Here is a 61705-nt window from a genome sequence, read left to right as displayed (position 1 = left end):
ATCTCATCGCCTTGAAATAATAAAGCTCTGTTACTAGCAATTCTTGACAGCATATCTTCTAAAACGTGAGCATTATGCACCCTCAGAATCAAATGCCTTGGAGGCGCATTAGCACCTGGCCGTGCTCTCAGTGCTCTATGGGCTCGATCCAACAAGGGCTTTGAATCCATTTTCAAAACTACTTGTAACAACTCAGCAGTAAAATCACGAAGGTTTTTATCTTTTTCTTTGTCTTCTTTAACTCCAAGGATTCTTAAATTTTGTCGTTTTGAATGACTCTCTAGGTCAGTACATTTTTCGGTTAATCTCATCAATAAATCAGAAAAACGCTGAGTCTCCGACAGTACTACTTTTGTTGTTTCAGCACTCGTCTCGGCTAAAGTTTCCAACTCACCTATAGCCTCATCATGTTGTTCTATTGACGCCGTGATGTGGTTCAGCTTACCGGAAAAATCAGAGTCCAACTTTTGTAACTTGGAGGTTACTTCCTCCATGTGTTCATTCATAATTACACACATTTCAGCCTTTGATTTAGCCAACTGATCCTTAATAGTAGATAGTATTTCCCCCTTCATTCCTTTAAGTGATACTAATTCAGCTTTCATCTCTTGTAGTTCAACTGTCATATTTGCCACTTGAGACTTCATACCTGAAAGCTCCTCACCCACAACGCTGCGAAATTCTTCCAAACCAAATTTTTTTGGCTGTGGATTCCGGGTTGTTCGTTTGGCAATTTCTTCCTGAATCGACGCTGAGGTTTGAGCTGTAGCAGAGGCTTCCATCTGTCTTGGTTCTTCTTCTTCCACGGGTCTTGTTTTACCCGTTCCTTTTTTAACGGTTTTTAACGGGGGGGTGCGACTTGTCGACATTTACTATTAAAAGTCGCGATCTGATGACGTCACCCACCCTTTGTTGAAAATTGCCGGTAAGTTGCAACGGGCCCGTCCCGTTCCTCTCTTCTTAGATCGAAATGTTCATGGAGCTAGTTGACGTGCGACTTGCTCAGTCCATAACGCCACCGGAAGACCCTGCTTACGTTCCTGACGTTTGTCGCACCTTCATGTCGACTGTCAGGTGTCTCGTGCACAAGAACACCTCGATCTGTCTGCACTCCACCCACTTTTAATTTCTATTGCCTTTTCATACTTCACACAAGTGCTTAACCTCGCATTGTTTTTCATTAAGTTCCGTTCGCCCGGTTTAAACCCATTCTCTCGATCTGTGTCAGTCCTTAAACCTATGTGTCACTCCTTAAACCTATGACTTAAAAGAATTGACTATGACTTTTATCCGGAGAAAGAGATTGTGACTATCCAGCTTACTAACATTCCTCACAATTTTATAAACCTCCATAAAGACACTGCTCAGGTTTTGTCCTTGCTCCAGGGAAAATAGACAGCTTATCCATTCTCTCCCTTTAAACTCAAAAGTCCCAACACCATTTTCTACTCTTGGCAGTTTTGCAGCTGCCAAGGCCCCATGTGGTGTCTGCTCATCATAGTTCTCGAGCACTGACACCAATGTGCAAAACAAATGATTTTGTGGATGTTCCTTTTCCAGTCCTCTCTGTTACTGTAGTCCCACCGCACAGCTGAGTGTCCAGAGCTGCCACGTTACAGGAGGTTGATGTGGAATGTAAAACATGTCATGGAGCTGCTGGGCAGAACGGCCTGTTTATATGCAGAGACATAAATAATTCATCTTCCCTTTGTGGCCATTGCAGGTCAAACGGAACCACATGTCCTGGTCAATTCTGCCCTCTTCAACCATCCTGGCAAAATGAGAGCAAGATTCGGGAACAACAATTACTGGAATCTTGAGCAAGATGCTGGAGTAATACAACGGCTCAGGCAGAGTTTGCTGAAGGAATGGAAAGCCATTTTGGGTTGGTCAGACTGAAGAAAGTGCGAACAAGCAACTTTCAATATCAGGAGCGCAGGTAACATTGGTGAATGGAAGGATGCAAACTGAGCAAAATTCAACATAAAGAATCAAGGGGGCAATTGGTGAAATGGGGACTGGAATATGAGGGAACAGGAGAGAGTGATAAGTGGTTGTACAGACTGAGAATCAGTATCCATGGAAGCTTGAGTGAATAACTGATGATCCCTGTTTTCCAGTATGTGCTAAGTCTTGTTCCACTATTTCCTCTGTGTTGAGCTCAGTCACGATGTTCTCATGCTGATTTTCAAACTGTTTAGTGGTCCCATCTGTCCCCCTCGTTGCAGCACTCTCCATAATTTTTAATGGTCCAAGATATATGGCTGCCTCCAATTCAGATCTTTAGATAAACTGATGTAATTTTTAGTGAACGAGGAATGATTGTGTGGATGTTCCTTGTCGAGTCCCCTCTGTTCGCTGCAGTCCCACAACACAGCTGAGTGCACAGTGCTTTCACATTGCAGGATGTTGGTGTGCAGTATAAAACAAGTCAATGTTGTTGGGCTGAATGGCCTGTTCCTCTGCAGTAACTTCCATACAAAACACCCTTGTTTTTGCAACCACTACAGGACAGTTTGTTTGTTTGTTTTTATGTCTTGAGTGTTTTTGTCATGCGACTTTGAGCATTTGGAAAAGCGCTATAAAAAATAAATGTTTATTATTATTATTATTATTACATTACTAATGGGTTAACTTCCCTGCTCTATCATCCGTGTTTTTACCAGGAAATACATAGACTGAGAAGAAGGGACTTTTCACACAAAGGAATCAGGTAACCATTGATGAAAGGGCTCAGATGCAAATTGAGCAACAAGGAAACGAGAATTTATGGAAAAGGAGAGTGGGAGAGGAGAGTGGCTGAGGATAGGAGGAGGGAATGGACAGATAGAGGCAGTTTTCATAGGAGTTTGAGTGGAAGGGCTTAAATACTTGTTTCTGTATACCAAATTCAAATCTGCCATCATAACATTTCCAATGGAAGCACTGCAGATTAATTTGCCACCATTCCCACAATCCTGTTTGTAACAAGAAACATCTAGACGGAAAACAAAGTACTTTTCATATCGGGCACAGGTAACATTTTGTGAAAGGCCACAGATGCAAATTAGGCTTGCATACACTGGAATTTAGGAGGATGAGAGCATTTTATTGAAACATATAAGATTATTAAGGGATTGGACACGTTGGAGGCAGGAAACATGTTCCCAATGTTTGGGGAGTCCAGAACTAGGGGCCACAGTTTAAGAATAAGCGGTAGGCCAATTAGAACGGAGATGAGAAAGAACTTTTTCACCCAGAGAGTTGTAAATCTGTGGAATTCTCTGCCTCAGAAGGCAGAGAATTCTCTGCCTCAGGAGGCCAATTCTCTGGATGCTTTCAAGAGAGAGCTAGATAGAGCTCTTAAGGATAGCCGAGTCAGGGGGTATAGGGAGAAGGCAGGAACGGGGTACTGATTGAGAATGATCAGCCATATTCATATTGAATGGTGGTGCTGGCTCAAATGGCCTACTCCTGCACCTATTGTCTATTGTTTATTTTCTATTGTCTACGCCACAGATGAAAAAAGGACAAACGGAGAGTTGGTGGAGTGGGGGGATGGGAGGCAAAAGGTTTTCAAGGCAGTTTGAAATTTTGGACTAGTGTAGGAAGGAACTGTAGATGCTCGTTTAAACTGAAGATACATACAAACAGCTGGAGTAACTCAGTGGGACAGGCAGCATCTCTGGGGAGAAGAAATGGGTGACGTTTTGGGTTGAGAACCTTCTTTAGATGGGTCGAGAACCAATACATCACCCATTCCTTCTCTGCAGAGATGCTGCCTGTCCCACTGAGTTACTCCAGCTTTTTGTGTTTATCTCTGAATTATTGGACTGATTGGCCTGTTTCCGTGCAGTATCTTAATAATTCACACTGACATAACTGGACATTGCAGTTCCAATGGAAATGCTCCACTGTTCCATTCTCCCCTGTTCTGTTGTCATATTTATAATGGCAGTTCAATGAGAATAAGGCATCTTGCACTTCAGGATCCCAGATAACTGGCCAAATTTCACAGTGGCAAACTGAACAAAAGTTGGGAATGTGGAACGAGAGAGGGATTTTCCAATGGGCAGTGAAAGAGACAACAGCTGGAGAGGCACAGAGTGAGAGAGACAAACTAATGAATGGATGGGCATAAGAAGGAGGTGTTTGAGTTGCAGACGGTGTTAGGGGGCAGTGAAAGGGGAGAGAAATGGAAAGTTTATTTATTACAGTTTGAAAGCAAAGGCAGAATTTTCCCTATTTCCCAATTTGTGCCAATCTCATTCACCTGTTACTGCTGATCCTGGTCATAAAATTCATAACCTGGTTTTAAATGCCTTCCATGGCCTTGTCCCTTCCTATCACATATCCCCCACCATTACCTTCAGTGGTTGGCTCTCTCAGCCACTCTAATTCTGACCTGTTATCCACAAATTTAACAGCTTCACAATTAATGGCTTTGTCTTCAGCTGCCCAGGCCCTGTGTGCCGTTAGCCCATTACTGATCCCAAGCCCAGTGACCAATGTCTGGCACAGTGATTGTCCTGTGGAAGTTTTCTATCCAATGCTCTATGTACATTGCATATCCACTGGCGCGGTTCTTGTGTGTGCAAGTATTCAAAGGCAGGTTGAGTAACTAAATGGGGACTGCAATGGATGCTCAGTGTACTGGGATTAGATGAAGAAGCGTGGGAGGAGCTGGTGTCATTTTTAAGCATGGAATTGGTGTTGGTTAGATTGGACATTTCTTTGGTGGGCAGTTCGATTATAATTGTCCATTAAAGTTATAGAAGATCCATTGCATTGCCCGTGGTGTTGTATGGACGTGTCCAGTAGATATTCTTCAACATCCTCTATCCATTAAAGATCCAATAGTCAGAGCCCTCTGTCCATTGATGCTTCTTAGTATTGTGTATGTTTTAGGAAGCTCACTGACTGAGTACAATGGACTCTCCATGTCTGAGGCAGAGAAAACGGCCGGGGAAAAGTCACAGGAACATTCAGCAACGGATGGAAGCAAGGCTGAGGTGAGAGAGGGAGCTCGGACTGGGAAAGTCATAGAGTCATACAGTGTGGAAACAAGCCTTTTGGCCCAACATGTCCACGACGACCTATCCTATCCATGTACTTGTTGTGAAAGTAGCTGTCTCAATTACCTCCACTGGCAGCTCGTTCCATATACCTACCACCCTTTGCATTTTTAAAAAAAGTTGCCCCTCAGGTTCCTTCCTATTCAATCTTTCCCTCCTCACCTTCAATCCATGGCCTCTGGTTTTGATTCCCCTACTCTGGGGAAAAGATTGTGCATTTATACTATGTATTCCTCGCATGAAATGATACGCCTCTATAATATCACCCCTCATCTTCCTGCACTCCCGAGTTATAAAGTTTTGGCCTGCTCGACCAAGGAGTGAATTTCCTGTGTCCTTTTCTGCTGTTCCACCACTGCATTATTTATCATTGAATTAGAATCCTCCATCAATGACTGCCAAGATCACTCAGTGTCTTCTCACAGGAACACAGTAAAACAGGAACAAAAGTAGATTGCCTGCCCTGTGTCAATGCAATCATAACTGATCTGCCCCAGGCTTCAACTGATAGAGTCAAAGTGTCATACAACACGGATACAAGGCATTCAGTTCACCTTGTCCATACTGATCATTAAGTATCAATTTATATCATTCCCAGATATCAACATATGATCTGTCACCTTCTAGGCCTTGGTGATTCAAGTGCTCATCTCGATACTTCTGAAATGTTGTGATAGCCTCTGCCGTCACCATCCTCCATACAGTATTAAACTCCTGGGCTCTGTCATTTACAGTGTTACACTCCTGGGCCCTGTCATTTACAGTGTTACACTCCTGGGTCCTGTCATTTACAGTGTTAAACTCCTGGGCTCTGTCATTTACAGTGTTACTCTCCTGGGTCCTGTCATTTAGTGTGAAGAAGGCATATGGCGCTGTTGCCTTCATTGGACAGGACATTGAGTGAAGGGTTAGGAAGGACATCATGTTACATCTGGATAGAACATTAGTGAGTCTACATGAGTATCATGTGCATTTCTGATCACCATGTATTTGGAAGAATATGATTGAGATAGAGTGGTTGCAGAAGGATGTTGCCGGGACAGGAGTGCTCAAGATGTGAGGAGAGCCTGGATGCGTGGGGGCTGTTTCTTTTTTGGAGTGAAGGAGGCTGTGGGGTGACCTTGCCGAGGTTTATTAAATTACGAGGGGCATAGATAAGATTGATGCTTGCATTCATTTTACCAAGGCAGAGGTTGGAGGCCTCTATAGGCTGACTAAAGCTGGAGGCCATGGGTATAATGTCTGGCTGGATTATGGGCTATTACCTCCAAGGAGAGGATAGCTGATGGAAGTATATAAAGTTACGAGAGGTATACAGAGACTAGTCAGTTAGACCTTCTTTCCCAATGTGAAATTGTCAAACACAAGAGGGAATAGATTTAAGGTGAGAGAGACAAAGTTTAAAGTAGATGTGTAGGTTTAGTTTTTTTTAACGCAGAGTGATGGGTGCCTGGAACATCCTGCCATGGGTGGTGAGGAAGCAGATACAATAGTGGCATCGGAGAGGTTTACAGATAGGCTCGTGGACCTGCAGGGAATGGAGGGATATTGATCATATGTCGTCATGCAGCAGGGAAAAAACCCTTCGGCCCAATTCATTAATGTCGGCTAAGATCCCCTAGTTTAGGTAGTCCCATTGGCCCATTTCCTTCTAAACCTTTCCATGTACCTGTCCAAGTATCTTTTTAATGCCATTATAGTCCTGCATCAACTACATCCACGGGCAGCATGTTCCATTTACCCACCATCCTCTGAGTGAAAAAATTGCTCCCAGGTTCCTGTTAATTTTTTCCCCTCTTACCTTAAACCTATGTCTACTGGTTCTTGATTCCCCAACACTTGGGAAAAGATCATGCACGTTTACCCTACTTATTGCCCTCATGTTTTTATATACCTCTATAACATCTTTTGTAAGGAGATATGATTAATTTTATCGTGCTGCATTCGGCATAGAGATTGTGGGCCATAGGGATGTTTCTGTGATGTGCTATTCTATGTCCTAATGTGAGCAGGGAAAGATTTATATAGGACGTGAGAGAAAGTTTTATTCACACAGAGGGTGATGGATGTATGGAATGAATTGGCAGAAGTGGTAAAGGCAGGAACAATTATGACATTTAAAAGCCTTTTGGACAGGTTCATGGATCGAAAAGGATGAGAGGGATAATTATGGTCATGCAGAGGCAAACGGGAGTTGGGCCAAAGAGTCAGTTTGCAGGCCGTAGTTGTGCTTCAGCTGCCAATGTCCTGTTTACTGTCTGTTCTGGGACCGGAGCACAGACACCAATATCTGATGCGACATGTTTTAGTACAACAGGAATGATCCTGCCAGTTTCCTTTTGCAGCCCCCTCTGTTCACTGTAGATCCACCACACAGCACAATGCTGCCACGTGTGATGATGCTGGAGTGGAGAATAAATCTGATAAAATTCTCTCCAATTTCCTCTCTGTTCCAGTTCCCATATAGACAGCTCAGTGTCACATACTGACCCAGTCTGAAGAAGGGTCTCGACCCGAAACGTCACCCATTCCTTCTCTCCCGAGATGCTGCCTGACCTGCTGAGTTACTCCAGCATTTTGTGAATAAATCGATTTGTACCAGCATCTGCAGTTATTTTCTTATACTAACGTGGCTGGGATTTATTCTGTGGCTGCACCCTCTCTAGGTCGCACTGTCCATTACATTTCCAATACTCAGTCCACTAGCAGTGTTTATATTACAACTACTCCCTCTGTTAACACATCTCCATTTCTGTTCCAGTATGGCCCTCTGTGTAGTAATGGTCAGCTGGTCATTAGGCAGTATTTATACAGGACCTACAGTGCATTTCCTCTCTAATACATTTGTCTGTTACAATTGCAGCCCCCTGCTCAGTGCTGACCCTTCACTGATCTGCGGTTGTTAGAGGAAGTTGACTGGAAACAATGGACTCTTCATTCCACAGACACAGAATAGGTGTTGGTTTGTCTGCTTTGCATGTTTTCCCCAAACCCGCATCGGCTGCACTGTTATCCAGCCCTGCAGTTATTCACTCATGAAGTGGATGTGGAAGGTAGTGGGTGAGCTGTCGCTGAGTCTGTCAACACTCACGGTAGAGTCCCCGGGACTGAGGAGGTTGCAGGTGGTCTCATCTCTCTCCATCCCAGGCAGCAGCACCTCTGCAGAATCAGGTAAGAAGACATCACCACTTGATCAATCTCAGAATTTTACCTCATGTTAATTGATTGTAATTAATTTTCCTGTACAACGCTGAGAGGGAGATCTCACGTTTGTCTGTAGATCTCCCAGTCAGGGAGTCATGTGTTTCACCCACTATTAATTGCTGTCCCACTTTACAGCTTGCACAAGACCCTTGTACCTCATTTCTCTCTGATTTTAATTCCGTGCTTTCATTTGCAGAATGTCACCTGGTGAAATGAGGGTTCTGCTACTGATCCTGGGTTCTCTGAGTGAGTAATTTCCAACAGGGGTAAACTGTGTGTTGTGTATGGCAAGAAGAATTGGGATTTATATATTGTCTGTACAGGAGCAATAGCAATGTATCTATTCAGTGCAAATGGGCCATGACCAATTACAATTTGACACAGAATATTAGAACAGGTATTAAAAAGTAAAGACAGCAAGTTTGAAAAGGCAGCAATATTGATATGAAGGAGCAGGCAGCTTAGTTTTCTACTCATTCAGCTGATGCAACTTCTCCGCCAATCTCTCTATTCTGTATGTGTGATGGGCTGTTTAAATGAAAGATTCTACAAAACTGATATCGCTATCAGCTCCATTCTTGCACATTGTTTCACTTTCACCACCTCAACGTCACAGCTGATACCACTGCCCTCTTCAGTGAAAGACCAGTGCAAAGGGTGGCATGATAGTGTAGCGGTAGAATTGCTGCCTCACAGCGTTAGATACCCGGGTTCGAACCTGACTCTGGCTGCTGTCTGCATGGAGGTTGTACGTTCTCCCCGTGACCTGCGTGGGTTTTCTACGGGTGCTTTGGTTTCCTCCCGATCGCCAAACATGTCGGGGGTTGTAGGCTAATTGGCTTGGAATAATTGTAAATTGTCCCTAATGTGCAGGGTAGTGTTCGTGTGCAGGGATCGCTGGTCGGGTATGGACTCGGTGAGCCAAAGGGCGTGTTTCAGCACGGTATCTCTAAACTAAACTAAAAAAGAGGTGTGTTTAGAACTGGACACCTAACATCCTCTGCACCTCCTCTCCGTATCTACTTTTATGGCTCTTGGCATCTATCCTAAATCTCCCTATTTTTGCTTTGGCCAACCCCATGCTTTCCTCGAGATCTGTGTGTCTCTTGGATTAGAGTCTCCAATTCTTTAATGGGAGCATATTTGTTCCAAGTCTTCACTCTGTTCTCCATGATTGACTCCCCCTGCTTTGTATTGCCTACAAGCTGCTGTTGTAAATTGAGTGGCAATAACTTTTTGACTAGAATTGAAATGTTAAGGTCCGGAGAGCATAGTTTTAAGTTGACACGGGCAAAATTTAAAGATGATACGCAGGGCAAGTATTTGTTTACACAGAGGCTGGTGGGTATGTGGAACGCACTGCAGTGGAGGCAGATATGATAGTGGTGTTTAAGAAGCTTTTAGATGCACATGGATAGGCAAGTAATGGAGGCATATAGGTCATGTGCAGACAGAGAAGATTAGCCTAACTTGGGATTATGTTTGACACAGACATCGTGGGCTAAAGGGCCTGTTTCCGTGCTGTACTGTTTTTTTGTTTAAAAAAAAAAATCTGTTTATTAGTTTTTACAATTATTTCAACAATGAACAAACAATACTTGTAAAGATACACCCCACCCCCCACCCCCCCGCCCCATCCCAGATGCAGAGATAACATTGACATTAGTAAAACAAATACAAAGTATAACAATTTTGATTACAGACAAGGGAGGAAGAGTGTAGGCAGACATATAAGCAGTCAACACTTTGGTTTATCCCCATTCTCTAAAACAATCATTAAAGTTTTTGCATAATTTAGAAACGGTAACCATGTTTCTTTAAAGCTTTCCTGTGAACCTTTGAGAGAGAATCTAATCTTCTCTAGCTTTAAGTGGTATAACACATCCTTGATCCATCTATTATGAGTGGGTGGCAATACTTGCTTCCAATTAAGAAGTATAAGACGTCTAGCCAAAAGAGAAGTAAAAGACATAATTACTTTTAGATATCGGGGCGTATTAGTTCCGGAAGGGACACCAAAAAGAGCTGTAAGAGGATTGGGTAGAATATCTATACCGGATATATCCCTAAAGGATTTAAAAATCCCCGTCCAAAATTTAAACAGGCGGGGGCACGTCCAAAACATGTGAATCAAGTCGGCAGGTGTTTGTCGACAACGGTTACATGCGTCACTTGTGCCGGGAAATATTCTTGCTAGTCTAGCGTTAGTGTAATGCGTGCGATGCAAAATTTTACATTGTATAAGACTATGTCTAGCACAAATTGAGGAAGTGTGAACAAGTCCCAGCACAGTTTCCCATGTACGATCCGTCATTCCAAACCCCAAATCCTGTTCCCAAGCTACCTTAAGATTATGGAGAGATTCAGGCTTAATGGAGTCTATTTCAGTGTGTATAATTGAAATCAGCCACTGTGCATTGGGATTCAAAAGAAGAATAGAATCAATTTCAGAGTAAGTGGGCTGACTTGGAAATTCTGGAAATTGCCTTTGTAAGAAGTGCCTGACCTGAAGATAGCGAAATAGATGTGATCGGGGCAAGTTGAACCGTTCAGACAGGTCTGGAAATGATAAGAAGGTCCCATCACCATACAGATCATTAACAGTTCTGATACCCTTATCAAACCAGGTTTGAAAAGTAAAATCAGTACATGATGGTTTAAACAAATAATTGCGATGTATTGGAGAATACAGGGATGGCCTTGTAAGACCAAAGTGTCTCCTGAATTGCATCCAGATCTTTAAAGTGTGCGTAACGGTGGGCATAGAACAGGCAATAGAGGTAAGCGGTAAACCTGAACAAACTAAAGAGCAAAGAGAGTACTGGCACGAGGACAGCTCCATTTGTGCCCAAAGAGGAGTGTTTTCCAGATTAGACCAGTAGAGAAGCTTCTGAATATTACATGCCCAATAATACTTCAGGAAATTTGGAAGGCCCATCCCCCCCATTGACTTGGACCGCTGGAGATACTCTTTCCTGATGCGCCGTGGTTTGTTTCCCCATAAAAAGGAAGATATGGTCTGGTCCAATTTTACAAAAAAGCTTCCCCTAATAAATATTGGTATCACTCAGTTCTTTTGGGTGGGCGGTTGGAGCGGTTGGAGTAGCGGCCGGGCGGTAGGTTTAGTAACCGAGCACGGGGCTTTGTTTGGAGAGTATGAGTGCCAAGGCAGTTTTTTGTTCTGGGTGTCGGATGTGGGGAATTTGGGAGTCTGATAGTCTTCCAGACATCCACATCTGCGCCAGGTGTGACGAGATGGGGCTCCTAAGGGACCGTATTAGGAACCTGGAGCGGCAGATTGATGACCTCCGTCTGATCAGGGAGAGTGAGGAGGTTATAGATAGGAGTTACAGAGAGGTGGTCACTCCTAGACCACGGGAGGTAGACAAGTGGGTCACTGTTAGGGGGGGCAAGGAACAGAGGCAGGGACTAGGGAGTACTCCGGTGGCTGTACCACTTGGAAATAAGTACTCCTGTTTAAGTACTGTTGGGGGGGGACAGCCTACCTGGGGGCAGCGACGGTGCCCGGGCCTCTGGCAAGGAGTCCGGCCCTGTTGCTCAGAAGGGTAGGGAAAGGAAGATGAGAGCAGTAGTAATAGGGGACTCTATAGTGAGGGGGTCAGATAGGCGTTTCTGTGAACGCAGTCGGGAGACCCGGATGGTGGTTTGCCTCCCTGGTGCCGGTGTCCGGGATGTGTCTGAGCGTGTCCAGGATATCCTGAAAGGGGAGGGAGAGGAGCCAGAGGTCGTGGTACATATAGGTACCAACAATATAGGTAGGATAAGGGAAGAGGTCCTGAAAGGAGAATTCAGGGGGCTAGGAAGAGAGTTAAAAAAAAGGACTTCCAAAGTAATAATCTCAGGCTTACTGCCTGTGCCACGCGATAGTGAGAATAGGAATGGAGTGAGGTGGAGGATAAATACGTGGCTGATGAACTGGTGCAGGGAGCAGCGTTTCAAGTTTCTGGATCATTGGGACCTCTTCTGGGGGAAGTATGACCTGTACAAAAAGGACGGGTTGCATCTGAACCCGAGGGGAACCAATATCCTGGCGGGGAGATTTGCTAAAATAACTGCGGAGACTTTAAACTAGTACGGTTGGGGGGAGGGACTCAAACACAGATAGCTAATAGGCAGTGTGTGAGGCAGGAGGCAGAAAAGGGAAACACTCAGACCCAATATGTAGGAGAGAAAGAAGGGAAAAGAAATAAACTGAGAATAAGAAATGATGGGTCCCTTAAATGTGTATATTTTAATGCTAGGAGCATTGTAAGAAAGGTGGATGAGCTTAGAGCCTGGATTGACATCTGGAAGTATGATGTTGTGGCGATCAGTGAAACATGGTTGCAGGAGGGTTGCGATTGGCAATTAAATATTCCAGGATTTCATTGTTTCAGATGTGATAGAATCGGAGGGGCAAGAAGTGGGGGTGTTGCATTGCTTGTCAGGGAGGATATCACAGCAGTGCTTTGGCAGGACAGACTAGAAGGCTCGATTAAGGAGGCTGTTTGGGTGGAACTCAGAAATGAGAAAGGTTTAGCAACACTTATAGGGGTGTATTATAGACCGCCAAATAGGGAACGAGAATTGGAAGAGCAAATATGTAAGGAGATAGCAGATATTAGTAGTAAGCACAGAGTGGTGATTGTGGGTGATTTCAATTTTCCGTATATAGACTGGGAATCACATTCTGTTAAAGGGCTGGATGGTTTGGAGTTTGTAAAATGTGTGCAGGATAGTTTTTTGCAGCAATACGTAGAGGTGCCTACCAGAGAAGGGGCAGTGTTGGACCTCCTGTTAGGAAATGAGATGGGTCAGGTGAAGGAGGTATGTGTTGAGGAGCACTTTGGGTCTAGTGATCATAATGCCATTAGTTTCAATATCATTATGGAGAAGGTCAAATCTGGACCAAGGGTTGAGATTTTGGATTGGAGAAAGGCTAATTTTGAGGAGATGAGAAAGGATTTAAAAGGAGTGAAATGGAAATTGTTGTTTTATGAAAAGGATATAATAGAGAAATGGAGGATATTTAAAGGTGAAATTTTGAGAGTACAGAGTCTTTATGTCCCTGTTCGGTGGAAAGGAAAGAATAATAATTTGAAAGAGCCGTGGTTTTCCAGGGAAATTGGACACTTGGTTCGGAAAAAGAGGGAGATATACAATAAATATAAGCGGCAGGGAGTAAATGAGGTTCTTGAGGAATATAAAGAATGTAAAAGGAATCTTAAAAAGGAAATTAGAAAAGCGAAAAAAAGATATGAGGCTGCTTTGGCAAGTAATGTAAAAGTAAACCCCAAGGGGTTCTACAGATATGTCAATAACAAAAGGATAGTGAGGGATAAAATTGGTCCATTAGAGAGTCAGAGTGGACAGCTATGTGCTGAGCCGGAAGAAATGGGGGAGATATTAAACAATTTCTTTTCTTCGGTATTTACCGAGGAGAAGGATATTGAATTATGTGAGGTAAGCGAAACAAGTAGAGTAGTGATGGAAATTAGGAGGATTAAAGAAGAGGAGGTTCGGACACTTTTGAAAAATATAAAAGTGGATAAGTCTCCAGGTCCTGATAGGATATTCCCTAGGACATTGAGGGAAGTTAGTGCAGAAATAGCAGGGGCTGTGACGGAAATATTTCAAACGTCATTAGAAACGGGGATGGTGCCGGAAGATTGGAGCATTGCGCATGTTGTGCCTTTGTTTAAAAAAGGTTCTAAAAGTAAACCTAGCAATTATAGACCTATTAGTTTGACGTCTGTGGTGGGAAAATTAATGGAAAAGATACTTAGGGACAATATATATAATTATTTGGATAATCAAGGCCTGATTAGAAACAGTCAACATGGATTTGTGCCTGGAAGGTCATGTTTGACTAATCTTCTTGAATTTTTTGAAGAGGTTACCAGGGAAATTGATAAGGGCAAGGCTGTGGATGTTGTCTATATGGACTTTAGTAAGGCATTTGACAAGGTTCCACATGGAAGGTTGATTAAGAAGGTTAAATCGTTGGGTATTAATAGTGAGGTTGCAAGATGGATTCAACAATGGCTGAATGGGAGATACCAGAGGGTAACGGTTGACAATTGTATGTCAGGTTGGAGGCCAGTGTCTAGTGGAGTGCCCCAAGGATCTGTGTTGGGTCCACTGTTGTTTGTCATTTACATTAATGATCTGGATGATGGTGTGGCAAATTGGATTAGTAAATATGCAGATGATACTAAGATAGGTGGAGTAGTTGATAGTGAGGTAGATTTTCAAAGTCTACAGAGAGACTTGGGCCTTTTGGAAGGTTGGGCTGAAAAATGGCAGATGGAGTTTAATGCTGATAAGTGTGAGGTGCTGCATTTTGGTAGGACAAATCAAAATAGGATGTACAGGGTAAATGGTAGGGAATTGAGGAATGCAGTGGAACAGAGGGATCTGGGAATAACTGTGCATTGTTCCCTGAAGGTGGAATCTCATGTGGATAGGGTGGTGGAGAAGGCATTTGGTATGCTTGCCTTTATAAATCAGAGCATCGAGTATAGAAGTTGGGATGTAATGTTAAAATTGTACAGGGCATTGGTGAGGCCGAATCTGGAGTATGGTGTGCAGTTCTGGTCGCCAAATTATAGGAAGAATGTGGACAAAATGGAGAGGGTACAGAGGAGATTTACTAGAATGTTGCCTGGGTTTCAGCACTTGGGCTACAGAGAGAGGTTGAACAGGTTGGGTCTTTATTCTTTGGAGCGTAGAAGGTTGAGGGGGGACTTGATAGAGGTTTTTTTAATTTTGAGAGGGACGGACAGAGTTGACGTGGGTAGGCTTTTCCCTTTGAGAGTGGGGAAGATTCCAACAAGGGGACATAGCTTCAGATTTGAGGGACAAAGGTTTAGGGGTAACATGAGGGGGAACTTCTTTACTCAGAGGGTTGTGGCTGTATGGAATGGGCTTCCGGTGGAAGTGGTGGAGGCTGGCTCGATTTTATTATTTAAGAGTAAATTGGATAGGTATATGGATAAGAGGGGATTAGAGGGTTATGGTCTGAGTGCAGGTAGATGAGACTAGGTCAGGGAGAATGGTCGGCGTGGACTGGTAGGGCCGGACAGGCCTGTTTCCATGCTGTAGTTGTTATATGTTATATGTTATAAAAAGGTATAAAAATTTTGGTAAAGTAACCATTTTAATTAGGTTAATGCGACCGGCCAGTGATAAGGGCAGAGTAGACCAACGGTTAAAATCTTGTTTACAACGTTCTAGTAAGGGGAGAAAATTTGCATTAAAAATATGGGAGAAGGATTTAGTGATGACAATGCCAAGGTATTTAAACCCACTATCCATGCGCTTAAAAGGGAAAAGTGAATGAGGCATTCTTGTGGCTGCGGGGTTTATCGGAAAAAGCTCACTTTTCTGAATGTTCAGTTTGTACCCGGAGAATCTACCAAACTGCTCAAGGATAGATATAATAACTGAAACGGAAGAGTTGGGGTTAGATATAAATAAAAGTGGATCATCCGCGTACAAAGACACTTTGTGGGTGACCCCCCCTCTGACAATGCCTTCGAACCTAACCTCGCTACGGAGCCAGATAGCCAGAGGTTCTATGGCGATTGCGAATAACAACGGTGATAGAGGACAACCTTGTTTAGTACCTCGTTTGAGGGGAAAGAAAGGTGAGTGTAAGTCATTCGTGATAACGGAAGCTACAGGGGCTGAATATAAAAGTTTAATCCATGAAATAAAATCTTCATTAATCCCCATTTTCTGAAGAACAAAAAAAAGATAGGTCCACTCTACCCTGTCGAAGGCCTTCTCAGCGTCCAACGAGAGGACAATTTCAGGGAGTTCAGAAATTGGAGCATGAACTATGTCCAAAAGGCGCCTTGTATTAAAAAAGGAGTGCCTCCCCTGGATAAAGCCTGTTTGGTCCGTTGATATTAAATCTGGGACCACGTGTCGAAGACGGTTATAAAGGACTTTGGCCAAGATCTTTTGGTCCACATTGAGAAGAGAAATTGGTCTTCTGCTACTACACAGAAGCGGGTCCTTATCTTTCTTAAGCAACAAGAAAATAGAGGCTTGAGACAATGTTTCTGGCAACTGGCTTTTCTGGAACGACTCATTGTACATAATTTGTAGTTCGGGGCCTAGAAGATGAAAAAATGTCTTGTAAAACTCCACTGTATATCCGTCAGGCCCTGGGGATTTACCATTTTGCATGGCTTTAATGGCTTCTTGGATTTCAAGAAGTGAAATCGGTCTTCCGAGGTTGCTGGAAACCATTTCATCAAGTACAGGATAGCGTATACTGTTAAGAGGATGATCCTGGTCCCAGATATACAGTCCTATGTTTAACGTTAATGAAGTGAGAGAAGCAAGCTTCAGGTGAAAGGTTTTAGGATCTGACTGTGCTAAGATGAGTCAGTGTTCTGGTTCTGACACCGAGGCGAGCGTTCTACTAGTTAAGTTTAGTTTAGGTTAGTTTAGAGATACAGCACGGAAACAGGCCCTTCGTCCCACCGGGTCCACGCCGACCAGTGATCCCCACGCATTAGCGCTATCCTACACCCACTCGGGACAATTTTTACATTTGCCAAGCCAATTAGCCTACAAACCTGCACGTCTTTGAGTGTGGGTCGAAAACGGAAGATCTCGGACCCACACAGGTCACGGGGAGAACGTGCAAACTCCGTACAGACATCACCCGTGGTCGGTTTCGAACCCGGGTCTCAGGCGCGGCAAATCTACCGCTGCGCCGCCGTGACCGCCCCAACCATGTTTCTATGTTGTATCCATGCACAAGTTCTCGTTCTTTCGCCCGCAGTTTTAGTTTGATTGGAACAAGTCAACGAAAATGCAATCATGGGAGTGTGGTGGTCCGTCAGTGATTTGCAGTTAGACACAAAAAGCTGGAGTAACTCAGCCGGACAGGCAGCATCTCTGGAGAGAAGGAATGGGTGACGTTTCGGGTTGAGACCCTTCTTCTTGAGATCCTTGCTCTTCCAAAGTCCACAATCAGTTCATTGGTCACTGATATTGAGAGCCAGGTTGCTGTGTTGGCACCATTTGTCAATCGATCCATCTCACATCGATACTTTGACTCATCACCATCTGTATTTCTTCAAGAAGTAGGGTCTCAACTCGAAATGTCACCTATTCCTTCTTTCCAGAAATGCTACCTGTCCCGCGGAGTTACTCCAGCATGTTGTGTCGATCTCCGATTTAAACCAGCATCTGCAGTTCTTTCCCACACATGGTGATTTGCATTTTGTTTGTTCAGTGGTTGTAGATAATTCGAATTAAAATGACGCCAAAGGTTGTCCCTCGTGGATTTCCCACGTGTACAAATAAGGGGCGCACTGTACTCAGTCGCTTCACACGATCACAGATGTACCTTAAACAACCGGTATAGACATGGAAGTCATAGAATCAGCCAAGATCACTTCACACTGGCTGGAAGTGATAAGGATTAAAGAAGCTTTTCGGGCAATTCAACGTGTTTACTATCCCCTGCTCGCAGTTGTTAGCGTTCCTGGTAAGCATCTGTGAGCGGGGTTGCCTCCAGAGGCGGCACAGTGGCGCCGAGGTAAAGCTGCTGACTTACAGAGTCAGAAACCCGTGTTCGGTCCTGACTCAGGGTGCTGTCTGTACGGAGTTTGTACGTTCTCCCCATGACTTGCGCGGTTTTTCTCCACGATCTCGGATTTCCTTCCACACTACAAAGACGGACAGATGTGTAGGTTAATTGGCTTGGCATTATTGTAAATTGGCCCCAGTGTGTGCAGGATAGTGTTAGTGTACGAGGATCGCTGGTCGGCGCGGAGTCGGTGGGCCGAAATGCTGATTTCCGCGCTGCATCTAAACTAAATGAAAGATGTGTGCAGTGTGGCGTACGTTTCAGCAAAATTCTGCTTTTACGATTATTTCTCTGATATAATTTATCCTCAATTCTTTTTACTTAAGGATAGCGGAGTGAGGGGGTATGGGGAGAAGGCAGGAACGGGGTACTGATGGAGAGTGATCAGCCATGATCGCATTGAATGGCGGTGCTGGCTCGAAGGGCTGAATGGCCTACTCCTGCACCTATTGTCTATTGTCTATTGCTTTTCAGTTTGTCGATATACTGTTTCATTATTAAGCAAATACTTATTGTATAAATGTATTTTTTCAAGATTTGCAATCAAGATGTCTTACTACTCTGACTAGATAGCACGCAACAAAAATAGCTTTTCGCCGTGCCTCGGTACGCGTGACAATAATAAACGAAACTAAAGTTGGCCCATGCCAGCAAATCAGCACCGATCCTATCGCATGGCGAATCGGACATTGAATAGCGGACCGTTTATTCGAGTTATTTTGTGTTGGTGTAAAAATAACTCTTTCACTTCTCGAGCCTATGCCCCTCCATAATGCATTTGTGTTAGAAAGTTGAGCAGCTGCAGAAATTGCCAAATATTGATAGATTTGGACCTCGATGTGTTTTTCATTAGAATTTGCTGCTTTAACTTCATGTCCACTGATGCAGCGGGTTTACATTAAGGGTTAGAGATAGAATCGATTTTTAATTAGGGGGGCATGGTGGCGCAGCGGCAGGGTTCCATACCGACAACGGATGCTGTCTGTACGGAGTTTGTACGTTCTCTCCTTGACCTGCGTGACTTTTCTACGAGATCTTCGGCTTCCTCCCACATTCCAAAGACGTGCAGGTTATTAGGTTAAATGGCTTGGCATAAAAGTAAATTGTTCCGAGGGTGTAGAATAATGTTAATGTGCGGGGTTCTCTGGTCGGTGCGGACTCAATGGGTCGAAGGGCTTGTTTCCACGCTGCATCTCTAAGCGGAACTAAACTAATATCGTCGAATAGTAAAATATATTATTGGGATAATAGAACTTATTTTAAACATTATTCCTACAATTAGATAAAATGAACGACGTTACGCAACTTCCCCACAACTGCACTAGGGATCCAACAGAAGCAGTTAAATTGTTTTACCCAAACTTGCACAACTGAATCTCATGGGCAAACGTGGTTATTTACCATATACCACAACATCTCTTTATTGCAGGGGAATGGCTATCCATTGTTTTGCTCTGGTCAAAGTATAGAGACCGGCAAATTTCATGTTGTTCATAAGGGTTATTTACGTTATGTAATGTTTTCCAATTCATTACGCATTTTCTACAGTAAACGCGATGACGATTGCGATTCTCTCCCGAGGAAGGTGTGGTTTATCGACGTGCGTAACCCGCTACCTTGTGGCTATGGCGGCAGCGGATCTGCTGCTTGTCATCCTCGACCTGATACTGAGACACATCCCCACTCTCTATTGGAAGGATTTCCTCTTCGTTCAGTCGATTCCCATCTGCAACATCCACGCCGTCCTGCTCTTCGCCGCCACAGACTGTTCTGTCTGGTTCACCGTCACATTCACCTTCGATCGCTTCGTCGCCATTTGTTGCCAGAAGCTCAAAGGCAAATATTGCACCCAAAGAACGGCGGCGATTGTTCTCGGGACAGTTACTCTGCTGAGCTGTATGAAGAACATTTTCTGGTACTTCATGTTGACTGGTCAATATTTGCTGATGACCCATCCCTGGTTTTGTGCTTTAGAGCGAAAGATTTATTCCTCAGAGGTCTGGGCAGCAATTGAGTTTCTCCATTATATATTCACCCTGGTAGTCCCATTGGCCATTATCCTGTTGCTCAACTGCTTAACTGTTCGGCACATCGTAGCTGCGAGCAGAGCGCGCAGGAGACTCCGGGTTCAGAACAATAGGGACTGTGGCCAGAGTCCCAGAGACCTGGAGATGGAGAGCCGAAGGAAATCCGTCATTTGCTCCTCGTCATTTCCAGCAATTTCATAGCCCTGTGGTCATTGTATGTCGTGGATGCTATCAGTAATCGAGTGGTGTTTCTGGGCTACCCGTCTGCGGACGTCAACATTTTTGTGGAGCAGATTGGATTCATGCTGCAACTGCTCAGCTGCTGCACCAATACCGGCATTTATGCCGTGAGTCAAACTAAGTTCAGAGAAGAAGTGAGGAAAGCGGTGGCACGTCCCTTCACCGTACTTGCGCGATGCGTTAAATAACGACAATGCCCGCGCAGCCTGACAATTCGATAACTCGTAATTTTCTCACCTGCACTCTGACGACGACCTGACAATTGTTCACTGTTTTTCTTTCCCTCGGGTGTTTTGTAGCGCTACCGCCAATGTTGGGTCTGTGTTCTGTACACTTGGTCCCACGAGTCTTCTTCTTAACCTGAGTTCAATCAAAACTCCCTCCCTTTTGACGGAAATTGGATTCATATTCAAACGTTGAGCTGCTGCAGTTACACATATACTTGCGCGGTGACGTTGACTAAACGCATAGAAGTAGCTTTGGTTGCACTGAAGACCATTTGAGAAAGTTAATGTACTGTTAGTGTGGTTAGCAATTTATTGATTTCTTCTTTATAAGAAATGATCAAACAAATATTCAAATGATCAAACAAATATTGAACAAATGATCAAACAAATATTTCTTCTTGATAACAAATGATCAAACAAATATTTAATTTTGCGTAAACGAGCAGTAATGCTGCTGCAAGTCAGAAATTTATGGTTTTTTATCAGTCTGAAGGGTCTCGATCCGAAGCGTCACCATTCCTTCTCTCCAGAGACGCTGTCTGTCCCGCTGAGTTACTCCAGCACTTTGTGTCTATCTTCGATTTCAACCAGCATTTGCAGTTCCTTCTGGCACATTTATCGTTTCATTGTCGGTACATGTGACAATTAAAAACCATTGACCCTTGAGTTTTCCTCTCAAACTAACTTCAGAGGAGGGTGTTTCATATTGCGAGGAATTACGATTGTCGAGCTGCTGTACAAATGCGTGCTCATGCGCTGTGAGCAGCACGAAATACTGGGAGGAGATGACGGTGCCTCGTAAAGTTCCTTTTGCCTGTTCACAACATAGAGCAAAGAATGTGAAAAACATTGACGTTTCCACATCTAGATTTCACTCACACCCTTCGCTCATTTGCACTCATCTGCATTGACTTTAGAAAAACCAGTGGAGATTACGACCCACTCTACATCAATGGGGTCTGTGTGGAAAGGGTACCAGCTTTCAGGTTCCTGGGTACGCACATCGCAGAGGATCTTACCTGGTCTACCAACACCATCACCACAGTAAAGAAGGCACAGCAGAGACTCCACTTCCTGAGGATCCTCAGGAAAACCAACCTGCAGGAGAAGCTCATGTTGTCCTTCTATCGCTGCTCCATCGAGAGTGTGCTGGCATATTGTATAACCACATGGTATGCCAGCTGCTCAGAAAAGGACAGGAAGGCCCTTCAGAGGGTCATCACGACGGCCCAGAAGATCATCGGCTGCTCACTGCCCTCCCTGGAGCACCTGTTCAGCCTACGCTGCCTCAGTAGAGCAGGCAAAATAATAAAAGATCCATCCCATCCCGGCCACCATCTGTTTGTTCATCTGCCCTCTGGTCGACGTTTCAGGTCGATCAAATCCCGAACAAACAGACTTAAGAACAGTTTTTACCCCAGGGCCATACGAGAACTGAACACTACCTTTGCACTAGGCAACACCGTTAAAAAATCTTGTACTTAATATAATTGTATTTAATTGTATTTATGTATTTATTTGTTTTTGCATTTATTGCATATATGTTTGTACGCACCGTCAGGATTGGCTATTTTTTAATTTCGTTGCACTCGTTGCAATGACAATAAATGAATATTATTATTATTATTATTATTATTATACCCCCTCCTCGCCCCAACCCGCCAAACACCATCGCCTCTGTTATTTTATGTACACCACTTCCATTTCGGTAAGTCAACAGCAGGAAAACCCTGTGTGTCCTGGTATATTTTCATGGGGAATATAAGATACGGACGCTTTGTTCCGCCTTCCGTCCGCTCAAACCAGCCCTCGCCACACAACCGATACTCAATCGACACTGCGAGCTGCGTGACTGCATGCATGTGGAAAGTCTCTTCTTTCTATTTGATACTCAGAATGAGGCAACCTTGGACGGAAACGTCCTCACTCTCGCCCTGAGATAACGATACGATGGGGCGGTATTTCTCTGGCTGTGGTTCCGAAGCATAAGTGAAAATCAGACGCGAACTTCCATCTAAAATTACATCAATATCGTTCTGTGTTGCTAACGGGGGCATTCATACCGACCTTTCATAGTCTCGGTGACCACCAGGTGGCGCAAACTTGACATTGCTATCGTTCACAGCTGAGCACATTAAAGCACACTGGAACTGCTGGAAACCCACACACCAGCTTTTATTCAGCTACACAGAGCGGGCTTTCGTTCTTCAGGTTCAGATTAAGATGAAAGGATTTAGGGCTGGAATATTAACCCACTTTCTGTTTCTCGCTGAGGACTATTTCCAGATTTTTTTATTCTATGTTATTGTAGCTATCAATGATACCAGAGATGGACATAAAATGCTGGAGTGACGGCGGGGCAGGTAGCATCTCCGGAGAGAAGGAATGGGTGACGTTCCCAGTCGAGACCTTCATACTGATGTCAGGGGTAGGGGGCGGGACAAAGATAGGATGTAGTCGGACACAGTAAGACTATTGGGAGAACTGGGGAGGGGAAGCAGGGACTACCTGAAGTTAGAGAAGTCTATGTTCATACCGCTGGGGTGTAAACTGCCCAAGCGAAATATGAGGTGCTGTTCCTCCAATTTGCGTTGGGCCTCACTTTGACAATGGAGGAGGCCCAGGACAGAAAGGTCAGATTGGGAATGGGAGGGAGAGTTGAATTGCTGAGCCACCGGGAGATCGGGTTGATTAAGTCGAACTGAGCGAGGGGGTAAAGCGAAACTTTCGCCAAGCCTGCGCTTGGTTTCGCCGATGTAGAGAAGTTGACATCTGGAACAACGGATACTATAGATGAGGTTGGAGCAGGTGCAGGTGAACCTCTGCTTCACCTGGAAGGGCTGTTTGTGTCCTTGGATGGTGTCGAGGGGCGGGGTAAAGGGACAGGTGTTGCATCTACTGCAGTTGCAGGGGAAAGTACCTGGGGAGGGGGTGGCCTGGGTGGGAAGGGACGGGTGGACCAGGGACATTCAGAGGGAACGGTCTCTGCGGAAATGGGAAGATGTGGCCAGTAGTGGGATCCCGTTGGAGGTGGCAGAAATGTTGGAGGATAATTTGTTGTATGCGACGGCCGATGGGGTGGAAGGTGAGGACAAGCCGGCCGCTATCCTTGTCACGAATGGGGATGGCTGCGGGATATTGAGGAGACTCTAGTGAGAGCTTCATCTATAATGGAAGAGGGGAAACCCCGTTCCCTAAAGAATGAGGACATCTCCGATGCCCTAGTATGGAACACCGCACCCTGGGCGCTGATGCGGCGTAGACGGAGGAATTGGGAGGAGGGGATAGAGTTTGTTACAGGAAATAGGGTGGGAAGAAATGTAGTCAGGACAGCTATGGGAGTCAGTGGGTTTGTAGTTGTGTTGGTCACTAGTCTGTCTCCTGTGATGGAGATGGTGAGATCCAAAAACGGTAGGGAGATGTCGGAGATGGTGAGATTAGTCGTGAAATTGATGAAGTCAGTGAGTTCTGCAAGGGTACAAGAAGTAGCAACAGTGCAGTCGTCAATGTAGCGGAGGTCGAGTTCGGGGATAGGGCCAGTGTACGCCTGGAACATCGACTTCTCTAACTTCAGGTAGTCCCCGCCTCCCCTCCTTATCCCCTCCGCCTTGCCAGTTCTTCCTGTCTCCGACTACATCCTATTTTTGTCCTGCCCCTCTCCTGACATCAGTCTGAAGAAGGGACTCGACCCGAAACGTCACCGATACCTTCTCTCCCGAGATGCTGCCCGACCCGGTGAGTTACTCAGGCATTTTGTGTCTATCTTCGATTTAAACCAGCATCTGCAGGGGTTTTTTTCTACGCAGTTTACGCATGGTCATCATGATGCCCATGTATCCTGAATAACACGATTGGTGTTGAAAGAGTGGGTTGCATTATTTGTGTCTATCTTCAGCGTAGACTTTCTGTGTGCGAATGGAAACTTTGTACGAAGCATAAATTAAGTGTCAGAGTGATATCTGCGAATGGAATTATGTGAATTTCAACAGGGTCGGCAAAGGGACAACTGTTTTGACATGGGTTAAGGAACGTAAACTGTACTGGACTGTATTTTGTTTAAATACATTATTGTTCCCTGCTGGAAGTTCTGGTACAGCAGCTTTAAGTTTCATTCCCTGATAGAAAGGAAGTTGTCATAAACAAGGAAGGGCAGCTCAAAAAGGGGTAACCTCATGGTGTGGACAGTGTAATTCACATGTGTTTAATCTGCTGCCATCCTTTTATCACAGAATTTGTTAAACGCAATGTCTGTAAGTAATTATATTTATTGACATCATCTTTATATGTTCCTATACTAAACGTATAACGTGACTAAACCCTGTTATTTATTTTTGTGCCTAAACGTTACAGTTTCACATTTGAATACAGTAAAGCATCAAACAACAGCTCGTCTCTACTGGTCTTTATTGGATCAATTGTTTAGCTTGTTGGATAGCTGGATAGGAACATTCGGTGAGTCCATTATAGTGAAAAGACAGCAACACGACAAGCTGTGTTAAAGGTGGCTAACATCGTTACAATGTCCGTCGACACCTCAAAGCCATGGCAACAGGCAACCAAGGCAACGTTTCACAGAATTAAGTCAAGTCTCTCAGTGTTCGTTCTTACCGCTCTTTAGCCAGTTCCAGTTCCAGCAGGGCCGCCCTTAGAGCTCTGGCTAAAACAAATGCAGCCGAAACCAAAGCAGCATTCGATCAGAGAGAGATAGCGAGCATTCAGGTCGAGGCTGCTCTGCTTCAGGCAACCTTAGCAACAAGAGAAAGAGATGAAAGCAGCCATTGCAGAGGCCGACACCATCGAAGTGGGTTTATTGGCAGAACAAGGGTCACGTAATAGATCGCCAAGCCCTGTTCACTCTCAAAACCAACACGAGCGTACCCTGGACTACATCATAGAGCAAGCCAGCATAAAGTCAAGCCGACACGTCACCAATCATGATATCGAGAGTGAAAGCATACTATTTGGTTCATTGCCGCCCGCCCACCAGACCAAGTCTATTCTGGCCAAATCATTTCTTAGGCATCACAGTCCCAGTAATGACCAAGGAAACATGTAGCCTAAATTGAAGGATAGAAAGCAAACTTCAACCTTTCTGCTCAGTGACTTTATCGACTCTACTCGAACCATCAACGATTTCAATCCCACCACTAAAGGCCTCGCCAGTTACCTCGCCCGCAGCCAGCTTGCAAAAACGAGATTGACGGCCTTTAATTACAAGCCCGATAATTACGGGGCTTGGAAATCCTCCTTCCAAAGCGCCAGAGCAGGCCTGGTCCTTTCACCCGGAGAAGAGCTAGATCTTTTGATAAAATGGCTAGGAAATGGCGGCACGGTAGCGCAGCGGTAGAGTTGCTGCTTTACAGCGAATGCAGCGCCGGAGACTCAGGTTCGATCCTGACTACGGGTGCTGCACTGTAAGGAGTTTGTACGTTCTCCCCGTGACCTGCGTGGGTTTTCTCCGAGATCTTCGGTTTCCTCCCACACTCCAAAGACGTACAGGTATGTAGGTTAATTGGCTGGGTAAATGTTATGGTCCACCTGAGCATGCCCTCTTTACCAAGCTTGAGAACTTTCCCAGGATCACCATCAGAGAGCCATACAAGCTACGTGAGATCGGGACCTGCTGCCAGAAAACGAAGTGGCAAAGTTCGATGGGTATCTACCCGGTCTGTCTTACCTTGACACCTCCAGGGGAGTTGCACCGATCGTTGAGAAGCTTCCTTAAAACATCCAGGAAAGTTGAACCACCTAAGTCTAAGTATAAACTCCAGCACAACATCCCCCCCCCCCCCCCCCCCACTTGGAGAGTTTGCCGACTTTATCCGCTTGGAGGCAAAAATCAGAACGGACCCCATCTTTAATCTCTGCTTCCCCAATCCAGCAATTGTCAAAAGAGAGAAAATAGAGAGACATGGTAAAACTCTCATCTCTGTCCACATGACACAAGCATCTCCAACAATTCCCGAGACACAGAAATGCCGTGACCCAGCCAAGCTGTGTCCCATTCATGCTAAAATTCATCCACTAAAGAAGTGCAGAGCCTTCAGAGAAAAGAGCCTGGAAGACCGCAAACACTTCCTGAAGGAACATTCCATTTGTTTCCGCTGATGCTCCTCCACAAGTCATTTCGCCAAGAACTGTAAAGCAGAAGTGAAATGTACTGAGTGCAACAGTGACAGACACCTCTCTGCTCTACATCCAGGCCCAGTCCCCCTGGAAGTCCAAGCCATCTCCCCCCGCACCTGAGCATGGCGGGGAGGAAGAGGTAGCAGCAAACCAGGAGATCATCTCCAGATGCACTGAGGTGTGCGGTTTAGGGGTCAGCGCGGGAGCATGTGCTCAGATATGTCTCATCTCAGTCTATCCAGAAGGACGTCGTCAAGAGGCACGCCGGATGTACACCATCTTAGATGAACAGAGCAACGGCTCTCTCGCAAAATCTGAGTTCTTCAATATCTTTGAGATCAAAGGAAACCTTGAGCCATATACGCTGCGGCATGCGCTGGGCTCAAACAGACTGCAGGTAGAAGAGCTTCCGGTTACATGGTGGAGTCTGTTAATGAGAAGACATTGCTCCCTCTTCCTCCGCTCCTAGAATGCAATCAAGTGCCGTGATCCCCACTCCAAATGCTGCGCGTCACCACAGCAATCTCAGACGCATTGCCAATGAGATTCCTCCACTGGATCCAAACGCCAAAATACTGCTCCTATTGGGAAGAGATATTCTTCAGGTGCATAATGTGAGGAAGCAAATTAGCGGTCCCAACAATGCCCCATTCGCCCAGAAGCTGGATCTGGGATGGGTAGTTGTTGGTGATGTATGTCTTGGTGGAGCACATAGACCTACCCAAGTGGACACCTACAAAACCTGCATTCAGGGAAAGGGTCGACAAGCCATGTTACAGTGAAGGAGACGTTCACCTATTCACCTCTTTGTGAGGATGATCCAGAGTTGATGTCCATGGCCGGTCTACAGGAGACCACATGTGGGCAGAACCTGGGACAGTCAGTCTTGCGTCCTACCAAGATAACTCAAATTGCTGGGTCGCACCTCTGCCGTTTCAGTCAGTCAGGCAGCGTTTGCCCAATAATCGAGAGTACGCTAACAACAGACTCACCTCTCTCCGTCGGACTTTGGACAAACACACAGATGAAGACACACTACTTGGAGTTCATGGACAAAATGCTCAGCAGTCAGAACGCAGAGGTACCCCCACCACTCAGAGTTGAACAAGAGTGTTGGTATCTTCCCTCATTCGGAGTCTACCATCCCAGAAAGCAAGATCAAATTCGTGTGGTGCTTGACTCCAGTGTGAGGGGGTTTAGTTGAATAACGTGCTGAACAAAGGGCCTGATATCAACAATAGCAAACAGCGCAGCATGTCATTTTCGACTGCACTGTACTCCGTCCCCCTGGTGGAGGGGTAGACCTCACGGCCCTTGACAACAGCACATTGCACTGGCTACAGCGCCTGGAGGGCGTTGCATAATTTCTGCTGCCTCAAACGCAAGAAGGGATAGAGAGAGAGATAGAGTGGGAGAGAGAGAGTGGGAGAGAGAGAGAGAGAGAGAGAGAGAGAGAGAGAGAGAGAGAGAGAGAGAGAGAGAGAGAGAGAGAGAGAGAGAGAGAGAGAGAGAGAAAGAAAGAAAGAGAGAGAGAGCTGTAAGGGCAGATGGACCTCCAGTGTGCCAGTGGGTAAAATGGGTGGCTAATTGGAAGCAGGCGTGGTAGAGTGACGAAGGTGGGTGATGTTTCAGGAGAGGCCCATAGAAACAGGAACAAATGTTGGAGACACGCAGGTCGATCAATGAGCGAGAGAGAGGGAGAAAGCAGCACAGCAGGTCACAGCTAGCAGATATTGGAAAATTGAGCGAAGTTGCAATGGGATCGTACACCACCTCGATTGGCCATGGCGACCTGTTTTTTTATGTTTTTGTTCACTCTGTATGGCAGTGGGAATTAGAAAGGGGAATGGGACAGCGAGGTGAAATTACATACATCCCATGAATATGTTGTTTTCACACGTGGCAAATCACAGTGAAATTATTTGGTTGCATACCCAAGGTAGACAAATAGTCGACACATAAAGGGCGCCGACAGAGGTGCAAAGTATCCCGCGCCAGATCCTTCATTGCCCCCTCCCCCCTCCACTCTATCACTCAAAACCGGCCGATCCCCCACGACGGGTCTCCATCGTTATCCCCCACCCATTCATGGCGGTCCCCCACGCAGGGCCTTCCTGTACAATGGCCTCCTCAAGCAAATTTGCTCATTACTCGTACTCTTGCATCAACGTAACATGAAAGATTAGCCCTTGGCGTCTCCGAGTCTCTTAAACCCCTCCTGCGTCTCCTGCGCTCACAGCTTCTGCCGCAAGTTAATGATTTTTTTAAATGAAGACGGAGCCATCCTTTGAACTGCATTTGTTGCTTCCCCTCCTTTACCTGAACTTGCAGCTTTTTCTAGTTGTTCATCTCACGCAGTTACCAAGGTAGAAAACGGAACTCAGACGACGGTGAGCAACATTGCCGTTAATCGTTGTTGCTTGAATTGGAACGTTGTTAAGATCACTGGGTGATGGTGAGGGCGGAACTGTGGTAACGGTGTTTGCATCTCATGCGGTTGTAGTGGGTTAGCGAGAAAGGCCTGGGTGGGGTGGACAAAGCGCACAAGGGAATCACCGAGAGACAGAATGCGGAAAGTGCGGCGAGGCGGAGACTTGGCTAGCTTTTAGTTTTTAGTTTTAGGTTTGAGATTCAGCGCGGAAACAGGCTCTTCGTTCCACCGAGTCAGCGCCGACCAGCGATCCCTGCACATTAACACTATCCTACACATACTGGGAGCAATTTACATTAATACCGTATACAACCCCAAGCCAATTAACCTGCAAGTCTCTGCGTCCTTGTAGTGTGGGAGGGAAACGGAGATATCGGAGAAAGCCCACGCGGTCACAGGGTGAACGTTCAAACTCCGGACAGACAAGCACCCGTAGTCGGGATCTGATCCCCTTATCTGGTGCTACAAGCGCTGTAAGGCAGCAACGCTACCGCTGAACCACAATGCAGTCGACGCATTGAGTACCGTTGCAATTGGAGGCAAAAACTAAATTTTCAAGAGAGAGTTATATTTAGCTCTTGTGGAATCAAAGGATATGGGGAAAAAGCAGGAACGGGGTACTGATTTTGGATGATCACCCATGATCATATTGAATGACGGTGGTTGCTTGAACGCCCGAATGGCCGACTCCTGCACCTATTTTCTAAGTTTCTATGTTGTGCATGATATGGCAAGTGAAAGTTGAGAACGAAAGAACTCTGTCTCTCTTTGCTTTCGAGGGAGGAGGAGCGAGGGCAGGAGTCCAGAAATGGATGAAATGCAAGAAATAATGCAGGTATCAATATTGTGTATGGAAGTGTGTGTTTCTGCCATGTGGTGATGACTAATGACAAATGAATTGTACGGTGATCTGATTGAACAAAGAATGCCACAAATTCCGTGGAGAAATAGTTAAAAGGGGCAACAAATGGAAACGAGGTTGAGAATATTGGCATGAACCTTTGCTTCGCGTGGAAAGGTGTTTGCACCCCCGGATAGCGGTGAGGGAGAAAGTGTGTGATAATTTTAGTACACCGCGCCAGAACCAGCTCTCTAAAGCGCTCACCATTCACAATTATGTTACCTATCAGTCACCACTGTGAGGGCGGCGCGGTGGCGCAGCGGTGGGGTTTCTGCCTCACACCGCTTATAGCGCCAGAGACTGGTATCGATCCTGATCAAGAGTGCTGTCTGTACGCAGTTTCTGTAGGTTCTCCCCGTGACCGCTTGGGTTTCTTCCAAGATCTTCGATTTATGTGTCGAGTTAATTGGCTTGGCAAAATTGGCTTGGGATAATTGTACATTATAGGATAGTGGTAATGTGTGTGGATCGCTGGTTGGCGTGGACTCACAGAAACATAGAAAAATAGGTACAGGAGTAGGTCTTTCGGTCCATCGAGCCAGCACCGCCATGCAGTATGATCATGGCTGATCATCTAAAATGAGTACGCCGTTCCTGGTTTTTCCCCATACCCCCTGATTCCTTTCGCCGTAAGAGCTAAATCTAACTCTCCAGTGAATTGGCCTCCACTGCCTTCGGTGGCAGGGAATTCCACAGCTTCACAATTCTCTGGGTGAAAAAGCTTTTCCTCATCTGAGTCTTAAATGGCCGACCGCTTATTCGTAAACTGTGACCCCTGTTTCTGGACTCCGCCAACATCGTGAACATGTTTCCTGCAGCTAGCCTTTCCAATCCTTTAAGAATGTTATATTTTTGTCTAAGACCCCCTCTCCTCCTTCTAAATTCCAGTGAACACACATCCAGTCGCTCCATTCTTTCCTCATGTGTCAGTCCCGCCATCCCTGGAATGAACCTGGCGAACCTACGCTGCACTCCCACAATAGCAATAATGTTCTTCCTCAAATTGGAAGACCAAAATTGCACTCCAGGTGCGGACTCGGTGGGCCGAAAGACCTGTTTTCCTGCTGCGTTCTTAAAATAAAATTAAAATTAAAACCACCAGCAGCCACAGCTGGAGTATTGTGTACAGTTCTGGTCACCACAATATAGATAGGACGTGATAGCTTTGGAGAGGGTGCAGAGGAGATTCACCAGGATGCTGCCAGGGATGAAGGGCCTCGGCTCTGAGGAGAGACTGGGCAGACTGGAGTTGTTTTCCCTGGAGCAGAGAAGGCTGAGAGGGGACATGATCGAGGTGTACAAGATCATGAGGGGCATGGATAAGGTAGATGGCGGGGAACTTCTTCCACTGGCGAAGTCAACAACGAGGGGACATAGATACAGGGTAAGGGGAGGGAGGTTTCGGGGGGATGTGAGAAAGAGCTTTTTCACCCAGAGGGTGGTTGGAGTCTGGAACTCACTGCCTGGGGTGGTGGTGGAGGCGGGAACACTCACAACGTTTAAGAGGCATTTGGATGGGCACTTGAAATGCTACAACATTCAGGGCTACGGTCCAAATGCGGGAAAATGGGATTAAAATTAGACTGTGTTTGGTAACGGGCGGCGCGGACACGATGGGCCGAAGGGCCTCTTTCTGTGCTGTAGGACTCTATGACACCAGAGAACGGAGCACGGGTTAACCAGTTCTCGAGATTCTTCGCATTCGCAGAAAAATTCACGGAGCATCAATAATCTCATTCCATATTTCGTCAAAGTGAAAGTCTCTGTTTCCATTAAAACCGGTTTCCATAAAGAATGAGTGGCTCTGAATCTATCTGCTGATTCGGTAAACCCCGGAGCACTGCTTGATAAGCCTTCTCAATTTCCTATTTTTGTAATACTGGGCTGTATTAACCCACCCCTTTGAATTTTACTCGCAGTGATACAAGTTTCCACTGATACTGTGGATGTTCCTAAACACAAACGACGTCATGTGTGTGGAAGGCCTTTTTTGTAGTGTTTTTGTTGTACACAGAAAAAAAAGTTGTTGGCTAGGAAGGTGTTAATGTTCCTTGACTGGAATTAATATCAGTCAAGCTGGCTGGTAATTGCGCCATTGGGGACATCTTCCTTTCTAATAATAAGGGATTTATTCGTGGCGTTATTCCATAGTCTTGATGAGAGCAACACTTGCGGCTTCAATCGATTCCAGCGGCTACGCCGACATGGAGCCAACGAGGAGTTTCAACGAAATTCGTCTTTATCTGTTCCTTCTGAAAGCACAACAGATATATTACCCGCTGCTCGCCGTCGTTGCTGTCCCCGGTATGTATTTTGATGCAGAAATTCTTTCTTCATATCGTGCTTCAATATAAGGATGCCGTCGTTTTGTAAACTAGGAATTCAAACTGATATCGGACTCTTTTGCTCAGGTGTGTATTGTTTCTTTTTCAATCTCACGTGTAGATTATTACAGTCACACATTCATTGTTCTGAGATCCCGAAAGGCGCAAGATGAAATAAATCACATCTCCCAAACAGTGGAGTGCTCTCAATATTGACAACTCCGCATGTGTACAGCACAGAAAAAGCTACATGCAGTATATTTGTTGGGGTAGACAAAATTGATTGTCCCTTCAAAACCTGGTCCTGACAAGTGGGCCTTACAATGGCGCAGCTACGAGAGTTTAGCTTAGTTTAGAGACACAGCGTGGAAACAGGCACTTCGGCCCAACGAGCGCAATCACCACCGATCCCCGCAGAACAGCAGACTAGTTTCTCTCCTCCCCGACGCTGCCTCACTTGCAGCTTGCAACCACTCTTTCACTTTCCCCTTTATGTTTTTTACAGCACCTGCAGTTTATTCTTGCTGCCAGAGCGGACCAATGCTTGACAATACCAGGGTTCGTCCCAAGAAAACCGCTGCTACTAGTGCAGAGGGATAGAAACATAGAAACACAGAAGGTAGGTGCAGGCGGGGGTCATTCGGCCCTTCGAGCCGGCACCGCCATTCATTGTGATCATGGCTGATCATCCACAATCGGTGATCCGTGCCTGCCTTCTCCCCTTATCCCTGGATTCCGCTGGCCCCGAAAGCTCTATCTAACTCTCTTTTAAATTCAGGTAGGTTGTAAACCAAACTTGTTTGCTTGCTGAACTGACCTAAAAAAATAACATTAAGATATTTATCGATCATAAGAGCAGGGTTAAGCCATTTGGTCCAAATCCCGCTCATCTCCTTTCTAAAGGTACGTCCTTTTATTCTGAGGCTGTGTCCTCTGGTCCTAGTAGAAACACCCTCTCCGCATCCACTTTATCCAGGCCATTCACTGTTAGGTATGTTGAGAAAAAGGACGTACCCTATCACAATGATTGATCCACTGCCTCAAGTCTTCAACCCAGGATCAAACCTGATTCTGGGGTCACTGTCGGAATTAAAGGACGTTCTTTGAGGAAGGAGATGAGGAGGAATTTCTTTAGTCAGAGGGTGGTGAATCTGTGGAATCCTTTGCCACAGAAGGCTGCGGAGGCCAAGTCAGTGGATATATTTAAGGTAGAGAGAGGTAGATTCTTGATTGGTACGGGTGTCTGGGGTTATGGGGAGAAAGCAGGAGAATGGGGTTAGGAGGGAGAGATAGATCAGCCATGATTGAACGGTGGAGTAGACTTGATGGGCCGAATGGCCTAATTCTACTCCTATTCCTTATTAACACTAACCTCCACACACCAGGGAAAATTTACAGTTTCCCAAGCCAATTTACCCACAAACCGGTCTTTGGAGTGTAGGAGGAAATCTAGGATCTCGGAAAAAGCCACGCGGCCATGGATAGAACGAACAAACTCGATACATCCTGCACCCAGAGTCGGGATCTAACCCAGATCCCCGGCGCTGCAAGCGCTGGAAGGCAGCAACTCTACCGGAGCGCCGCTGCGCCACCGTGTGGCCCAAACTTTTCTTCCGTCATTCAGCCACAAACGCTATGTTATATCCTTTATCGGTTCCTCTGACTGTTCCCCATCCGGTGACTGCGGCTTGGAGTGGGATGAGGCCGCCGGAGTAATCGACGGTCGATTTGATAAATTTGTTTCATCAAATGTACAATCTATTACAACTGCCTGTAGATAGACACAAAAGCTGGAGTAAATCAGCGGAACAGGCTGCGTGTCTGGATAGAAGGAATAGGTGACGTTTCGGGATGAGACCCTTCTTCAGATATCTTCGGGTCTGAAGAAGGATCTTGACCCGAACGTCACCCATTCATTCTCTCTAAAAATGCTGCCTGTCGCGCGAAATTACTCCAGATTTTTGTGTCTATCTTCGGTTTAAACCAGCATCTGCAGTTCCTTCTTACACAGCTACCAGTAGTTGGCGCGGTACCCGACTTTACTTTTGATTCAGATATCAGAGATACAGCGCGGAAACAGGCCTTTCTGCCCACCGAGTCCACATCGACCAGCGATACCCGCCCACTAACACTATCCTACATACTTTGGACAATTTACAATTTTACCAAAGCCACTTAATCTACAAACCTGTAGGTCTTTGGACGTGTGGGAAGAAACCGGAGCACCCGGAGACCCACCCGGTGACAGGGATAACATACAAACTCCGTGTAAACAGCACCGGCATCGGAATCGAACTCGGGTCTCAGGCGCTGTAACGCACCAACTCTACCGCTGCGCCACTGTACCACCCTTCTTGACACGGTGGTTTCGTTTCGTTGCGTTTCGTTTCGTTTTGTTTTGTTTAGTTTAGTTTAGTTTAGTTTAGTTTAGTTTAGTTTAGTTTAGTTTAGTTTCTTGACACAGAATGTGAACAGCACTCTTGGCCCAGCGCGACCCTGTTATGTAGGTGATGGTCTTTGGTTTCCTCCGGGTGCTCTGAGTTCGTCCCATATCCTGAAGACGCGCTGGTTTGTAAGTTAATCTTTCCCGTGTAAATTGTTCAGAGTCTAAAGTGTGAAGGAGAAAGTGGGATAGAACTTGTGAGAACGTGGTCTTCAGGAAGTGGTGGTCCGAAGGTTCTGTTCTCTCCCACGCCGCCTGTTTACATTTGTTCGACGTTATCGCACTTTCGCATCCACTCCTGCACACAGATACAATTTGCAGATGCCCATTAACCCGCATTCCCTCACGTCTTTGGAATGTGGGAGGAACCGGATCACCCTTTGAAAAGCCACTCGGTCATAGGGAGAACATGCAAACTCAACACAAGCAGCACCAGAGATCAGGATCGAAATCGAGTCTGAACTGTAACTTCATTCTTGCGACATTCATTATTCACAACCGATTGAACAAACATTAAAGGAATCCCCCACCTCACACCGAGTCGTGCTCTGACCACACCCACAATGTTTCTACTCTTTACACGAATATGAAAGCAATGCAGTTGTGTCGTTCACAGAGTGGTTGGGTTTCTCCAGCGATTTATGCTACAAACTGACCGTTGGCACATTGGCGCAGCGGTGTAGTCAAAGCTCCTGACGATGTGTGCTGTCTGGATGGAATTTGTATGTTCTCGAAGTGAATGGGTGGGTTTTCCTCGGGTGCTCCGGTTTCCTCCCACACTCCAAAGACGTGGAGGTTTGTCGTTCAATTTGCTTCGGTTAACAATGTAAATTGTCTCCAGTATTTATGAGAGTGTATGTGTTCGCTGGACGGTGCGAACTCGGTGGGCCGAATGTCCTGCTTCCACGCTGTATCTCTAAACTAAATTATATTAAACTAAACTAAACTAAACTAAACTAAACTCTAAACTAAACTAAACTGAACAATTTCACCTTCTATTGGATACGGTCGTGCCTTTTGGAAGAGAACATTATATTTCCTCTTCGAGGAGTAACTCTTTTCTCGGAGCAATGTTAAAAGTTTGTTTATTTTCCTTCCTCATAGTTAACACTGTCACGATTGTCATCCTCTCCCGGGGAAAGTGCGGTCTCTCCAGGTGTGTAACTCGCTACCTGGTAGCCATGGCGGCGGCTGATTTACTGGTTATCATCCTGGATTTGATACTGCGGCAGATCCCCATAGCTTTTGTTGTGCATTTCCTTCCTATGCTCGATCTCCCTATTTGTAATATCCACGCCGCGCTGCTGCACACTGCCACGGACTGTTCCATCTGGTTCACCGTCACCTTCACCTTTGATCGATTTGTCACCATTAATTGCCAGAAGCTGAAAGGCAAATATTGTACAGAGAGAACGGCGGCTGTTGTCCTGGGAACAGTTACCGTGCTGAGCTGTTTGAAGAACAGCAGTTGGTACTTTACATTAACTGATCAATATGCCTATGTAAATTTCCCCTGGTTTTGTGGTATATATCTCCAGTTTATGGAATCACCGATCTGGGCGTCAGTCGAACTTCTCCATTATTTCCTCAGCCCCGGCCTGCCATTCGCCCTGATCCTGTTGCTTAACGTTTTTACCGTCAGGCACATTGTGGCAGCGATCAGAGGCCGCAGAAGGCTCCGGGCACACAGCGGCGGGAGGAGCCCCATTGACCCGGAAGTGGTCAGCAGAAGGAAATCCATCATTTTACTCTTTGCAATCTCGTGGAATTTCATCCTGCTCTGGACGGTGTTTCTCGTGTACACCATATGGTTCAGACTGTGGTGGTTGGGCTTTCAGTCCGTAATTTTACCACTGTTTGTACAGGAAATAGGATTCATGCTGCAGCTGCTCAGCTGCTGTACAAACACTGCTATATACACCGCGACCCAGACAAAGTTCAGAGAACAGCTGAAGATTCTGTTGAAATATCCTTTTGTACTAATTGCGGAATTCAATAAAAAATGATGTGCTCTGGATGGATTTCTTTGGTGTTGGTAACAGAGAAAATACAGGCAGCACGAGAAATCGAGTTGGAAATGCAAGTCGTAGATACCTAGAGTCATGGACCTACACAGCAATAATTCACGCCGGTCGCTCCATTTGTTTAATTCCGACAAAGCTGACATAATGAGCTAGTCCCATTTGCCTGTGTTTGGCCCACAACCATCTCATGCCTTCTTCTTCACTTATTTATCATTATGGCTTGTAGAAGTCGTAATTCTATCCGCTTCTATCCCTTCCTCAACCAGTTATAGGTTTCATGGTTTCAATGTCAAGGTCCGTTTATTGTCACATGTACCAATTAAGGTACGGTGAAATTCGATTTACCATACAACCATACTAAAAGAAAGGAACAAGGCACACAACGGCATAAACGTTGACATAAACGTCCACCACAGCGGATCCCCTCCGTTCCTCACTATGATGGAAGGCAATAAAGTCTAAGCTACTTCCTCTTTATTCTCCCGCGGTCGGGGAGTTCGAACCATCCGCAGTCGGGGCGATCGATGCCCCCCACGTCGGGGCGATCGAAGCTCCTGCGGCTTGGAGCTCCATAGGTCGGCCTCAAACCAGAGACCGCGAGCTCCACGATGGTAAGTCCGCAGGCTCCCGCGGTTGGAGCTCCTAAAGTCGGTCTCCAGCAGAGGCCTCCAGCTCCTCGATGTTAGGCCGCAGTGCGGACGGAGATACGATACGAAAATAAAATCGCATCTCCGTCGAGGTGAGAGATTTAAAAAGGTTTCCCGCAATCCCCCGCCACACTCCACATAAAACAAGCTAAAGAACACGAGACCATACATTTAACACATACTAAAAAACAACAAAGAAGGAAGGGACAGACAGATTGCTGGCGAGGCAGCCATTGAAGGCCCGTCCGGTAGATATGGATATGGATATCCGTTCAGTGTCCCTCAGTCACTGTGCTCCTCACGACAGGTGAGGAGCAAAGACGAGTCGCGTCCTTTGCCACTCTCTCATCAGGGAAAAGCTACAGAAGTGTAAAAACGCACACCTCCAGATTCAGGGGCAGTTTCTGCCCATCTGCTGTCAAACAATTAAAATATCTTACCACAAGTTGAGAGAATTGCTGAACTAGTAACTACCTCTTTGGTGACTCTCGGACTGGCCTCGACCGCACTCTTCTGGCTTTAGCTTGCACGAAACGTTATTCTTGTATCATGTATCCAAACACTGTAAATTGATTTATTGGAATCATGGGTCCAGAGGAGGTTTACAAAAATAGACCCGGCAATGAATGGGTTAACATATGATGAGCTTTTGACGGCACTGGCCCTGAACTCTCTGGAGTTTAGAAGAATGAGGGGGGACCTCAATGAAACGTACAGAACAGTGAAAGGCTTGGACAGAGTGGATGTGGTGTGGATGTTCTCACTCGTGGGAAGAGTCTAGGACTGGAGGTCATTCACTTAGAATTAAATGACGTCCTCTTATGAAGGAGATGAGGACGAATTTATTTAGTTAGAGGGTGGTGAATCTGTGGTTCCCACTACTAATTTGCGAACCTGTACTATGTCCCTCCATGTACCACGTTCCACCATGTACCATGTTCCATCATGTACCATGTTCCACCATGTACCACGCTCCACCATGCACCACGTTTCACGGTGTATCATGTCCCAGCATGTACCACGTTCCATCATGTACCATGTTCCACCATGTACCACGTTCCACCATGTACAACGTTCCATCACGTACAACGTTCCACCGTGTACAACGTTCCATCATGTACCACGTTCCATGATGTACCATGTCCCACCATGCACTACGTTCCACTATGTACCATGTTCCACCATGCACCACGTTCTATCATGGTACATGTATCATCCATCGAACTCAAAGAAAATGTTACAATTAAATTGTAATTTTCGAATGTGATAAATGTAAAACCATAACCTTAAACTTGCACAGATAAGTACAATGAATTCAACTGATATTGGTTTCTACATAAACTGCAATTTGTGCAATTCGCAAATTCAACAATTCCCATGAAAATATAATTCATGGAAAATGAAGGTGCAGCAAATCACCCACCGGGCAGATAATCGAAAACCGGAAGAAGGGTTCCGACCCGATGCGCCACCAAATGTTCTCTTCTCCAGAGATGCTGCCTGACTCGTTGAGTTCCTTCATCATTTTGAAACTATCTTCGGCATGAACCAGCATCTGCCGTTCCTTCCTACACAGATAATATAACAAGACACACAATGAGAACAATGAAACAGGCTTTTGCCCGATTCGATAGGTTACCTGCGATCCCAAGAGATGCAAGGATTGGATAGTAGATTGCCCAGACCTGTCCACTTGGCGGCTCATGCATGTTTTTGCCGGAAAAGCTGCCTCGATGGACGTCTGAGGAACAGTCACTTTCTATCCATTTTAGAACCACCATGGAGAAGGTTAGATTTCATATTTAGCGGCGCCAGTTCCAGCGCTTGCTGGATCATAACATTGGTGGTAACATTGGTTCAACACTTACATTTGTTCATTGCATTACATGTCAAATACTGAAAGCAACAGTGGTTGTGCTGACGACTATCCATCCGGCAACAAATTAACAACGATTTACAATATCACAGAATCAATGCCATCCTTTGATGGATTTAGGGAAAGACCTTTGAATGAGTGCGATGAGCCAGTTCCGAACTTTATGAAAAATGGCGTTCTGGTTGGAAAATCCGCGAAATTGAAAATATGACAGAGTCCAAGATATCACGGCATTAGAACATGCCTGCATCACCGAAGGAGTCATTCGGCCCGTCATATCCTAGCAGTCATCAATAAGGTTAACTTCTCACAACGCTCAATTTTCTTATTTAGTTTTAGTGTAGAGATCCTTATGATACGTACCAAACTCATTATCAAACGTTACTTAGGGATCCGCCTCCGCTACTAATCCTGGCAATCCCCTTGTTCGATAGTGCAGACCCACACCGGTCACTGCACAGGCATAACATTTTAACTTTGCCATTCCTTCATATTTCAATCATTGTTGCTTGGTTTTTTTGCGTTCTCCCCTTGTTGAAGAATTATATGAGTGGGAGCAATTTTAGTATAAGATAATTAGGGGATTGGACACATTAGAGGCAGATAACATGTTCCCAATGTTGGGGGAGTCCAGAACAAGGGGCCACAGTTTGAGAATAAGGGGTAGGCCATTTAGAACGGAGATGAGGAAGAACTTTTTCAGTCAGAGGGTGGTGAAGGTGTGGAATTCTCTGCCTCAGAAGGCAGTGGAGGCCAGTTCGTTGGATGCTTTCAAGAGAGAGCTGGATAGAGCTCTTAAGGATAGCGGAGTGAGGGGGTATGGGGAGAAGGCAGGAACAGGGTACTGATTGAGAGTGATCAGCCATGATCGCATTGGATGGCGGTGCTGGCTCGAAGGGCTGAATGGCCTACTCCTGCACCTATTGTCTATTGTCTATTGTCTATTGTCTATAGTTCAACGCCAGGAAGCAGTGGGATTGATTCATTTTAAGAGAAGCATCGAATCCTTTTTGTTTCTCTGTCAAATTCCAAGTCAACTTCCATGACCGCTCTTGGATCACAATCTGAATTTCTGGTGTCGATCGTCGTCGCCTGACACTATACTCAATTAATCTAACCATCAAACGATCAAAACATATGACTAAAATAGCGGATATGGAATTTGTGCCTACGGTATAAGCTCTATATTATGCTAATTTTGTTCTACCAAAGGGATACTAAGGACAACGTATGGTGGTCTCTTAGTGTGGTTTAGTTTAGATGAGTTTAGCCTAATTAAATTTATTTTAGTTTAATTTATTGCGGAATCCGGCCCTTCGGCCCGCCGAGACCGAGCCGACCAGCGATCCCGCGCAATAACACGTTATCCCGCACAATATCGTTATCGCGCACAATAACACGTCCTACACACATCAGGGACAAATTACAAATGTACCAATTAACCTAAAAACCTGTACGTCATTGGAGTATGGGAGGAGACCGGAGGACCCGGAGAAAGCCCACGAAGGTCACGGGGAGAATGTACTAACTCCATGCAGACAGAACCCACAGTCAGGATCGAACCCGGTTCTCTGGTGCTGTCAGGCAACAACTCTACCGTGACTCTTCCGTGTTGCCGTAAACTACGACAATGAAAACTGCTGCTCACAACCAACAATGACAAACGCGGACGCTGAATAAGATAGAAGCCATTTTAAAATGTCCACAATGAAATTCACGGATGCTATTTCCATATCAGTATTGCCAAGCATAATGCGGGGAACACAGGCCGCCCTTGCCTTCCGTGCGAATCACTTGCCAAGACACGAGTCTTCCGCTATTTATAGGGTTCTGCTCTGTTTTATTTTGTGTGGCGTTGCCTGGAATGAGATGGGAACACGGAGATGGAATATGTACCAGGACGCCGAATCTACTTCTTACTAATCTGGGAGTGGTTAACTGAGTTTAAGAGACACGAAAGTATCAAAGGTGCTACTTTCTCCTCAGCCTAATATTCCCCACGGAACGGCGTGGAGTTGGTATAAGGGCCTCGGTAACTGATGGGTGCTGCAGCCTGCGGTTTAAGACGGTAACAGCATGTTAAAATTAAGATCATCCAACATTTTTCTCTGTGGTATGCTCCCCTTTAAGATACAGAGGAAATGCTATAGTAACCCATCGGTTTGGGCACGATTTGTCGAGCATTTTCGTCTCCTTTTTTCCAGAGATGCGGCTTGACCCGCTGAGTTACTCCAGCATTTTGTGGCTCCTGTTCTCCAGAGATGCTACCTGACCCGCTGAGTTATCCCAGCATTTTTGTGTATATCTTCCGTGTAAACCAACATCTGCAGTTCCTTCCAACACATCCTGTTTATAAAACATGTTCTTACAAATGAAAATGTTTGTGGTATCAATTGTGATAAATTGAGTCAAGCAAATGCGACAAATTCTATCAAGAAATTTCACGGTTTGTTTATTTTAATTTTATCTTTAGCATCACCGGGGAAATTATTAAGAAGCATTTGTGTGATAAGAGTGAAGAGCCTAAAATAACCATTGTACGGATGATAATGCATAGGGAAGGTCAAGCATTTGTGAACATGGTCTTCCACTGTGACCCCTGGTTCCGGACTCCCCCAACATCGGGGACATTCTTCCTGCATATAACCAGTCCAATTCCTTCAGAATTGTATATGTTTTCATAAGGTGCCCTCTTATCCTTCTAAATTCCAGTGAATTCTTCCGTATTTTACTAACCGCGGTATTGTTATAACATCCATTTTCAGGCGGGTTATTTAAAAGCACTTACAATCTCATTTATTGGCGAAATTAATATTTTCTTTACTTCCTCTCTAAACTTATTCCGAGTCACTGTATAAATAAACGTATTCGTGCAACAACTGAGAAGTAGGAACATATATCCAGTCTCTTGCAGGATATAAACCGGATCACTGTAATCAGTAAAATAATAAATATTGGCAGTCCTATAATACAGGTAATGTGTCGCAAAGGTAAGCCGTAACCAGTAAAATAATAAATATTGGCAATCCTATAACACAGGTAATGTATCGCAAAGGTAAGCCACAACAGTATGAAATTGGCAGATATACTGAAGTGTAAAATGATGGATTTTCTCCGATTTTCTCCCTGTGGGACAGGATTGTTATCAGTCCCTTTATTTTCCTTCAGTGCACGGCAAAACCTATTGGCCAATATTATATATCTAACGGTCGAAGCATTGAGAAGACAAATAATAAAAAATGGAAGAAGGGGAGTAGCTATCCAACCATAATAAGAAAATGCTTGCCAGACACGTGAGCTGTAAAAGACCGGCCTTATGCGACAGTAACAGGGTAAATGATTCATTATATACATCGCGTCTAACACAAAGTACTAGGGGATATTTTTAAACAGCGCAGGATCGCCACGGTGCCGATGATCGCAGTGGCCGTTCTGTTCGTGCAATATCTGGGTTTCATCTTCTGACAAATGTTTGCCAAACCGAGGCATCCGTGTTTGCATAAATGAGTACGGTTTTGGCCCGACAGACGGGAGTAATAGACAGGTAGTTTCCAGGAAGGTAAATGCCAATGATACGATGCAGTATTACGCCGGTGGCTTCAACCAGAAGATCCGCCGCTGCCATGGCCACGAGGTAGTAAGTGATGCATTTGGAAATTCCGCACTTTCCCCGGTATAGAATCGCGATAGCAGAGACAGGGAAGAGACGGGAGGAAATCTTAAACTTTAATCAATAGATATACACATATTTCAGACATTTTCCATTGCTTTGCTTTCTCCTCGAATGATAACAGATGATTGCGTGGTAGGTGTCATCAGCCTCCAAGAAATCCCGGCCCGAAAGGTTTAGTTTAGATTAGTTTATTGTCACGTGTACCGAGGAAAAGAGCAAGGAGCTTTTGTTGCGTGCTATCCAGAAAGACAATACACGATTACAATCGAACCATTTACAGTGTATAGATACACGGCGAGGGGATAACGTTTAGTGCGGGGCAATGCCTGTAAAGTCCGAACAAGGAGAGTCCGAAGATCACCAATGACAGTGGCAAAGAGGTACATGTCGTCTGTCCATCCCCTCCACAGATGCTGCCTGACCCACTGAGCTTCTCCAGCACTTGATGTCAATTGTAAACGTTCAAACGTAAATAACCAAAATGAACAAGGTATGAAAAGAAAACAGAAATGAATGGCCAGGCAGTAGACCTTAACATTCTAGAATGGAAACACAGCAACTGAAGATTTTAGCCCGCATGCATCCGCAAGTGTAGTCAAAATCAATGATTTGGATGAGAACATACAGCAAGTTTGCTGATGATACAAAAGTTAGTGGTTTTGCAGATAGTGAAGATAGTTGTGAACGGTTGCAGCAGGATCTGGATCGATGGACTGGATGGGTGGATGGAATTTAATACAGAGAAGTGTGAGGTGCTGCATTTTTGGACGTCGAACAAGGGCAGGACCTATACAATAAATGGTCGGCCTCTGAGTTGCGTTTAGATCAGGGGCATCTAGGAATACAGGTGCATGGTTCCTTGAAGGTCGAGTCGCAGGTAGATAACGTGGTCAAAAATGCTTTTGGCACTTTGTGCTTCATCAGTCAGAGTATCGAGTATAGAAGTTGGGAGGTCATGTTGCAGTTGTAGAAGAAGTTGGTGAGACCGCATTTAGAGTATTGTGTTCAGTTCTGGGCACCATGTTATAGGAAATATATTGTCAAGCTTGAAAGGGTTCAGAAAAGATTTACGAGAATGTAGCCAGGACTAGAGGGTGTGAGCTATAGGGAGAGGTTGAGTAGGTTGGGTCTCTATTTCATGGAGCGCAGGAGGATAATGGGATATCTTATACAGGTATACAAAATCATGAGGAACAGACCGGGTAGATGCACCGAGTCTCTTTTCGAGTTTAGCGGAATCGAGGACCAGATGACATAGGTTCAAGATGAACGGAAAAGATAGAATAGGAATCTGAGGGGGAACCTTTCACACACAGAGGGTGGTGGGTGTATGGAACAAGCTGCCAGATGAGGTTGTTGAGGCTGGGACAACCCCATCGTTTAAGAAAGTTAGACAAGTACATAGGTAGGACAGGTTTGGAGGAATATGGACCAAGCGCAGGCAAGTAGGACCAAGCGCAGGCAGTGGAACACTGTTGGCCCGTATGGGCGAATTGGGCCGAAGAGCCTGTTTTCACACTGTTTTCACACTATGATTCTATACCTCTAAAAAAGTGTGGAACATTTTTCTTGTATTTTTGACAACCACTTTTATTCCACGTTCCCTCGATCTTACCACCGATATGACATAACATTTAAAGGAAAACGCTTGTCAGCTCACATGTCTAAATTATTTTGCAACACTATGAAAACGCGTATCTAATCAATGATGGCGCAGCCTGAGAGTTGCTACCTTACAACGCTTACAGAAAATTCGTGTTCGATTCCGACTAAGGGTGCTGTCTGTACGGAGTTTATACGTTCTCTCCGTGGGTTTTCAATCAATCAATCTTTGATTAATTCTTATTATTAATAATATAAATTATTATTACTATAGTATTATTATTGTATTTACTACCCCCGGCATCGCATTAGGATGACTTTTCAGGCTGCTGCAATGTTAAATGCAGTGATCGCCTTGCATTAAAGAAATATTGCAACACCCTGCGATGTGAAATGCAATAATAATCCTGCAAAACCTCTCAAATGTTAAATGCGACTAATGCATCGTATTAGGATAACTTTGCAGGCTGCTGCATTGTTAAATGCAGCGCTGGCCTTGCATTAAAGTCATCTAGCGACCCCCAGTGGATGTTAAATGCATCAAATTAATTGCAATAATTTTGCAAAACCTCTCAAATGTTAAATGCAACAAATGCATCGCATTAGGATGACTTTTCAGGCTGCTGCAATGTTAAATGCAGTGATCGCCTTGCATTAAAGAAATATTGCAACACCCTGCGATGTGAAATGCAATAATAATCCTGCAAAACCTCTCAAATGTTAAATGCGACTAATGCATCGTATTAGGATAACTTTGCAGGCTGCTGCATTGTTAAATGCAGCGCTGGCGTTGCATTAAAGCAATATTGCAACCCCCTTTAATTCTTTTTATTATTAATAATATTAATTATTATTACTATAGTATTATTATTGTATTTACTACCCCCCCCCCCCCCCCCCCCCCCGGCACGTAGCGGAACCTCCAGGGCAGGGAGGAGACTATCCGGCATGTGGAAGTGCTTCCGGGAAGTGTGTCTGTGTGTGTGTGTGTGGGTGTGTGTTTGGGTTTGTGTTTGTGTTTGTGTTTGGGTTTGTGTTTGGGTTTGGGTTTGGGTTTGTGTTTGGGTTTGTGTTTGGGTTTGGGTTTGTGTTTGTGTTTGGGTTTGTGTTTGGGTTTGGGTTTGGGTCTGTGTTTGGGTTTGTGTTTGGGTTTGTGTTTGGGTTTGTGTTTGGGTTTGTGTTTGGGTCTGTGTTTGGGTTTGTGTTTGGGTCTGTGTTTGGGTTTGTGTTTGGGTCTGTGTTTGGGTTTGGGCCTGTGTTTGTGTTTGTGTTTGTGTTTGTGTTTGTGTTTGGGTTTGTTTGTGTTTGTTTGTGTTTGGGTTTGTGTTTGGGTTTGTGTTTGGGTTTGTGTTTGGGTTTGTGTTTGGGTTTGTGTTTGGGTTTGTGTTTGTGTTTGTGTTTGGGTTTGTTTGTGTTTGTTTGTGTTTGGGTTTGTGTTTGGGTTTGTGTTTGGGTTTGTGTTTGGGTCTGTGTTTGGGTTTGTGTTTGGGTTTGTGTTTGGGTCTGTGTTTGGGTTTGGGTTTGGGTTTGTGTTTGTGTTTGGGTTTGTGTTTGTGTTTGGGTTTGTGTTTGGGTTTGTGTTTGTGTTTGGGTTTGTGTTTGTGTTTGTGTTTGGGTTTGTGTTTGGGTCTGTGTTTGGGTTTGTGTTTGGGTCTGTGTTTGGGTTTGTGTTTGGGTCTGTGTTTGGGTTTGTGTTTGGGTCTGTGTCTGGTGTGGGCGTTATAAACAAGTGCCGCGTGCTGTCTGTGGAAAGATCTTTATTGGTGTACGGTTGCTGTAATGTTAAATGCAGTGATGGACTTGCATTAGTGCAATATTACACCACCCTGGGATGTGAAATGCATTAAAAAATCATTGCAATAATCATGCAAAACCTCTCAAATGTTAAATGCATCGTATTAGGATAACTTTGCAGGCTTCTGCAATGTTAAATGCAGTGATGGCTTTGCATTAAAGTCATCTAGCGACCCCCAGTGGATGTTAAATGCATTAAATTAATTGCAATAATCCTGCAAAACCTCTCAAATGTTAAATGCAACTAATGCATCGTATTAGGATGACTTTGCTGGCTGCTGCATTGTTAAATGCAGCGCTGGCGTTGCATTAAAGCAATATTGCAACCCCCTGGGATGTTAAATGCAATAAAATTAATTGCAATAATTTTGCAAAACCTCTCAAATGTTAAATGCAATTAATGCAACGCATTAGAACAACTTTGCAGGCTCCTGCAATGTTAAATGCAGCGCAGGCCTTGCATTAAAGCAAAATTGCAGCTGTTCTGGGGTATTAAACGCATTAAAATCAGTGTAATAATCATGCAAAATCTCTCAAATGTTCAATGCAACTAATGCATCGTATTATGATAACATTGCAGATTGCTGCAAAGTTAAATGCAGTGATGGCCTTGCATTAAAGAAATATTGCAGCCTCCTGGGATGTTTAATGCAATAAAATTAAGTGTGTTTTGGGTCTGTGTTTTGGCTCTCTCTCTCTCTGTGTGTGTCCTTGTGTTACAGTTCTTTGCATTATAATAAGAAACAGACGTCACCCTAATTGTGTGCGTGTGTGTGTGTGTGTGTGTGTGAGCTGACTGACTGACTTACCCCAGTCTAGTAGACACTCCGACGCTCCAGCAGTTGTGACCAAGCTTGCGATGGCCGTCTTTTATCTGCCTGCCTGCCACCCGCGCCAACCTGAAGGGCCCAAACACTTGTCTTACACTCAGCCCATAACAGATATTGATTAACCCCGTACATACATACTTATACGGAACAGGGATAAAGAATAAACAGGTGTCGTGCGTGCGTATGTGTGCGCGCGCGTTATAAAATCTGTGAAAAAATCTTTATTGGTGTACGGTTCCTCCTGACATCCATCCACCCACCCACCGATCGATCAATCTTTGATTAATAGTTATTATTATTAATAATATTAATTATTATTACTATAGTATTATTATTGTATTTACTACCCCCCGGCACGTAGCGGAACCTCCAGGGCAGGGAGGAGACTATCCGGCATGTGGAAGTGCTTCCGGGAAGTGTGTCTGATGTGTGTGGGTCTGTGTCTCCCCTTCTCTCTCAATCTCTCACTATTTCCGCTCCTTTCTCTAATTCCTTCTCTCTTTCATAGAAACATAGACAGTAGGTGCAGGAGTGGGCCATTCGGCCCTTCGATCCTGTACGCACCGCCATTCAATATGATCATGGCTGATCATCCAACTCAGTATCCCATACCTGCTTCCTCTCCATACCCCCTAATCCCTCTAGCCACAAGGGCCACATCTCTCTCTCTCTCTCTCTCTCTCTCTCTCTCCCTCCCTCCCTCCCTCCCTCTCTCCCTCTCTCTCTCTCTCTCTCTCTCTCTCCCTCTCTCTCTCTGTGACAAATGCATGGATTCTCCATTTTAATATTAACAGGTTGGGGGGGGGGTGGGAACTCCTGGACCATTGTACATCCTGCAGATCACCCTGAGCCCAGACTGGCGGCTGTCAATCAAAGGGGAAGCCCGTGTAGTTCTGCAGACAAGGGCTGAGCAATACTGACTAATCTCTGACTCCTATATTTATTTAAGCTGCTGCATATTCCAAAATGCAGATTGTAGTTAGGAAGCCTACATAAAAAGGCATTTTTGAGTGTGTGTGTGTGTGTGTGTGTGTGTGTGTGTGTGTGTGTGTGTGTGTATGTGAGTGAGTGAGAGAGATTTGGCCAATCTCTCTCTCTTACCTCTTCCTATAGCTGTGATAGCTGCTCCTTTCTCAGCTTAACCCACAGTCTAGGGGACACCGACACTCCAGTAGTTCCCATGAGGACCGTGCCCCAAGCTTGTGATCACCGTCTCTTTTATCGGCCCCCTCCAACCTGAGGGACGAAACACACAGGGTTGTCTTACACTTACCCAATAACAGATATTGATTAACCCCATACATACATACATACAAAGATACATAACAGGTATCTCCTTGACCCAATAATACCACCGACAGCTCAGTGCATTGTGTTGTATGGAAAGCTCTGGAAGGCAGCTAGCAAGCAAGGACAAACATTGATACCATGTGCCCTGCAAAAACCCAATAGGAATGATGTACTCAGGGTCAGTTTGCAAAATCATTCTGCATGGTATCAATTTGAAGGAATTGATGGGGAACACCTGGACCATTGTCCATCCTGCAGATCATCCTGAGCCCAGACTGGCAGGTGTCAATCAAACGGTCTGCAGATTGTATTAGATAAAGTTATGAATCCTACATCAATAAATATTTATTTAAGTTGCTGCATATTCCCAAATGCAGATTGTATTAGATAAAGTTATGAATCCTACATAAATAAATATTTATTTAAGTTGTTTAAGTATTCCAAAATGCAGATTGTATTAGATAAAGTTTTTGAATCCTACATAAATAAATATTTTTGATAAAACACAAGACTTCTTTATTCTTTATCCCATCAGCAATAAAACATGCAAGTTTTTTTTTTAATATCAAAAAATACTTTTTTCAAGTAATAAATATTTTAATAACATTTTCTTTTCAACAAAATGAAGATTGTATTAGATAAAGTTATGAATCCTACATAAATAATTTTTTATTTAAGTTGCTGCATATTCCAAAATGCAGATTGTATTAGTTAAAGTTAGGAATCCTACATAAATAAATATTTATTTAAGATGCCACATATTCCAAAATGCAGATTGTATTAGTTAAAGTTAGAAATCCTACATAAATAAATATTTTTGATAAAATATTTTTCATAAAACACAAGACTTGTTTATTCTTTATCCCATCAGCAATAAAACAGGCAAGTTTTTATTTAAATATCAAAAAATACTTTTTCAAAATATTAAATATTTTAAAAACTTTCTTTTCAACAACTCCATCCGACATTTCAAAATGCAGATTGTATTAGTTAAAGTTATGAATCCTATATAAATAAATATTTATTTAAGTTGCTGCATATTCAAAAATGCAGATTGTATTAGTTCAAGTTATGAATCCTACATCAATAAATATTTTTGATTAAAAAAAATTGATAAAGCACAAGACTTGTTTATTCTTTATCCCAACAGCAATAAAACAGGCAAAAATATCAAAAAATACTTTTTTCAAGTAATAAATATTTTTAAAACATTCTCTTTTCAACAACTCCATCCGACATTTCCACAGGGTACACATTCAATGCAGATATTCATTTCCAAATTTTTGATAAAATATTTTTGATAAAACACTAGACTTTTTAATTCTTTATCCCATCAGCAATAAAACAGGCAAGTTTAAAAAAATATATCAAAAAATACTTTTTCAGAATATTAAATATTTTTAAAAAAATCTTTTCAACAACTCCATCCGACATTTCAAAATGCAGATTGTATTAGTTCAAGTTATGAATCCTATATAAATAAATATTTATCATGAGGATCCAGCACCAAGTTCTTATGTAGTAAGAACCCCCGCCATTTTAGTAAGCAAACCCCGCCGCATTTCGCTCTGCCCCAGCCATTTCAGTAAGCAACCCTCCCGCCATTTCAGTAAGCAACCCCGCCATTTCAGTAAGGAAGACACGCCATTTTAGTAAGCGACCCCGCCGCTGTGCGCCTGCCCCAGCCATTTCAGTAAGCTACCCCGCCATTTTAGTAAGCAAATAACGCAGCTGTGCGCTCTCCCCCGCCATTTCAGTAATCAAACCCGCCGCTCCCCCCTCTGCATCCGCCATGTTAGTAAGCAAACCCTGCCGCTGTGCGCTCTGCCCCCGCTATTTTAGTAAGCAACCCCGCCATTTCAGTAAGGAAACCCCGCCATTTTAGTAAGCAAACCCCGCCGCTCCGTCCTCTGCCTCCGCCATTTTAGTAAGCAAACCCCGCCGCTGTGCGCTCTGCCTCCGCCATTTTAGTAAGCAAACCCCGCCGCTCCGTCCTCTGCCTCCGCCATTTCAGTAAGCAACCCCGCCATTTCAGTAAGCATGTATGAATCCTACATATATAAATATTTTGGATAAAATGTTTTTGAGAAAACACAACACTTTTTAATTCTTTATCCCATCAGCAAGTTTTTAAAAAAATATCAAAAAATACTTTTTCAGAATATTAAATATTTTTTAACTTTTTCTTTTCAACAACTCCATCCCACATTTCAAAATGCAGATTGTATTAGTTAAAGTTATGAATCCTACATAAATAAATATTTATTTAAGCTGCTGCATATTCCCAAATGCAGATTGTATTAGTTCAAGTTATGAATCCTACATCAATAAATATTTCCCAAGAGGATCTACCACCAAGCTTGTGATCACCATCTCTTTTATCTGCCCCCTCCAACCTGAGGGACCAAACAGACATAACAGGCATCTCCCTGAACCAATAATACAAAGGACAGCTCAATGCACTGTGCTGCAAAACCCAATAGGATCGATGCACTCAGAGTCAGTTTGCAAAATCATTCTTCAAGGTATCAATTTGAAGGAACTTGGGGAACTCCTGGACCATTGTCCATCCTGTAGATCACCCTGAGCACAGACTGGCTGGTGTCAATCAAACGAAAAGCCTGTGGTTCTGCAGACAAGGGCTGAGCAATACTGACAAATCTCTGACTCAATATATTTAATTAAGCTGCCACATATTCCAAAATGCAGATTGTATTAGTTAAAGTTAGAAATCCCACATGAATAAACATTTTTGATAACACACAACACTTGTTTATTCTTTATCACATCAGCAATAAAACAGGCACGTTTTAAAAAAAATATCAAAAAATACTTTTTTAAAGTAATAAATATTTTTAAAAACATTCTCTTTTCAACAACTCCATCCGACATTTCCAGAGGTTACACATTCAATGCAGATATTCATTTCCAAATTTACACAAAATCCCTTATTTGAAGTCTCTCTCTCTCTCTAACAAATGCAGGGATTCCTCATTTTAATATTAACAGTTTGGGAGGGGTGAGAAGAGAGAGCAAGAGAGAGAGAGAGAGAGAGAGTGTGTATGAGAGAGAATCAATCATTCAATCTGATTATCACGAGGTTTAGTTAATTAAACTACACTGCAGAGAACTAAAGTGAACTGTTTAAAACTATTTATAAATTAAAGCTCGCAGCTTTTTGAGTTTGTTTGTGCACTCTCTCTCTCTCTCTCTCTCACTCACACACGCTCTCTCTCCCCCTCCTCTCCCCCTCTCTCTCTCTCCCTCTCTCTCCCTAAAGGGAACTATTAGTAAACTACACTACATTAAATTAAATAAAGCTCTCTCTCCCCCTCCCTCTCTCTCTCCCTCTCTCTCTCCCTCTCTCTCTCCCTCTCTCTCTCCCTCTCTCTCTCCCTCTCTCTCCCTCTCTCTCCCTCTCTCCCTCCCTCTCTCTCTCCCACTCCTCTCCCTAAAGGGGCCTATCACGTTTAACTAAACTACATTAAATCAAATAAAGTTAAACTGAATTACATTGGTTTGAATCATGTTTAACTAAACTACATTAAATTAAATAAAGCTAAACTGAATTAAATTGATTTGAACCGTGTTTAACTAAACTACATTAAATTAAATAAAGTTAAACTGAATTTAATTGGTTTGAATCATGTTTAACTAAACTACATTAAATTAAATAAAGCTAAACTGAATTACATTGATTTGAACCGTGTTCAACTAAACTACATTAAATTCAATTAACACAAAAAAACAGACAACACACTAATGGATTTAAAACACAAGAAGCTTACCCACTTGCTGGAGTTGGCAGAGGTTACAGGTTCGATGCCAGACTTGGCCGGTCTGAGCTCCCAATACTGCAATTAGCAGCATGCAGCTTTTTATTTATTGAGGAGCTGAGGTGACACACACACAAATTCCACAAACAGATGCCTTTACTTTATTTGGAATAAACCTGTTCCAAGTTAACTATCTGAGCTAAACTCTCTGCACAGGTTTCAGTGCTCAAGGCACCCAAGGGTGCTCCACATTAGAAACCATTATCACATTGGGGTAACCTTTACATGAAGGCAGTTTCGGCCATTGTCACAGATGGAAAACTAGCCGCATTTCCTGTCCTCAGGTATCTTTGCAAACAACTCGTCTGTCTGCGCTGGCTTTTGCAGTACACATTTTTAAATTTACCAAAAAGCTACGAGCTTTAATTTATAAATTTATCAAAAAGCTACGAGCTTTAATTTATAAATTTATCAAAAAGCTACGAGCTTTGATTTTAAATTTATCAAAAAGCTACGAGCTTTAATTTATAAATTTATCAAAAAGCTACGAGCTTTAATTTTTAAATTTACCAAAAAGCTACGAGCTTTAATTTATAAATTTACCAAAAAGCTGCGAGCTTTAATTTATAAATTTACCAAAAAGCTACGAGCTTTAATTTATAAAATATCTTTTAATAGCAAGAGGTGGAGAGAGAGGAGGGGGAGAGAGAGAGGGAAGGGGAGAGAGAGGAGAGAGAGAGAGATTCACACACACACAAAACAACTCAAAAAGCTACGAGCTTTAATTGATAAATTTATCAAAAAGCTACGAGCTTTAATTTTTAAATTTATCAAAAAGCTACGAGCTTTAATTTATAAACCGGCATGTTGGTTGTTGTGGGCAGATAGGACTAGTGTAGATGGGGCATGTTGGTCGTTGTGGGACTAGTGTAGATGGGGCATGTTGGTCGTTGTGGGCAGGTGGGACTAGTGTAGATGGGGCATGTTGGTCAGTGTGGGCAGGTGGGACTAGTGTAGATGGGGCATGTTGGTCTGTGTGGGCAGGTGGGACTAGTGTAGATGGGGCATGTTGGTCGTTGTGGGCAGGTGGGACTAGTGTAGATGGGGCATGTTGGTCAGTGTGAGCAGGTGGGACTAGTGTAGATGGGGCATGTTGGTCTGTGTGGGCAGGTGGGACTAGTGTAGATGGGGCATGTTGGTCGTTGTGGGCAGGTGGGACTAGTATAGATGGGGCATGTTGGCCGGTGTGGGCAGGTGGGACTAGTGTAGATGGGGCATGTTGGTCGGTGTGGGACTAGTGTAGATGGGGCATGTTGGTCGGTGTGGGCAGGTGGGACTAGTGTAGATGGGGCATGTTGGTCTGTGTGGGCGGGTGGGTCTAGTGTAGATGGGGCATGTTGGTCGTTGTGGGCAGGTGGGACTAGTGTAGATGGGGCATGTTGGTCGGTGTGGGCAGGTGGGACTAGTGTAGATGGGGCATGTTGGTCTGTGTGGGCAGGTGGGACTAGTGTAGATGGGGCATGTTAGTCGTTGTGGGCAGGTGGGACTAGTATAGATGGGGCATGTTGGCCGGTGTGGGCAGGTGGGACTAGTGTAGATGGGGCATGTTGGTCGGTGTGGGACTAGTGTAGATGGGGCATGTTGGTCGGTGTGGGCAGGTGGGACTAGTGTAGATGGGGCATGTTGGTCTGTGTGGGCGGGTGGGACTAGTGTAGATGGGGCATGTTGGGCGGTGTGGGCAGGTGGGACTAGTGTAGATGGGGCATGATGGCTGGTGTAGGCAGGTGGGACTAGTGTAGATGGGGCATGTTGGTCTGTGTGGGCGGTTGGGACTAGTGTAGATGGGGCATGTTGGCCGGTGTGGGCAGGTGGGACTAGTGTAGATGGGGCATGTTGGTCGGTATGGGCAGGTGGGACTAGTGTAGATGGGGCATGTTGGTCGGTGTGGGCAGGTGGGACTAGTGTAGATGGGGCATGTTGGTCTGTGTGGGCAGGTGGGACTAGTGTAGATGGGGCATGTTGGCCGGTGTGGGAAGGTGGGACTAGTGTAGATGGGGCATGTTGGCCGGTGTGGGCAGGTGGGACTAGTGTAGATGGGGCATGTTGGGCGGTGTGGGCAGGTGGGACTAGTGTAGATGGGGCATGTTGGGCGGTGTGGGCAGGTGGGACTAGTTTAGATGGGGCATGTTGGTCGGTGTGGGCAGGTGGGACTAGTATAGATGGGGCATGTTGGCCGGTGTGGGCAGGTGGGACTAGTGTAGATGGGGCATGTTGGTCGGTGTGGGACTAGTGTAGATGGGGCATGTTGGTCGGTGTGGGCAGGTGGGACTAGTGTAGATGGGGCATGTTGGGCGGTGTGGGCAGGTGGGACTAGTGTAGATGGGGCATGTTGGGCGGTGTGGGCAGGTGGGACTAGTGTAGATGGGGCATGTTAAAAACATAGAAAATAGGTGCAGGAGTAGGCCATTCGGCCCTTCGAGCCTGCACCGCCATTCAATATGATCATGGCTGATCATCCAGCTCAGTAGCCTGTACCTGCCTTCTCTCTATACCCCCTGATCCCTTTAGCAAAAAGGGCCACATCTAACTCTTAAATATAGCCAATGAACTGGCCTCAACTACCTTCTGTGGCAGAGAATTCCACAGATTCATCACTCTCTGTGTGAAGAAATGTTTTCTCATCTCGGTCCTAAAAGACTTCCCCCTTATCCTTAAGCTGTGACCCCTGGTTCTGGACTCCCCCAACATCGGGAACAATCTACCCGCATCTAGCCTCTGCAACCCCTTAAGAATTTTATATGTTTCTATAAGATCCCCCCTCAGTCTTCTAAATTCCAGCGAGTACAAGCCCAGTCTATCCAGTCTTTCCTCATATGAAAGTCCCACCATCCCAGGGATCAATCTGGTGAACCTTCTCTGTACTCCCTCTAAGGCAAGAAAGTCTTTCCTCAGGTTAGGAGACCAAAACTGCACACAATACTCCAGGTGCGGTCTCACCAAGGCCTTGTACAACTGCAGCAGAACCTCCCTGCTCCTATACTCAAATCCTCTTGCTATGAATGCCAACATACCATTCACTTTCTTCACTGCCTGCTGCACCTGCATGCTTGCTTTCAATGACTGGTGCACCATGACACCCAGGTCAAGTTGCATCTCCCTTTCTCCTAATCGGTCACCATTCAGGTAATACTCTGCTTTCCTGTTCTTGCCGCCAAAGTGGATAAGATCACATTTATCCACATTATATTGCATCTGCCATGCATTTGCCCACTCGCCTAATCTATCCAAGTCGCTCTGCAGCCTCCTAGCATCCTCCTAGCACATGTTGGTCTGTGTGGGCGGGTGGGACTAGTGTAGATGGGGCATGTTGGTCGGTGTGGGCAGGTGGGACTAGTGTAGATGGGACATGTTGGTCGGTGTGGGCAGGTGGGACTAGTGTAGATGGGGCATGTTGGCCGGAGTGGGCAGGTGGGACTAGTGTAGGTGGGGCATGTTGGTCTGTGTGGGCGGGTGGGACTAGTGTAGATGGGGCATGTTGGTCAGTGTGGGCGGGTGGGACTAGTGTAGATGGGGCATGTTGGTCAGTGTGGGCGGGTGGGACTAATGTAGATGGGGCATGATGGACGGTGTGGGAAGGTGGGACTAGTGTAGATGGGGCATGTTGGTCAGTGTGGGCAGGTGGGACTAGTGTAGATGGGGCATGTTGGTCAGAGTGGGCAGGTGGGACTAGTGTAGATGGGGCATGATGGTCAGTGTGGGCGGGTGGGACTAGTGTAGATGGGGCATGATGGACGGTGTGGGCAGGTGGGACTAGTGTAGATGGGGCATGTTGGTCAGTGTGGGCAGGTGGGACGAGGGTAGATGGGGCATATTGGTCTGTGTGGGCAGGTGGGACTAGTGTAGATGGGGCATGATGGACGGTGTGGGCGGGTGGGACTAGTGTAGATGGGGCATGTTGGTCTGTGTGGGCAGGTGGGACTAGTGTAGATGGGGCAAGATGGACGGTGTGGGCGGGTGGGACTAGTGTAGATGGGGCATGTTGGTCTGTGTGGGCAGGTGGGACTAGTGTAGATGGGGCATGTTGGTCAGTGTGGGCAGGTGGGACTAGTGTAGATGGGGCATGTTGGTCAGTGTGGGCGGGTGGGACTAATGTAGATGGGGCATGTTGGTCAGTGTGGGCAGGTGGGACTAGTGTAGATGGGGCATGTTGGTCGGTGTGGGCAGGTGGGACTAGTGTAGATGGGGCATGTTGGTCAGTGTGGGCGGGTGGGACTAGTGTAGATGGGGCATGTTGGTCAGTGTGGGCAGGTGGGACTAGTGTAGATGGGGCATGATGGACGGTGTGGGCCGGTGGGACTAGTGTAGATGGGGCATTTTGGTCAGTGTGGGCAGGTGGGACTAGTGTAGATGGGGCATGATGGACGGTGTGGGCAGGAGGGACTAGTGTAGATGGGGCATGTTGGTCAGTGTGGGCAGGTGGGACTAGTGTAGATGGGGCATGTTGGTCGTTGTGGGACTAGTGTAGATGGGGCATGTTGGTCGGTGTGGACAGGTGGGACTAGTGTAGATGGGGCATGTTGGTCGGTGTGGGACTAGTGTAGATGGGGCATGTTGGTCGGTGTGGGCAGGTGGGACTAGTGTAGATGGGGCATGTTGGTCGGTGTGGGCAGGTGGGACTAGTGTAGATGGGGCATGTTGGGCGGTGTGGGCAGGTGGGACTAGTGTAGATGGGGCATGTTGGACGGTGTGGGCAGGTGGGACTATTGTAGATGGGGCATGTTGGTCAGTGTGGGCAGGTGGGACTAGTGTAGATGGGGCATGTTGGACGGTGTGGGCAGGTGGGACTAGTGTAGATGGGGCATGATGGTCAGTGTGGGCAGGTGGGACTAGTGTAGATGGGGCATGTTGGTCAGTGTGGGCGGGTGGGACTAGTGTAGATGGGGCATGATGGACGGTGTGGGCGGGTGGGACTAGTGTAGATGGGGCATGATGGAAGGTGTGTGCGGGTGGGACTAGTGTAGATGGGGCATGTTGGTCAGTGTGGGCAGGTGGGACTAGTGTAGATGGGGCATGTTGGTCAGTGTGGGCGGGTGGGACTAGTGTAGATGGGGCATGTTGGCCGGTGTGGGCAGGTGGGACTAGTGTAGATGGGGCATGTTGGTCGGTGTGGGCGGGTGGGACTAGTGTAGATGGGGCATGTTGGCCGGTGTGGGCGGGTGGGACTAGTCTAGATGGGGCATGTTGGCCGGTGTGGGCAGGTGGGACTAGTGTAGATGGGGCATGTTGGTCAGTGTGGGCGGGTGGGACTAATGTAGATGGGGCATGTTGGTCAGTGTGCGCAGGTGGGACTAGTGTAGATGGGGCATGTTGGTCGGTGTGGGCAGGTGGGACTAGTGTAGATGGGGCATGTTGGTCAGTGTGGGCGGGTGGGACTAGTGTAGATGGGGCATGTTGGTCAGTGTGGGCAGGTGGGACTAGTGTAGATGGGGCATGATGGACGGTGTGGGCCGGTGGGACTAGTGTAGATGGGGCATTTTGGTCAGTGTGGGCAGGTGGGACTAGTGTAGATGGGGCATGATGGACGGTGTGGGCAGGAGGGACTAGTGTAGATGGGGCATGTTGGTCAGTGTGGGCAGGTGGGACTAGTGTAGATGGGGCATGTTGGTCGTTGTGGGACTAGTGTAGATGGGGCATGTTGGTCGGTGTGGGCAGGTGGGACTAGTGTAGAAGGGGCATGTTGGTCGGTGTGGGACTAGTGTAGATGGGGCGTGTTGGTCGGTGTGGGCAGGTGGGACTAGTGTAGATGGGGCATGTTGGGCGGTGTGGGCAGGTGGGACTAGTGCAGATGGGGCATGTTGGACGGTGTGGGCAGGTGGGACTATTGTAGATGGGGCATGTTGGTCAGTGTGGGCAGGTGGGACTAGTGTAGATGGGGCATGTTGGACGGTGTGGGCAGGTGGGACTAGTGTAGATGGGGCATGATGGTCAGTGTGGGCAGGTGGGACTAGTGTAGATGGGGCATGTTGGTCAGTGTGGGCGGGTGGGACTAGTGTAGATGGGGCATGATGGACGGTGTGGGCGGGTGGGACTAGTGTAGATGGGGCATGATGGACGGTGTGGGCGGGTGGGACTAGTGTAGATGGGGCATGTTGGTCAGTGTGGGCGGGTGGGACTAGTGTAGATGGGGCATGTTGGTCAGTGTGGGCGGGTGGGACTAGTGTAGATGGGGCATGTTGGCCGGTGTGGGCAGGTGGGACTAGTGTAGATGGGGCATGTTGGTCGGTGTGGGCGGGTGGGACTAGTGTAGATGGGGCATGTTGGCCGGTGTGGGCGGGTGGGACTAGTCTAGATGGGGCATGTTGGCCGGTGTGGGCAGGTGGGACTAGTGTAGATGGGGCATGTTGGTCAGTGTGGGCAGGTGGGACTAGTGTAGATGGGGCATGTTGGCCGGTGTGGGCAGGTGGGACTAGTGTAGATGGGGCATGTTAGTCGGTGTGGGCGGGTGGGACTAGTGTAGATGGGGCATGTTGGCCGGTGTGGGCAGGTGGGACTAGTGTAGATGGGGCATGTTGGTCAGTGTGGGCGGGTGGGACTAGTGTAGATGGGGCATGATGGACGGTGTGGGCGGGTGGGACTAGTGTAGATGGGGCATGATGGACGGTGTGGGCGGGTGGGACTAGTGTAGATGGGGCATGATGGACGGTGTGGGCAGGTGGGACTAGTGCAGATGGGGCATGATGGCTATCCACCTCTTGCTATTAAAAGATATTTTATAAATTAAAGCTCATAGTTTTTTGTTTGGGGAGAGAGAGGGAGGGAGGGAAAGAGGGAGGGATGGAGTGAGGGAGGGAGAGATGGGGCATGATGGACGGTGTGGGCGGGTGGGACTAGTGTAGATGGGGCATGTTGGTCAGTGTGGGCAGGTGGGACTAGTGTAGATGGGGCATGTTGGTCAGTGTGGGCGGGTGGGACTAGTGTAGATGGGGCATGTTGGCCGGTGTGGGCAGGTGGGACTAGTGTAGATGGGGCATGTTGGTCGGTGTGGGCGGGTGGGACTAGTGTAGATGGGGCATGTTGGTCAGTGTGGGCGGGTGGGACTAGTGTAGATGGGGCATGTTGGTCAGTGTGGGCAGGTGGGACTAGTGTAGATGGGGCATGATGGACGGTGTGGGCCGGTGGGACTAGTGTAGATGGGGCATTTTGGTCAGTGTGGGCAGGTGGGACTAGTGTAGATGGGGCATGATGGACGGTGTGGGCAGGAGGGACTAGTGTAGATGGGGCATGTTGGTCAGTGTGGGCAGGTGGGACTAGTGTAGATGGGGCATGTTGGTCGTTGTGGGACTAGTGTAGATGGGGCATGTTGGTCGGTGTGGGCAGGTGGGACTAGTGTAGATGGGGCATGTTGGACGTTGTGGGACTAGTGTAGATGGGGCATGTTGGTCGGTGTGGGCAGGTGGGACTAGTGTAGAAGGGGCATGTTGGTCGGTGTGGGACTAGTGTAGATGGGGCGTGTTGGTCGGTGTGGGCAGGTGGGAGTAGTGTAGATGGGGCATGTTGGGCGGTGTGGGCAGGTGGGACTAGTGCAGATGGGGCATGTTGGACGGTGTGGGCAGGTGGGACTATTGTAGATGGGGCATGTTGGTCAGTGTGGGCAGGTGGGACTAGTGTAGATGGGGCATGTTGGACGGTGTGGGCAGGTGGGACTAGTGTAGATGGGGCATGATGGTCAGTGTGGGCAGGTGGGACTAGTGTAGATGGGGCATGTTGGTCAGTGTGGGCGGGTGGGACTAGTGTAGATGGGGCATGATGGACGGTGTGGGCGGGTGGGACTAGTGTAGATGGGGCATGATGGACGGTGTGGGCGGGTGGGACTAGTGTAGATGGGGCATGTTGGTCAGTGTGGGCGGGTGGGACTAGTGTAGATGGGGCATGTTGGTCAGTGTGGGCGGGTGGGACTAGTGTAGATGGGGCATGTTGGCCGGTGTGGGCAGGTGGGACTAGTGTAGATGGGGCATGTTGGTCGGTGTGGGCGGGTGGGACTAGTGTAGATGGGGCATGTTGGCCGGTGTGGGCGGGTGGGACTAGTCTAGATGGGGCATGTTGGCCGGTGTGGGCAGGTGGGACTAGTGTAGATGGGGCATGTTGGTCAGTGTGGGCAGGTGGGACTAGTGTAGATGGGGCATGTTGGCCGGTGTGGGCAGGTGGGACTAGTGTAGATGGGGCATGTTAGTCGGTGTGGGCGGGTGGGACTAGTGTAGATGGGGCATGTTGGCCGGTGTGGGCAGGTGGGACTAGTGTAGATGGGGCATGTTGGTCAGTGTGGGCGGGTGGGACTAGTGTAGATGGGGCATGATGGACGGTGTGGGCGGGTGGGACTAGTGTAGATGGGGCATGATGGACGGTGTGGGCGGGTGGGACTAGTGTAGATGGGGCATGATGGACGGTGTGGGCAGGTGGGACTAGTGCAGATGGGGCATGATGGCTATCCACCTCTTGCTATTAAAAGATATTTTATAAATTAAAGCTCATAGTTTTTTGTTTGGGGAGAGAGAGGGAGGGAGGGAAAGAGGGAGGGATGGAGTGAGGGAGGGAGAGATGGGGCATGATGGACGGTGTGGGCGGGTGGGACTAGTGTAGATGGGGCATGTTGGTCAGTGTGGGCAGGTGGGACTAGTGTAGATGGGGCATGTTGGTCAGTGTGGGCGGGTGGGACTAGTGTAGATGGGGCATGTTGGCCGGTGTGGGCAGGTGGGACTAGTGTAGATGGGGCATGTTGGTCGGTGTGGGCGGGTGGGACTAGTGTAGATGGGGCATGTTGGCCGGTGTGGGCAGGTGGGACTAGTGTAGATGGGGCATGTTGGTCGGTGTGGGCAGGTGGGACTAGTGTAGATGGGGCATGATGGACGGTGTGGGCGGGTGGGACTAGTGTAGATGGGGCATGTTGGTCGGTGTGAGCGGGTGGGACTAGTGTAGATGGGGCATGATGGTCAGTGTGGGCGGGTGGGACTAGTGTAGATGGGGCATGTTGGTCTGTGTGGGCAGGTGGGACTAGTGTAGATGGGGCATGTTGGTCGGTGTGAGCGGGTGGGACTAGTGTAGATGGGGCATGTTGGTCAGTGTGGGCAGGTGGGACTAGTGTAGATGGGGCATGATGGACGGTGTGGGCAGGTGGGACTAGTGTAGATGGGGCATGTTGGTCAGTGTGGGCAGGTGGGACTAGTGTAGATGGGGCATGTTGGACGGTGTGGGCAGGTGGGACTAGTGTAGATGGGGCATGATGGTCAGTGTGGGCAGGTGGGACTAGTGTAGATGGGGCATGTTGGTCAGTGTGGGCGGGTGGGACTAGTGTAGATGGGGCATGATGGACGGTGTGGGCGGGTGGGACTAGTGTAGATGGGGCATGATGGACGGTGTGGGCGGGTGGGACTAGTGTAGATGGGGCATGTTGGTCAGTGTGGGCAGGTGGGACTAGTGTAGATGGGGCATGTTGGTCAGTGTGGGCGGGTGGGACTAGTGTAGATGGGGCATGTTGGCCGGTGTGGGCAGGTGGGACTAGTGTAGATGGGGCATGTTGGTCGGTGTGGGCAGGTGGGACTAGTGTAG

General features: G+C 46.1%; 1 protein-coding gene and 1 long non-coding RNA gene across 2 annotated transcripts; both read left to right on the top strand.

Annotated features, from left to right (window-relative positions):
• Positions 1–1730: 1730 nt before the first annotated feature.
• On the top strand, positions 1731–19481 carry LOC144591180 (uncharacterized). Its single transcript, XR_013546726.1, has 5 exons — positions 1731–1939; positions 2667–2713; positions 4888–4991; positions 8455–8504; positions 19420–19481. It is a non-coding gene; the product is annotated as an uncharacterized LOC144591180 (long non-coding RNA).
• Positions 19482–26759: 7278 nt separating this feature from the next.
• On the top strand, positions 26760–36596 carry LOC144591181 (putative G-protein coupled receptor 139). Its single transcript, XM_078395470.1, has 4 exons — positions 26760–26888; positions 28995–29067; positions 31975–32127; positions 35695–36596. Exons 1-4 carry the CDS (start codon positions 26760–26762, stop codon positions 36594–36596), a joined length of 1257 nt encoding a protein of 418 aa, XP_078251596.1.
• The last annotated feature ends 25109 nt before the right edge of the window (positions 36597–61705 follow it).

This window comes from Rhinoraja longicauda, unplaced genomic scaffold (genome assembly GCF_053455715.1).
Source record: "Rhinoraja longicauda isolate Sanriku21f unplaced genomic scaffold, sRhiLon1.1 Scf000644, whole genome shotgun sequence".
Classification (NCBI taxonomy): Eukaryota; Metazoa; Chordata; class Chondrichthyes; order Rajiformes; family Arhynchobatidae; genus Rhinoraja; species Rhinoraja longicauda.
The sequence above is the reverse complement of the archived record's forward strand: the minus strand, read 5'-3'. Positions and strand labels throughout refer to the sequence as shown.

Excerpts from the sequence above, each read along its gene's own strand:
- LOC144591181 (XM_078395470.1), top strand. The coding sequence starts at position 26,760 with ATGTACACCATCTTAGATGAACAGAGCAACGGCTCTCTCGCAAAATCT. Across the intron at positions 26,889-28,994 it reads TGGGCTCAAACAGACTGCAG|TGGGTTAGCGAGAAAGGCCT; the intron begins GTAGAAGAGCTT and ends ATGCGGTTGTAG. Across the intron at positions 32,128-35,694 it reads CGCCGTCGTTGCTGTCCCCG|TTAACACTGTCACGATTGTC; the intron begins GTATGTATTTTG and ends CCTTCCTCATAG.